Source organism: Numida meleagris, chromosome 7, assembly GCF_002078875.1.
Source record: "Numida meleagris isolate 19003 breed g44 Domestic line chromosome 7, NumMel1.0, whole genome shotgun sequence".
In the NCBI taxonomy this organism is placed as follows: domain Eukaryota; kingdom Metazoa; phylum Chordata; class Aves; order Galliformes; family Numididae; genus Numida; species Numida meleagris.
In genome coordinates this window covers 22596826-22667797 of record NC_034415.1, presented here as the reverse complement: position 1 = coordinate 22667797, position 70972 = coordinate 22596826, and the positions used below count along the sequence as shown (strand labels likewise).

The window sequence follows — 70972 nt, the reverse complement described above, 5'->3', positions numbered from 1 at the left end:
CAAATAAACCATGTAACCCTCCTCTCTAATCTCTCTTTTAGCATTTTGCTTTCATTTTCTGTAATGCTTAGGGCAATGACAGTCACTACAGATGTTCACAGTTCTGTGGCATCTGACCTGCAGGCCTCTCTGAAGTCCAAAATCACCACCAAAATAGTAAGTGACTGAAATTTAGCTTAGTGCTATGTGGTTGTTTTTCAGTTCCAAAGCCTGTTCCTCAAGGTCTGTTCAGCCTATTCATGCTCTCTTAATAACTGCCTTTTCTACAGTTTTATGAAAGCTCTGATAAATGACAACTAATTGGCAGAACGAGTACAATGGATTAATGTTAATTTTTTGGAGATACGGGCTCAAGTACACACTGAATGGAAATGAATTCATCTCACACTGCCCTATCGGAGAGTTTAAGACTGCTGGATCTTAGATATCAGTGGAATACCTCAGAAAGGCACTTTGAGGATGCTGATGTTGGCGAGGGGGATGTGTTTTGGAATTTGAGTTGTACTAGTGGAGTGACAGAACGTTTGAATTAGGACTCAGTTGCCCTATCTGTTGTGATTGGATTAAAAAACACTTTGCGGGGGTGGGTGGAAGGCTGATTAAAGGTCACTGGTATCGTTTAGCTGGTATAATCTTTCCCCTGCAAGGGCAACCTGGAAATTGCCCTGTCACTTGCAATTAGAAGTGCTAATTTGGTGTCTAATGCTGTGCTACATTTCAATGAATTAAAGCTGTGATTTTGTGATACAAAGTGTGTGGTTCTGCAGCAGCTTAAACTGTCCCTGAAGGAAAAAAAAAAAAAACATTTTTTAGTCATGGCATCTCTTTGATATATATATATATAACTTATCCTATGAATGTTATTGGTGGCTAAAGGGAGGGAGGGGGACCACAGCAGCCTGTATTTATATGGGTTTTAAGTTGCTGTAGCTTTGTATCCAGCCTTCAGTTACAGTACTGCATCCTGCTGTTCATTCCTTCTTTCCCGTCATTTTGTCATTTTCTCTCAGTACAACCACACAATGCACTAGTTTGGGGAACTAAGCATTTCTAAAAAATATTTGTCAGTAAAACCATGCAACAAGACCTTAAGTACAAAGAGTTCTCAATACAGCCGTGTATACAGTTGTTCTGGTACTGTGAGTCAGTGAGATAAAGTTCTCAGTGATTAGAAATACATAGATAAGTTTGTGCATTGTTTTTTTTGTTTGTTGGGTTAAGTTATTTAATACAAAAAATATATATATTTTCTAGCAAAAAGAAGATGTCATACTTTGTGAGCTGTGAGTAGATGGGCTCAGAGTCATTTGAGTGTGTATCTGAATGATGACACTGTAGTAGCTTTTAAATGTTGACTGATGAAAGACAGAAATGTCCTTCCTTGTCCTCAGGAGCAGTGTAAATGAAATACATCTCTGCCCTGAGATGAGGACTGCAGAAGCATCAGTTACTCTATTGCATCTCCGTCACAGAAAATCAGAACAGCTCAAGAGAGGATTTTGGCACACTGAGCACATTTTCAGGAGTAATAATGAAGCTGTGTTTGATGGAATTGGAGGAAATCTCTCAAATAACTACTTGTGGCTCCACTCTTTGGTTGCCAAATGGGATAGCAGTGAGAGGATTTGTACCTCCAGAAGTTGTGAAGTCTCAAATGCCTCCATCTCCTAGCGTTCCCTAAGCTGTACTGGAAAGCATCTCCTGCCAGCGCCAAACACTAAGTGTCAATGCTAAACAAAAGGCCAAGTGTTAAACAAGGTCCTGCGAACAAAAATCACTCACGTTATTCATGTGCTATTCAAGCTGAGTTCTTCCTACATAGAAAGTTATTTATGGTTAGCTGAGACGCTGAGTATTTTAGACTGACAGCTGTGCTTCGGTGGCTCTTTGATTCCCAATAACTGTGTCTTTTATTAAAAAGTAAAGGTAGCAACAGCAAGGCTACAGTTGTGGAGTTCAGATAGGCAGTGACAAGCGGTGTCTGATGAACACTGCTAATCTGCCAGTTGGAAGGGATCCCAAGTTGAGAGGATCAGAACTCCTCCAGAAATCTGGCACTTGGCTGATAATGTCTCTGGCTAAATGTCTTCTGAGGCTTACAAGCACAATACGCACACCAGATACGCCTCAAGTTATCTCTCCTGGTCCAGTGCTGCCCAGCTGAGGCTTTTGCTGGCTCTTCTGTGTTTCTCTGCAGCCCTTGCCTTTCAGAATATGTTTAAGCCTCAACTGTTGGTGACTTCTGACAGGCATTCTTATCTCCATTCCCCACCTTCATGCAGTATTTGCTGTTACTTAAAACATATTCTTTTCAGTTCCGCTATCTTTTATTAGCGTACCAACAGAAAATATTCTATTATGTACATATATACTCCTTAAAAACACATATTAGACTTGCTTTTTAACTTGATTTCCTCTGAATATGAACAACCTTAACAGTTTTCCTACGATCGAGTTAATAGTATATCCATGTCATATCTGTTCGATGACTGGTACAAGAGTTCTGACAACTCTGCTTAGGGCTGCTGGCACCACTAAGCCAGTGGCAGGGAAATAGACCCACAGAACTTTCTAGCTGGATTTTCATTTATAGAAAGTGTTTGGAGCTATAGAATAGCCTTTACATAATGCTATATTGAATATCTGTTAGCAATCTCCAGTTAGGGAATTGCAGGAAACAGGAAGAACTCCTCTTTTTTTTTTTTTCTTTTTTTGTTGATTACTTGTGACATACCCATTCCTATGTATGCCAGTGCTATCCTGTATGTGCTCTCCACGAACCACTTATCTGAAGATCTGTGGTTTTATGTGATTTTTATCTATAAGCATGTAACAATTCTGTTTTCATTCTCTGTAAGAGCAGGAGGTGCTCTGTTGCTTTTTATAGACTTACTAATTCTGATGTGTCCTTTTTTAAATTGTTGATAGCACTTGACAATTCATTAGTAACAAAAATGAGTTGATTAAAGATGGTCAGCTCTAAAATCTTTTTATATGCCATAACTTGATTGAATGCTGGACTCTTACTAATTGCTTGACTGAGCTTTCTTGGCAGTTTTGTCATTTCATTTCCATAATCTAACCTGGGGCTGGATCATATTCTCTTGTGGGAAATAGGTGTGTATTTAGGCAGGTGGTAGGGAATCCGTTGGTTCAGCACTAACCCTCACTCATGAAGTTCCTGCTAATTCTCAGCTGTGGGGCAGGATCACAAAATGATGAGCTCCTTTTTGGTTCACAGTAATTGTGTGTGTTCAGTTGTACAAACGCCTTTGCATACAGATGCCTGGGGCTGTTCAGCAAGCTCTCTGTGTTGAAAGAAGAGCGAGCAGGAAGTTCTAGGGACACTTGAATCCCTATTTGCTTCTACAGAGCTGTGGTAGATGCTCTTAGATTATTCTCACTTGTTTGAAGAATCCATGACCTTGAGTTTTTATACATGTTTTTCAGTGTTGCTGTTTTGGGATGTGACACTTGTGTGTAAAATTCTCTGCTATTTATGCCCAGTAAGTTTTGTATACATTGGCAAATGCTCAATTTAGCAGGAGGTAAAGGTCTCAGAGACACAGGGGCCTGCTGGTCCATTAGCACACATGTGCTCGTTGACCAGGAGGTCCAGCTGCCTCCAAATCAGTCAAATTAGGCCTGCCTCTTGCCAACCACATGCTTAAGAGGTCATTGAAAAGAAGCAGAACATGGGAGGTAATCCCCAGAAATCAGATGTTGCTCTGAGGGTTGCAGGATAAAGGGGACTTTTAATGACCCTGTTACAACTGAATAGTTATTTGCAGTTGAATTGGTGGATTTTCAAAATATTTTTACAAAAAAGGTGACACAATTGAGGCTATAAATAAATTGTCAAAGTTAGCATCAGTGAAACTTCCAGATCATGACTGGAATTTTTATTGATGCTATATAGCATGGCATGAAAAATCTTTAAAATTGCTGTTGCCTAAGAAATGTATTGAAATAAAAGTCAGACCTTAATTGTTGTACGAAAGCAATATAATCATCTGTAATTGAATTGTCAGAAATGCAAATGTTAGCATCTTGACATTTACCATTGCTGTTCTGTCTTTTCTAATTATCTTTATTAACGGCTGAAATTAACAAAGGAAATGGCTGAAAATTAGGAATGGTTTGTTACATTAGGTGACATTTACTTCTTTGAAACCCTTTATCTTGAGTTGGGGCTTGATGTTCAATTATTGTCTCTCTTCTAGGGAATTGCACCAAAATTGAGATTTTCTACGAGCTCCCTTATTACAGAAAGTCTGTTAAGCTCAGGAAGGAGTCACGTACAGGTTAGCATAATTTAATTGTTTGCAATTTAATTTCTAGATTTAATATTGATAGCCTTTAGTTCCAATTTTTTGCATATGCTGCTCACTTCAAACTTTTCTCATTCTTTTGTTGTGGTTAAAGCAGTTGTCATGAGTGCTTGACAACTTGATTAAATTTTTAATCAAGTATGAGTAAAGAGTGGGTTTGGTGCATGACAGTAAATGCTGAGAGTTCCTTGAATCTGAAACAATTATCACCTGCTATTTTCTATGATCAGCTGAAGTGTCAATCCCTGGTGTTTTGTAGGTGGGAAGATACCTTCTCACTCTTCCTACTGATGCTTAAAATTAAGGTGGGACGATGAAACTTAGTGAAGTCAAAGAAGGTACCTTATCAAAAACAAACCAATTAATGTAATTGTTTTCCATAATGGTATCAGTAGCAGCAATCAAAATGAAGGTTTCTGTTGCAAAAACTATCACTAATATTAATCTGGAAATGCTGGTTCTGCAATGAGTGAAGTTAAAGGAAAAGTAGCTGAAGAAACTGGGGAAAAATACCCTCTCTGATGTGTTAGTTCATTTTGTATCGCTCTTCTCTGATCTCACTGGTTCATGTTATGGTTTCCTGGGACAGACTGTCATGCAAAGTCACTCTTACGTGCTCCTCTTTCTCTAGTTTATTGCAAATGGTGCAGCATCATTCAAATGGAGTTCTTGTTAAGCAGATATGTATGCAAAAAGGACCAGGTGACTTTGACCCATTCATGGCATTGTTCATTAGTTCACCGAGAAGATTCACTTCTAGCAAAATGTATTTATTGAGACACTTAAAGAATTAAAAAAAAAAAAAAAAGGCAGTGAAAATTAGCATTGATAGAAAACTAACCTCATTGAATGGGACTTCAGTAAGGGCAGCTTGATTTTAAAACTAAAAAATATCTTTAAAAGTATTTAATATGTCACAAAATTTCCCTTAAGTTTTCATGGATTACAGTGAGGATGGAGTTTCACAACTGGTTTAAGCCAGAAAAATTCACAGTCTACTTCTGTTGAAATTGAAATTATTCTTAGAGAATTAGGTCCTTTTTTTGGTTCGGGGCAGTTGTTCCACACTGTGGCTCACTACCAGCTGCACAAGTGCTAGTACAGGCACAAGAAAGCAGTGTGAAATGTGTATGTGATGCCAGATTCAAACTATGTTAACGCAAAACAAATATTCAGCCTCGTCTTTTTTCATTGCTCCATACAAAAGGGAAGACACAAAGGTAAGCTGGACGCTTTATTCCTAGATTCTTCTGAACTAAAACAGTGCCTGCAGCATTCGTATTTAAGAATAACGTCAACTTCCTCAAGCTTCAAAAGGAATTTCTAACTGGAAAAAAAATCTTGCTCTTTTTGAGCTTTTGTAATGTGGGAATTTGGGCAAAATTTGACTGAAAAGCCTAATTATCCATACTGTAGTATTCAAAGTTAAAACATGCCACTGACTAAGTAGTCAGATAAGAGTTGTATTATCTAGAGTTCCTTGACCTATAAAGCTTCCAGAGTAATTAAATGTGCATTTAATGCCAAGAATCACAAAGGAATGATAATGTATTTCAAATAAAACTTCAGTGTTGGAGTGAGTTTCACAGAATTTTAAATTGGTCACTGAAAATCTGATAATTATTAGGAAGAGGAGTTGGTCTGAATTGTTAAGTAGGCTTTGCCAGTGAAAAACAAACAAGCAAACAAAAATCCTCACGTACTGTACTATGCACAGGGAGCTGGTGAGGACGATTGTTTCCCAACTTGATTCTATTACATGTGAGTATTTTAAAAGCAGTATCAACTCGGAGATAAACTTCTAAAGCAAGATTTGAAAATGGTGTGATATTTGTAAATTTTGGCTGAAAAAATACATACTTTGGTGTGAACCAGCAGCTGTAAAAGTACATGACTGTTCTTCTTCTGCAAAAGTATTCACATGATTGAAGATTTTTTTACAGTCTGTATATACTAAAGGAATGAGCAAACTAATTGAGTGAAGTATTAGACACTTAACTTCCAAGGTGTAGTAATGTGTGTTTTAACCTCCTTTTAGATTCAGACAAAATGGTAAATGCATTGCTGCTTTTTAAATTGCTGCTTGATTATAGTTTTCTGAGAGGAATTTCAGCTGACATACAGCATCAGTTTCTGTTAAAATTATTAGTTCCCTGTTTCTGTTATTGTCAGTGGTCTTTGTTCTGCATGCTGTCAAAGCAGATAATTTCTCTTTTTCACTTTAGGATGATTTGAATTGGCCACATCACTCAACTCCAAATGGAAAATTGCAAACAAAGTTACCAAAGAAAAGCACTCCTTCACCTGAGAAAAGCAGGCACGGAGTAGCAAGAAAGAACTACGAGCAGCCTACAATAGCTTCTAAGTCACGTTCTCCATCTCCATACACAAAAAGACGAATGTGTGAGCTGTCAGAAGAAGCCAGGCAACGACTGGCCCACTTAAACCTTGGTCCTTACGAATTCAGAAGAGAAACTGATAAACCTCCATTTGTAGTTAGACGGGTTTGTATTCCCTACAAAGTGCTTCCAGCTTAAGCTGAGATCAAACATTGTTCTTTCACTGCATACTGCTCCAAAAATTCATTCATCTCTTAGTTTAGATGAATAATTTTTCTCTCCTTTCCAGTCTGTCACATAGTTATTTAAATATAAAATTAACTAAAATAAAATTTCTTTTATCTGTTAGTAATAGACAAAGATCAAATTCTTTCATGAATATCTTGGTTAAATTCTCTGAGGCCCCATTTCTTTTTTTCCAGCACGCTAGACAGGATAATAGCTGTATAAATTCAACTTGGAAGTAATTGATATTAGTATTAAAAAATCTTGAATAAGACTTTAAAGACAAAGTGTCTAGTCACATTAAGAACATGTACACTGCCTCTTTCAACTTCACGTTGGCATCCTATGATCTTTGAAACACTTGCTTTACTCAAAGCTACATCTCTGATACGCTGACTTTCAGCTGCTAACCAGCCTGCATTTAGCACCTTCATGAGAACTGCACGTGGAAAAATTGTTCTGAAATTAGGTAGTTATTTAAAGAGACTGTATTTAAGTGTTTTGCTGCCACGGGTCCAGATTGCCCATCCTCTTGGATGAACATGTTCTCCTCAAATTGCTCTGTTAGGATTCAACCGTCCTCTGTTTTAAGAATACCACTGAGAATGCGTAGGGGCCAAGATGGAATTGTTCTGACTCTGTGCTGTGACACGGTTTGTCTACAGTCGTGAACATTTGTCACAGCCACTGAGATAATTTAGCATTTAATTAGTTTGCTCCTCACATTATTTCATTTTTCTTGTTTATGTGCAAATAGTAATAGCTTATCAAATCCTAAAATTCTTTCACAAGTTTTCTTCTTCTTGTAGGTACTTTTTAGAAATTCAAATTAGTCTTATTAAGCCATTAATTATTCATCAACCTACTATTTATTTCTCTCTCTCTGATATTTTTCTTTTATCTCCTGTTAATCAATTCTTCTGGGTTTTGATCTATAGGTGAAGTTCACAGTTTAATTGCAACATCTGTAAATACTGACTATTGATTTTAGTTGCTCTGTTATATTTGTACAGGAGGGAAAATTCTTGTCTCTTAATGTACCATTTCCTGACTGTCATGGCCCTTCCAGAATGAGAATGCTCCTTTTAGAGCATCCTTACTGCTGAGGTCTCGTTTGGTTTGGCAGTACTACATTGCATGACAATTAAAATTAAATTATGTTAAAGTGTAACTTTTTTTAATTAGTAAGAGCAGCACTTTGTAGGGTTTGAACAATTTGGAATAAATATGTGGTATCATGTAGTGTTTAAAAAGATGTCTTCAAAAAGACATAATAGATGAAGGAGAAACTATCTGCATTTTTTTCCTTTGGACAACATGACATTCAGAGCTTTCTAGACCTTTCTAGAACTGTTTTTGTTTATGTGCAATAATGCTAATAACAAAAACGTTAAGGACATATTTTTAAACAGTATTTGGATAAGAATAAATGATTTCAGAAAGGACTAGATCTTAGGAACAAAACCAATTAAAAATATGTCTAGAGATTGAAACGTCTGATACTGCAGCTTTTAACTGTGGTTTTGCTTCAGGTAGAACAAGCAAGTCCTGGTATTGAGCTTCATGCCTGCTGCACCCTGCGAGAAGGCACAATGGAAGCCTGGTCCAAGGTAACACCTGGTCAGTATTTAGTACTGTTATCTCTCATTAATACATTTATTTTCTCCAGTAGTTTAGTCAGGTGGGTGGTTTGGTTTGGTTTCTTTAAGCCGTGTCTAATGGAGAAAAAAACTGCTCCTCCTTGATAGGAATAAGAGTACTGAATAACCATACTGCTGCAAAAGATGGGTTTGCATATTTCTTTATCTCAGGAAGACTTGGAATATAGTTCTACATGATAGGAGAGTAGGAGCAGAAAATATCAAGAGTCCAGGCAGCCCCTCTGTTCCAGTCTCCGTTTTGATTAGTTGCATAGAGGAGCAAATCTGCACCTCAGTCAGTGGGTGTGTTGTTCAGGCCTGGAGTATTGATCGTTTTGAAATTCAAGAGCTCTGTTGCTCCAAAAATGAGTAATGTTTATATCAGCAGTATTTGTGAGTGGATCGGTGGCTTATAATTATTAATGAGCATCCAGGATCCACGTGTGTGTCTCCTTCCACTTTTATTGGTAACAGTAACTGAGTGTTTTATAAAGAGCAGGACAAGAAATTTAAATTTTATGTTTTTTCTTTGTAATAGTATTGGGTGCAGGATATTAAAGGTTTCACATTCTTGTTGGGGTTGTGCATGTCAATCTGTTGTAGCTAGGTAATGTAATAGACCTATTACCATCTGATACCATTATGTACTTACAAATGAGTTGATGGTATCTAGTCAGTGGTTAGGAGAACGAAATCTGCCTCATTGCTAACATCCAAATGGCTTACTGGTCATGTTCCTGTGTCTTGAGGCTTAACTCTAATTTTTGTAAAGCATAAATTCCTGTGATTACACTACGGTTTAGTCTGGTTTTGCTTTTGTGCAGGTAGGTAATGAAGGGTTGTCTTTACGTTGCTTTATGGCATAGAAGTATCTCTTTGGGCTTGAGTCACAGTGTTAGGGCTGCTCAGTACAGAGTGATACAACTGATGAAGAAGCCAGGCATAATTCACTGTCATTCCCTTTGGGGTGAGGTGCATATTGACAGTGGTCAAACACCCTGAACTGGTGTGGATTTAATAGTTCCTCCACTCTTGCTTCTGTGGGCTTCATACTCGTGTTTGTGAGTCAGTGGTGAGGGAAGGAATGAAGAGATGACCAGAAGAGAAAGAGATGGTGGTAGGGAAGCTTGCTGCAAAAAGTGGGAAGGTAGAGTAATGTAAATGAGAATTTTTCAGACTGATAGAGCTTGATTTTTTTATTGATTTAGACAAGTAATAGCTTAGCAAAATGTACTACTTCTGTCTGTGTAGAAGATTGTGCTTGCACTGATTTAATGTTATTAACATTGTGTTGAGTAAAATGTGAAGTCGTTTTCATCTGAAGAAAGTGAAATATTACTGGGAAGACTGTTTAGAATTTCACAATATGTAATAATAACTTGGTTTATGAATGTTTGGGAGGAGAGGTAAGCTATTTTGTAAAAAGGTTTTATAAAATTCAGGGCATTCAGATTTTCTTCTGAATTTCTTCAAGGATACAATTTTTTTCTTTCTCCAGATCTTTCTCTTCTTGGCAGCTACAGACCCAAGAAAGCCAAAGTGAGTACTCTGTGGTGCTGTTGTTTACAAACTGGTTTTTGGGGGGAAGCTCTGCATGAGAAGGTTTGTCTTGTGTGTAGGTACTTTTGAAATGTCATCTACTGCATTATCAAAAACAAGACAGAGGATATTTAAAATCTGATATAACTCTGTTTATCCCTGCTGATGGGTTGTTGTGAAATACAAATGTGAAACAATACTCTGTAAGTCCATGCCTGTAGGTACAGGACTTATCCTTGGCATTACGGCTTGTGACAAGACTGCAGGAGAGCCTGTAGAGGCAGCTTACAGTTGCCTTCGCAGTCATTCTGCGAGCAAACTTTTTTCCAGAATAGTATGCAAAGGTAGCTCTAGTACAAATGGCAAGCCACTATTTTGTCATTTCGTGTTTAATCATTAAGATTTTAGCTACTTTGTGTAACGAGTGGATCTGAAGATAATGTCAGGGCTCTATCTAGTTATATTGTAAAACAGGGTAACCCATGGAGACATCTGCGTGGTGCATTTCAAATTAAGAGGTGCTATGAAAGGAGTAATTAGAATAGTAAAGATCGACTAGAAGATGAGCAGATAGAACCGGAGTTTCTTCTGGAGGAAGAAAAAGTCATGGAAAAAAAAAAAGACTAAGAACAAGGGTTCCAGACTAAGGAGAAGCCTGAGGTTTATTGGTTTAGACTCTCGAGTACCACTCTGAAAATCTGAGGGTCCTGTGAACTGTGAGACTTATTCTGATACTGTGTAGTCAGAATAAGGTGATAGAAGACCTGAAAACCAGGATTTGCCATAATATGGTGTGTTAGATACCAGCAGGGAATGCTTGCTAGTTTAAACTAGGGCTCCTTTTGTAAAATGGAGATCTTTGCTGTTCCCCAGCAGGTAGATATTTGTATGGGAAGCCTGTAACCCTTTAGTTTGAGAAAGAAAACTGTACGTCTTGATATTCATAATTCATTTTAGCAAGCTTTGGTGGGGTTTTTTTGTTGTTGTTAACAGGCAAGATCTACTCATGGGAAAGGCTGTGATAGTTCTTCCGACATTTGTAATGAGGATGTGATCTCCAGTTCACCCAACAGACTGTCCCATTCCGGTGGTTCATTAGTGCATTCAGCACCTTCAGCATTTCAGAAGCATTCTCTAAGTTCTGTACTAAATCGATCTTCTCTAAGGGAAAGGTAATGACTTGTTTCTGTTTGTGAAATTGTTGGAAATCGTTGAAATTCTGGAATCATTAACAAGAGCAGATGATAACAGTACTTGCATGACTATAGGTTTCATGTTTGGAGGTATACAGGATGAAAAGACAGGAAATCTTTCCCTATCAACTATCTTGGATTTGACATTTCATCAGGAGCTGTGTTTGCCATCACCTCTCTGCTTAATGAATACAATACAAATAATATAGCAAAGAAAAGGATCTTTGACCTCTCTCTTGCTAACCTTCCCTGAAACAATAAAGCCTCTGATTACATGTCCCCAGTGTCCACCAAATCTTAAATAGGGAAAATTTAAATAGGTAAGTAATTGATGTTTCAGAGGGCATTAGACTATCAGGAATATAAATATAGATATATGTCAAGCAGGGCGTTTTAGAGCTGTTTGGAAACCTTTTTTCCTTCTGTCCTTTTCACCTTAGTGTTTGTAAGTACGTGCTTCTGGTTGTGCTGTAGTCAAATATGTGACTAGTTTGAGTAATGTCCGTGGGCTGGCTTTAATATAGTTAGTGTATTTTACAGACTGAGATGATTCTTCTGCTTTGTTTTAAGCTGAAGTGTTGACCTCTGTAGCAATTCTGCGTATATTAATTTCTATATATATTCATTTTTCTTTTTTTTTTAGTCTCCCAATACTAATATCCCCTAATTTGGTGGATTTCAATCCCTAGGTGAGTACATAGGGCAAGTATAGAAGTTCCACTGTCTTGTGAGGGTGAGACAGAAGAAATTTCAACAAGCAAAAGCTTTTTCATACTTAAGCGATCCAATCCTTCAAGGAGAGTATTCCCTACTTCCTGCTGAGCAGAATGCATCCTTGGTACATGATGTTTCTTCTATACATTCAGCTTAATAAGTTACTACCTGGCTTTCTGGGAGTAGAAAAGTTGTATACAAATCTGGGCCTGAATAACCGAGTACATAAAATAATTTGAAGATGCTGGGGATCAAACTGATGTCCTGTCCTTGATTCTGAAGTGTTTATCTAAGGCCATACTCGTTTACGTATTTTGGCAGCGTGTTCGCACTCATTCCTGACTCTTTTCTCCTTATTACCATTGGTAGCTCATTTAGTGAGTGCTCAAAGGGGGCATTTTGTAGCCTACACACCCCCTAATTTTTCCCCCAAAAAGGAGAACTATCTCTCATTTTTTTCTCGAAAAAGAATAATGACAGATGGCAGGTGGGGATTGAATTTTTAGTACTCATACAGATCAAGTTGGTAGTTTAACATCTTCCTCTGCTTGAAAACTTGCTTGGTTGTTGTTCTATGTAGTAGTATTTCCTGTGAATTCTTACGTGAGAATTAGGAGGAAGTGTTTTTTATCACCTTGTCTACCTCCCCACGTTCTCTCATGTGGTCTACCTCCCCTTCTGACATGGTGCATTAGTTACCCACGTCTGGGTAAGAGATTGTAATGGGGATTGTTTATTTGTTTTATTTATTTATTTAATAGACTCTATTTAAAGATGACAGAGCCTTTTGTATCGATAGCAGGAACATCTCGTGTGTTGTGAGCTGCTGTTATTCAGTAAGTTAGTCATTCTCCAGGTCATCTTAAAATCATCTGAATGTTCTTGCTTTTTCTCATTACCAGCCCCTCCCCGGAAGAGATATGTGATTTTTGAAGTTATCTTTTCTTTTTAGAACGAATATTCTTAGCTCTTCAGAGATGTAGCCTCTTTTTATGTTAAAGACATGTTAAAAGTATTTACTTTTGCCATTAAAAAAAAATAAATAAAAAGGAAGTAATGGGTATATTCTGAAAAGTTTGATCTTTGTGTTTGTGCTGCTGAGATAACAATGGATTTAGCTGACTGTATGCAGAGACTTGTAGTTGGAATGACAAGCATGGATCAGAGGTCAGTGTTTGGAAATGCATGCAAATACTGCTCTAGAGATTATAGAAATACAGAGAAAATCAGAACTATTGGACATACAGCAGTTTTAGTGTATTTGCAAGAAGACAGTCTTATCTGACAGTGATTTGATGGTTATTTCCTCAATCTTATTTTGAATTACAAAGAACAAAATGCTTCACATATGCGTACTACTTATTCATCTGATCAAACTCACGGTCAGTACAAAACTTGACAACCTGCCTCAATCTTTCTTTCTTCCTTTTTTTGTTTTGAAGTGAGTATGAAGTGAGTGTGTGTGATTTTGGGAGTGCTTCCTCAGAACCCTGCTGAACAGTTGCTAAACCACTGCAATACCTTTTGGTGATACAGAAGTTTGGGATCTTGCATAAGGCCCTCTCAGGAATTTTGCATCCTTTGTAGCAGTTTCCACTCCTTTTATGTGAGTCTTCTTGAGAGGTCTCAAATCAATGCTCTCCCCTTTTCCACTGAAGTTGAGCCAGAAGCAGAACTGTAAACAGATTTACTCTTGGACAAGGCTCTGAAGTTTTCAATATTTATTTTCGTGCTTTATTTTTACATTTTTCATTATTTAGGTCACTTCGGGAAAGCATTTGCTGTGTTGCAAACTGACTCAAAACAGAGTGATGAGGCTATGCAACTTCATGCCCTATTTTGATTCTATCTCCTATGCAGAGCAATGATGCACGCGTGCTCTTTCCTGTTAATGTTCATGATGTCTGGTCAGCTTCAGTCAATGTGGTTAAAATGTTACTTGCCCCCACAGTCTGGTTGTGCACAGATGCTTTGTGAAAGCATAGGACTGCTGCAGAAAAGGAAAATTTGACTTCAGTCCTTGCTTTCATAGTGCCTGTATATCGTCCTGTGCTCCGAGAGTAGGGTGTTTTTCACAGGGACTTGCAAGCTTAGCCTTCCTTGCAGTACTGAAATCTGCAGCAAAATACAAAGCCAAAGTCATCCTTCTGTAAAGAAAAGTAAGCTAGTGATAGAAGTCCTCTGAATGGAGCTATACGATGGCACAAAAGAAATTCTTTTCTCAAGAGACCACAACAGTCATAGCAGTATTTGATCATTTCTCCTGTGTCGAGAGGCAAAGCTATTTCTCATGCATTTGAGATCAATGGATTTTTTTATTGATCTGAAGAGTAATCACTTCCAGAGCAAAGGCCATTCCAATGTCTTTTTGAGGTTCTGACTGTTCTGCTGAAATGTGATCTTACCTACTGGAAAATCTAACAGAAATCTAAGTTCTGTTTGAAGCAAGACAGAGGTTAACTGTTGGGATCGGGTACCTTCTGTAATACTCCTACACTGGTTTCCTACCATCTTTTTCTGTCTTCTTTTTCCAAGTACTAGGGAAATAACAGCATGAAGTGACATACTGGATCCTACTAAATCCTGACCACAGGTAGTTCACCCTACATTTTAGAAAGCGGAATGCATCCTAACCTAAGGTTTACTTCTGTGGCAATGCATGTTTAAGTTCTGAGAACTTTCTGCTACAATCTGGAACTCTAAAACATTTAGCGGGCTTTTCAGAAGGCGGCTTGCTCTGGGGAGAGACTGCAACTAGGTCTCCTGCTTGAGTTTAGCCAAGTATTTTGGAATTCAGTTTGACAGCAAGGTGGTCCTTCAATCTTTTGGGTTTATCATTCTCAGCTTTTGAGGAAGTTTTCATGTTTTGCATTCTCCAAGTTGAAATCTGGAAGCAGTGCTCATAGATCAGTTATTCTATACCATATTCTGCAACGACCATGCAGTACAAAAGCCTTGTTTCATGTTTTTGGCCATCTTCTGTACTATTTATCAACTTCACTGCTTGGCAGGTAAATTTGAAAGTGAGTGATGTCAAAAGTTTTTTTGTGTATGGATGAAGATAGAGTAGTGGGAAAGCTGCCATAGAGTACAAGCAAGCACGGCCCATTTCTGGCATCCTAAACATTTAGGACAAGAATGGCTGGAACTTTTGGTGAGGCTGTTGGTCCTGTGGTTGAGATCTTGAGCTGCAGTGTCAGGCCTTAGCTGAGATCTTGGAAGCTGCCTACCTTTTGGAATTGATGTAATACGTGAGGATGATTTATCTTGGCCCAGTCTTAAAGGCTAGAGCTGAAGCTTAGGAGGGGAGAAGAAAGCAGTTGTGAATTCTACAGTTCTGCACTGAAGGTGTAACAGTAAATGGGGCTTTTTGAACTATTTAGAAGGAATTACGTTTTTACTGTTGGTTGTTTTTGTTTTTTCTTTAATTTCTTACTGAAGAGGAAGAGCAGTTGTCAGCTTCTCCTTCCAGATGTTGAAGCTGTTCTTTGATTTAAGGCCTTGGCTGTGCTTCCTAGTAAGTATCCTGGCATTGTGAAAGCAGCATACTTCCTTCACTTCAAATGTTGTGAGAATGTAAGGATTTTCATATTGTTACATTTTCATTGCAATTCACAAAACAATATGTACCAATGCAGTCTCTAAAAAACTTCTGCACTTGTATAGGTGTGTCTATACTAAAGTTTATAGCCATCAGGTATTTTAAGAAATGGCAAAACAAAATTGTATCCTGTATCAAGTAGACCAGTAAAACTCTTTAAGTGCAGCTCAGCCATTCTGTTGTGCCTCCGTTACAGACCAGTACATACTGAGAACCAAGTTCATCTTGCTAAATTACTGTTTCTTGTCCTTTTGAGTGAGTATAAAGTAACTTCTCCACTTTCTGTGCACGATCATCAACATCTTGATTGTAAAATCTGTGCCTTTTTTTTCTATTTCAGAGTTAAATCTATTTGGGTTTTCTGAGAATCTCTTTTGCTCCACGCACAAGTTCCTATACGATTGTTGTTTTCCAGGTTATACTTAGCTTAAGGGTTATATCTTTTCTCCCTTCCCCCCAATTACAATACCATCCTCTCCAATTGTAAATCTGGTACTACAGTACTTCATTGATTTCTGCCCTCTGATAGTTTGTCCTTGTATGTGGTTTTGCTCAGCGTGAAGTCTGTATCTTTGAAGCTGATGAATTCTTCATGGAGGCCAGATGCACAGAGTTGTTCACCAGGCTAGGAGGTGTGATGGTGAGGGAAGGGGTCACGATAGGCATTGCAAATATTCTGCAGCAGGCTTTTGCATGAATTCTACCGATATGAAATGTATTAGTATCTCCCGCTGAAATGCGATATTAACATTTTCGCTATGTGCAAGTGAATGATTGGATTGTCTGACATTTGAAAATTCCTATTTATTACTGCTCTCAAGTTTGCAAGCTGCTGTTTTACCAGAGTACGTGGATGGATGTATTCTGTTTGTATTTCCCGTGGAGTATTTCTTCCTAATGGATAAAATTTATATGCAAAAATTAGCTTTAATCTTTAACACAAGATCTAGACTGTGCTTGGCTTCTTTTTTCTTCTGTCAAGGTAGATGTTGTCTGCATGACCTTAAAAAAAAAAAAAAAAAGCCTTATCTCATAAAGAGTATAAATGCCTTTAGTCACATTACAAGGGAAAATGGTTCTGTTTCCTTGATCGTACCCGACACAACATCTTTGAAATTAATCTTGAGAAGTTCTCTGATTGATCTGGCTTTTTCTAGGTCACTGAGCTATATTTCCAAAGTGTTTATACAATCTATTGGAATCAATAAACAATTTAAACTGATGTAACTGCAGAATGTTTGCAAGTCCCAGGGAAAATTGAAAGTATGACAAAGAATACAGCTGTAGAAGTTTATTTTGTTTATCAGGACAAACAGTCATTGAAGTGAAATGACTTTCCTCTCAACGTTGCAATACAATACTGACACCTTAATCACGTAAATAAGTAACCAGTCATTTCGAAAACATGGCATTGGTCATGTTAGGCAAATGGAATCCTTTTGTTTATGGCTTAAGAAGCTGTGCTCTAAAGCCTATTCTTAAAACATTTCCAGTAGGAGAGTTAGCGTGTCGCAGAAAGGTTTCACTTCAGATTGCGGTGTTACATTTCAAGGCAGGATTTTTTTTAGTTTGCATTTTGGTGGATGTAAATATTAACATTATGACTTTAAATGTGGTTTAGACTCAGTAGTTATTGCTAAAATTAGACAACGACAATACTCGCAAAACTAATTAAAATAAGCTGATACTGCTTTTAATCATACTTAAGGTTTTGATTCTATTTTTTCCCTTGATAAATTAAGTTTGGGATGGATGTGAGTGGCTAACATTTCTTATACCACAGCGCACACTAGTGGATTGATCCATGAAATCACCTGGAGAAAGAAATCTAATCGTTCTTGATTTAAGTAATTCGATTTTCTTCTTGCAGACGTAGCCAGATATTTTCTAAATGAATACAGTAGCAAACTGTGTTTTCTTTTTTCAAAAGTAAATGCACATATCTCTGAGGATATTTGTAAATTTGAGATTAATAACAATGATCTGAAATCTTACATAGGAATTTCATAAAATTTATTTCCCCAAGGTAATCTTTTCCAGCTTATCACTGCCAGCAACCTGGATTTGGAAGAACAGCAGCCACTGTATAAATACAAGGGAAATGCTGTGACTTCATGACTCTGGCTTTTATTTCTTAAACGGAGAAGACTCAATGCATCTAGTATGCAGATTTTTAAACATGCACTTCAGATGTGCCTTAATATTACTGTTTGTAAGGGCTAATTGAAAGCCATGAGATGTTTTTAGGAGTTTTTTCACTCGTGCCTGGTCTTATTCACTCAAAGTGGTGTGTTTTAGCATGACTACGGGGTTGGGGTTTTATTAAAACACTGCTGGTGAAAGAGCACACGCCTTGTAATGCTGTACATCAAACTGAGTTTGACTGTGTTAAGGAAATGAATGTTCCTGCCTGCCTAAATGACTGAGACCTCTATTTTCTTGAAAGGCAATGCTTTCTTCTCTTAACAAAATTCACCCAAACTGCTTTGCTTTCTTTTAGGAAATATTATGTGAGATCTTTTAATGCAACAAATCCTTACGTTCTATATGGAAAGTAATTGAACTATATGGATTTGCCATACATGCTGTTGGATTTGAAATTAATTGTAAATGTTCAGGATGCTAATATGGATGTTGTTATAGCCAGCTCTGTGAAAATCCTCGCCTGTAATGAACCAAAGATAAACAATGTTGGATGTCATTAGAAATACAGAAAATGCATCCCCCCTATAGATTATATGATTCATCCTCACAATATTGTGCCATTTATTGGCACCCTTTCTTGGAGAAAAATAGAAGCATTCTGAAATGGATGAATTGATTTAAGGAAACTCATAAAAGGGCTGGAAATATTGGGGCTGTTTAGAATAGAGAGATTTTGGAGAGGTAAGCAATACTAACTGAGTCCATGTAAGTTAATTATACACAGGATGATGAAAGAAGCAAAAGCAGAGAACCAGTCACTTTCTTCTTGCGTTGTTGTATAATAACAGAAGAGAAGTGGACAGAAAGGCTCGTGGTCCCCATCCCACAAACCTATCTGGAGCCTGTTGTAGAATCCCAAGATGGCATCGTGATGCTTCTCTGCTGCATTGAATCTCTGAAGCTAGCTATCAAAGCATGGCCCTGTTTCTTGTGCTCCTAGTGCACCCAGAGCGTGGTCACCCAGTCCTACCACTCCCTGGCTGGTTTTCCATTGGGTCAAATTGCAGGCATCCCCGGCTGATCTACAGCTGGCTACTTGGCTAGTGACCCGTATTTAGCATGAGATTTCATTTTATTTTCTTGGTACAAATCAGATTCTTGGATGTGAGGAAGCACTGAAATGAAGATGCACAGTCCTGATTTGGCACCCCGTTTCTATTCGCTCTGATGACATTTTTTCTTACACAATCTCCTAACTCCCTTTTCCCCAGTGAATTCATTCGTGGTGTTTCTCTTGTTTGTTTGTTGCTTGGTTGGTTTTAATAATACGTGTTTGGGTGCAGTAAAGTCTGGAGGTTGGTGTGTAAATAATCCTATTCTTAAAATCTTGTTTGCTTCCCGTAGTAGTCTGAGAATTGTTGATGTGAAATTTCTGCCAGCTTCTGAACTTGCTGAAAAGGATGAGAATATTTCCTTTTTTTCCTGAATAAACTGGGGAGAAAAAGTTCTGCAGAACATTGAAGAAGAAAATCCAAATGTAGCTGTGGATTTTCAGTCGCCCATATCGAGCAAACTATTTTTTATTTTTAATATATTAAAAAGAGCCTCTTAAGGTGCAGTTCCATCCTATGAAATCAGGATTGTGAACCTGCAGTTTTTGAACTCTGTGGGCTTTCCTATTTGCATGCATTGGGGTTATCTTTCTGTTGATTTATTCCGGTGGAAAGCATTTTGTGTGTGTAATATTTCCTTTAAAAAGAGAAAAATGAAACCTGATCACTGGGAATAGAGTCACTGTATAGCTTTTCTCTTCTGTAGGGACAAGCAGACATTACAGAATTATTACTTGTTACAAAATCATCAACATTTTCTGTGCTTTGTATCTTATGCTGGAATTGTAGGTGCTTGTTGTTTATGCAGTGCTGCAAAATGTTTATTTCCTTGTACCTCGGAGGAAAAAAAGAATCAAATCTAAACACTGTGTATGTTCCAAATAGAAGGAAGTTATGCACGCTTTGTAATTTATAAAAAACTAAAGTAAAAATCAGAGGGAAAAGCATGTTAGAGCTTTTCAACATGGAAAAATTTCTTGTTTTGTTTTTCCCTCTTCCTCTTGCAGGTTTGACTCTGGTTGGCCTCCACCAGCAAATGGAGATGAGATCCATAAAAGAGTGAAAAATATTTTAAGGACACACAGTGCTAGACAGCGCCTAGTGTTTGTAAGTTTGACTGCAAACTAAGTCCTTTCTTTTTTTCCAAGATGATTGAGGAAGACAATTAATTGTGCTTATAGTCTTGGATTTATTACGATGATGTCTTTTGAGGCACACTTGATGAATGTGAATTAAGTAGGCAAGCTGAACTCTTTCTCACTGTTTGTGGTAGCCTCCTTATGTGAAGCTTTTATGGGCAGGTGGCAACCTCATAAGGGTATAGAGGACAATTAAATTTTCTTTATATCTGATTCCTCTGCTTTCAGTGCAAGTAAAAAAATATATTAGAGATCTATTATAGAACACCATGGCTTAACATGTTGTGCCTCTGCACATCAACAGCTGCTGGTGTCCAGCTGTTTCTAGAGCTAATGTTATTCTCCAGTTGTGTGTGGGGTTTTTTCTCCCCTTAATTACCTGGCTTTAAATGAAATCTAACGATATTAAGCTTGGGGTCAGAATATTTTGTCCTTGAGTCTGATGGAATTTTGAAGTCTGATTTTAGTCAGTCATTTTTGCTACTGCAATTTTGAGAAACCCGCTTGTGGCACAGGATCTCGGCAAAGCATTTGTAAAAGTTTGTCCATCTGCAGAGAACTCAGAGGTTTTAAGTGTGAGATAAGGTAAAGGAAAGGTAAAAGGGTGTAAGAGTGAGAGTAGGTGAGACTGAGATAAGTCTGAAATTATTTTTTTTGTCTGACAACCTACCACGCTGATGTTATTGATTGGTTCAAAGAGAGATGAACCTCTCAAAGTGGGGAAAGATCTTTTTTTGCTTCAGCCTCTCCTCTTAGAAAAAGGAGCATTGACAAAAATCTGCTTTGCTGCAGTTTTAGGCTGCTGTTGTGCCCAGCTGTCCACCTCACCCCTCTGCCAGAGTTTACTGTGACTCTGGGAAGCATGATACAGAGTGGGAGAGCCTTGGTGTCCCCACCTCAGATTTCAATGCAGAAAAGGTAGGCGTAACAGTAGTACACTGACAATTGAGCTGTGCTGACTGAGATGCAATGAGTACAGTAAACTCTTGGCAGAGGGCTGGGGCAAAAAAGCTTGTTGTCTTCATCTGCTGCTGCATGATGTACTGAAGAACATCTGCCTTGGCTCTGAAGTCTTGATTTATTTACTTGTTTTTCCTTATTTATTTTCCCAGCTGTAGCCATCCTGGGCAGCTACTCATGTTGCCTGTGTGCTGTCTTAATCTGATTATTTTCTCATTTCTGATCAATCTTTATTTTCAGTTTAGTTGATGTGCTTTTCATTTTAAACCCATGAAAAAGCCTTTTCTCATGCAAGCTAAGATTGTTTGATCCAGTTCGTGCTGGGCCTTCCTCATGTTCATATCTGAACATGAAGATTTTGTGAGCTGCCAAAAATCTAGACTGCATTGTCATGCAGTGGATGGATGAGGTAAATGGGTCATCTTGAAAGCGAGGGTTTAGCAAAGGAAGTGCAGAGAAACGTTGAGATGTTGTACTGAGGGACATGGTTTAGTGGGAAGTACTGGTGATTGGTGGATGGTTGGGCTGGATGATCTTAGAGGTCTTTTCCAACTTTGGTGATTCTAAGATTCTGTCATTCTGTGTACTTGCAATAGGGTGAGCAGATTTCTGGCTCCAGTTCGGGTGCTATTCCAAACTTTGAAAGGTTAAAAAGTATCACTTACTCTGTTTCATTCCAAAGAAGACTTTGCTAACAATCATTCCCAGAAGCATCCATCTGTGTTTTCCAAAATTTTGTTTCCATAGTGCTATGTAGAAATAGTGTGACTGGAGCGCTGCTGCAGGTTCCTTAGGGTGTATCATAATATTTTCTTTTTTTTTTTTTTTTTTTTTGCTTTCCAGAACATAATTTGCCTCTGGCAAATGCTGAAGAGTTTTATTTACCGCTGTACCCCATTTCCTCTACTCAGTACTATGTAGCCTTTGTCTGCTGAAGGAAAAGAGTTTTCCTGTTTACAAACATGCTTATTACCTGTATTGCAGTGCAATAAATTGTTAGGTTTTTCCACATCCGCACTCTTGCCATTCAGCTTGTTCTGCATCTTCTTGCTGTCTACCACTGTATTTATTGTCTTTTCTCCCAGGTTTGTGTTACCAACAAGCTTGATTATTTTAACTTCACAATCTCTTTTTCCAGTTATTTCTGATGTAGCATGAAAGGTAATTTTGTTTACTAATCCTTGCATCAATTAGCTTCTGCTGAAAGCATCACTGAATGCCATCTCTTCAGTAGTGTCCTTGCCTTTCAGAGCAGAGTGAACATGGTTGTATTTGTGTGGATGGAATTTCTACCATCCTACCTCAGGTGGGCGACTGGCTTACTTCAAATGAGATATTCCCTCTCATACGTACCTAAGAGGGTAAATAAAGGTTTATTAAAGTCTAGATGGCATTTGGAAGGTAAGATTGCTTTTTAGCAACACCTAAGAAATCCACTCAAGGATCCTTATGTGTATTAGAGGTATTTTTAAAAAGTTGAGCAAGTGTGTTCTCTGCCCTGTGTATGGAATGGAACATATACAGATGTGTGGAAGACTTCTGTCGATTAAAATGCATTACATAAATAATGGTAGCGTAGTGGAAAAGTTGTTAATAATAAGTTTTTAGTTCTTTCTCCCGTCTGTTACAAGAGACAAAAGTAAGGCAGTGAGCAGTAGATTTCATAGCATTTAACCCACACGTTTTTGGTTATTGAAGCTTATGCTGTCTGCATGGTTCTTTAGATCTACAATGTCTAGAAATTCTTTCCAGTTTATTACCTGAAAATTATTAGCTGAGTTGTGCTGAACTTAATTAAAAGTGTTCATAAATAGCATTTGGCTCATTACACTTTGTCCCTTTTTCCCCCAAGAAATGTAAGCACTTTAATAGTTTTCTAAGTGGAAGGAAAGTATTTTTTGAAATGAGATCATTGTAATCGGAAACCAAGGTAATGAGAATTTGATTTCTGTTTTTTTCTTAGGATGAAAGTAACTCATCAAAAGGAAACTTGACTAAGACAAGAGAATCTTCCCATAAAGCACACTTATCCTTAAGTGATCTGCGGAGCAGGTATGGAGTTTTCTCTGACCGCGAAAGAACTGTCATTATTTTGCCCCTTAAATATTAGAAAATTCTCTTCCTATTTTGAGCTGTGTATTACATTAGATTTACCAAGCTTTTTTGCCTAAAAGGAAAATACAGTTAATTATCATTATACCATTCATTCTGTTTGGCTTTGTGTCAATATAATCTTCATTAAATTCTGATTGTGGTACTGGCCTTGGTCATAAAAATGATCCATGGGCAGTAGCTGTTGGATTTTATCAGTGAGAGAGTAAATAAGTGTAACTTAAAAGGACAGCTGTTTGATTATCTTTTCTTAAAGTTACAGGAGTGCAAAAGTAATTTTAAGCTTTATTTTGCAATAAGGCTTGTGGATGATTTTTTCTTTCTTTGTTTTTTTCCAAAACACATGCTTGGGAAAGAGAAGCATCTTAAAAAACAGTGCAAATACATAGAACACGGTGTAGTGATTCACTGTGTCATATTTCAGAAGACGTTTTGAAAACCTTGCTTCTCGAGGTTAAGTATTGCGTGTAGCCCTCCCATTTATAATTAGGTGTTCTTTTGAAAATGTTCCTTTAAAGGCACCAACTGATTTGATTTTTGACTACTTCTGTAGTATTAGTTCTCAGTACTGATAATCTAAGTATGTATGTATCTATGTATGTATTTATCTGTGTATGCACACAGTATTTTGTAGAACATTTTGTGTACTTGCTAGAGGAAAGCCATGAAGTAAAGCAGTGCATTTTTAGGGTTGCATGGATTTTCTGTTTTTCTTTACGTTAAACAAAACTCCTAGAACTGCACTGCTAAATCTGAGAGAGCTTTACGCTTGAGGGAAAAAAAGCAAAAAGCAAAGAAGAGATTTTACTTCGGTAATTAAATATAGTGCACATTTTTTAGCATAAGCCTCCCAGATCACCTCAATGTTCCATGAAAAGGAGGGTTAATTCAGTGTGCAGGTCATAGTGAACTTCGACTTATGATTAGTGTGCTCTAAAAAGTTAATTTGCTTGTTGGCTTTTTTTTAATTCCTGTAATTTATGGCTTCTTCCATGCAAGGGATCTAGTTAGTCTTGGATTTTCATGTGGATGTGGAGTTGCTACAGAAGTTGTTAGTATTTCTGTACCTGAGCTCACTCTTGTATTCTGCGTGTAGCCTCTTTGCCTCCTTATCCTTGGTGCAGAGAGCTGCTGCAATTAAACTGTGTAGGATGTGTTTCTGAGGGAGAAAGTGCAAGTTTTTGTTCTGAGGCAGCTTTGGGAGTTTGAGATTGATGCTGAGACTGCAGACTATGGAAAAAAAAAAAGAAAAAGAAGCAGCAAATCCTAATACCAGAGAATCGAGAAGCGATGGGTTATGAAATGTGGCACTCAACTTGGGAAAAGCCCATTCCTTGGGTTTAGAGGCCGGCAGCACTAATCCCATTCACTGAAGGGCGAGACATAAAAGGACTGGAGGACAGTCTGATTGCTGAGCATTCGCCACAGTGCTCGTAAACGGGATACAAGGACGGAGACAGAGTTCACAGAAGGACATGGTACTGTCAACCAAATGCTGGCAGTAAAGCAGGTGATTCAGAACCGCTGGGAGTAAGGCAGAGGTCCGTGTTTTGTGAAATATTTAGTATATGATTCACTCAGAAAAGAACTTCTGGGACTCTTAAAGGAGATGTATGACGGAACAAAAGCATCTGACAGGTATTTCAGAGCAGGGAGTTGCGTGCAGAAATCCTGCTGTTAATATGATTTGTGAGTGTAATTCGTGGATTGTTTAGCTCAGGTTGTCAGTTAGTTTCCTGTCAAGACAGAGGAGGATTCGTCTCTAGGTTGGTTCTATCTGTGTCCACACCAGTGCTAAGCATCTGGTGTGCAAGGACTAAAACAAAGCTAAAGCATGCATGCTTTCAATTCTCTGTCAGGAGCAGAATAAGGAGTTTGTGGAAGTTGCTGCTGTTCTTTGAGGCTTTCATTTACTGCAGTTAAATTGGTCGGATTTTGAGTGTCTCTCTGTAGATTAAGCTTTCAGTAGATGAAAATGAAAGTACAAAGCTGGCTGCAGGAGATGGACTCCAAGGAAAATGATGCCAGAGCTGTTTGTTGTATAGTTGGAAGTTCCGTTCTTATTTGTTGGACTGAGAATCCTGTGTCAGAACTGAGGTGACCCAGGAGGGAGTAAAAGTTCAGTTGTTGATGGGTGCCCAGAGCATTGACTTGTCTACATTTAATGTAGGCCAGTATAACTTTTCTATTGATTTTACCATTTGGTAGGTTGGTTTCATTGTTTCCAAACTGTAGAGCGCAGATCACCCTCTCCAGGATGATGAGTAGGTTTAAATTTTCCTCATGCTGTTGGGTGACTTAAAATGTTCAGGCTTTTTCTGGAAAAGTGTGAAGCTGACCTTTCTCCTTCTTTAATATTGCAGCCTTACAGAAATCTCTTTTAACGAGGTATAGGTTGGAATCAGCATAATACTTCTTTTGTTTTCCATGGGAGAATAAGAGCTTAGATATGGGAATTTTAAAAACTCGTGCTACTGATCTTTCTCTTCTTGGCTCACACTTTCCCTTCTTAATATGATTTAATACAGCTAGCTACAAGTATTTGCAAGTCCTTTGATACAAGCACTCTTCTGATTTTATCATATATGTTTACTGGTACAAAGTGGAGTACAAAGTTTTGAGGATTGCTTTGACCACAGTACATTAGTAAATGATGCGTATACAACACAGTGTGAAAATTCCCAGTGAAATGTAAGCCATTTCCCAAGTGAAGATGGTCACCACAAGCTTCACTTTGCCCGTTTCTTTTCCCAGGCTGAGAACCTTACTGAAAGGCTGAAGATAACTCGGTCCTTTTAAGTGTCATAAGTGCCTAAATACCTGAGGAGATGTGACAAATGTCACCTCAGTAGTTATTTTCTGCTGATGATTTTTCATCTACTTGGTTCATGCTTTATTACAGGAAAATGGTTCATTTCATTTCATAACATGATCCTTTGTTTTGAAAGTCTCAAGAGAAGGCACGCAGTCGTGAAGTTTGGATATACATGCTTCAGATTTGTCGGTGTTTTGTAATGATTTTCAGAGAATAAACTTTATTTCATAGATAAGGGAAATAATTTCTCAAAGTAAACAGACTACGTTTGGTATTATAAAATGGTGACAAATAAGATGGGGTGGGGAAGGAACACTTGATTGCCATTATGTCATAATGTATTTGGTAGAATACTTGATCCAGGATGCTTCTGATAGAGCACTTTACTGCTGCAACTACAGTTATTTAATATACCCCTGATAGATTGTCTTCATATTGAAATAGCTGCTTGTGGTTACATTTTGACGTTCAAAGGACACAGAAATCCAACTGTGTTGCTCTTGCATAGTCTCAGTGCCTAGTCACGCTGCCTATCAAAATACAGCAAAATGACTGCAAGCTCTTTGAGAATCAATTCTTTCTGTTTGGGAGGTATTATCAAGTGGACGTGGTCAGGTAGGGGAGACTGTGTGAATGAATAATGTGGGGTGGGCTCCTATTTCTGGGAAGTAGCTGCAGTGCAGATTTTGTTTCTATTTGTGAAAGGTAATCTGTGGTAAAGCAGCTTTGCACTTGGATTTCTGCTGGCTTTGTACTTCTGATTCCTCTCATTTATCTCCATTTGATCGTTATTTCTTATCTTTTTTTTTCTGTTGACAGTTCACCACTGCAGCAGAACATCACTGTTCACTTGGATAATGGTGAATTCTGGTCTAACCGTGCAGCTGTATACAAAGGGAAGCCTCACAGAGCAATCTTTGAAGACAGCCTTGGGAAAATATATAGAAACATGTACCGAAAAGCTTCTGGCACTATTTCAGACCAAAGAGCATACTCCTGATAGCAATTCAGCTGAAAATGCACAGTACGCAATGTTGATATTTCTTACCAAAACTTTTTTTCTATGTGACAAATATTTGTACTCTGTTTTTAAGGTGTGATTATGGCTGGACAGGATTTGGGAGAAGTGGAGTTTTGGCCTGGGTTGCCAAATTAATGTTCTTAGCAGCACCCCCACCACCCCGACACCTCTGCTCCAAATTTAAAAATAACAAACAACAGCAATAAAACCTTAAGGCCCTCCACAGTTGATGGGGATGGTGTTGCTCCTTTGAGGCTCTCAGAAGATGGTCATTTTAAAGACTAATATGTCTGCTGGACATTCCTGCCTGACATAGGTCAGGTTTCAGCTGCAGTCAATTATTATTTAAATAATTAAACCTGTGTAGTAACATAAGAAGCAGTAAGTCCTAGTGATAAGAGAGGGTATCTAAAGGGGAAGGCAAGTGTGAGTGTTGGTATAAATCATCTGCTCTGGGAAAGAGGGGATTTGAATTGTTTTCTAGAAAATTGGCTTTGCGTTGTTTGTTTTTGAGAAAGGCAGAAAGAAGGCTCCAGTAGTGACCTACAGGCATGCTTTCAAACAGCTTTCAATCACCTTTAGTCACAAATTTTCAAATAATGTCAAATTTTGAAAGAAACCTACCCAGATTGGCAGCGTTTGTATTAGGAGAAAGGTTTTCTTTGTATACCCTGTGTGTTTGGAGGTTTCCAGGTTTTCTTGAATGCAGTCCTGACATTTGCAAAATACACTTGTAGTTTTTAAAAATACAAATGGGAAAGGAGTGGGGAGGGGGAAAGACTGGAGCGAGGTAGTCAGCAAGCTCACATACCCAGTACAGGCCTTCTGAAGTTCCTCTGCATCACAATCCCAACTAATTTGGAGCCTGTCCTTCCCAGCCTGCTGGGATCCTGTTGGCAGAAATCGCATCCTTTCTGCTAAAGGCCACCAAATGTTCATCAGCGGTTCAGTGCTATCCCGAGGGATGGAACCTTTTCAGCCTTGCATTGAACAGATCCCACATTAGCAAGCCAGGGCAAGTTGCCCATCTATTGAAAAGCCGAATGCTTTAAAAGGGCAAGAGTGTCCATCTCCTGCTTCCTTTTAGAATGGGGGGGGGGGAAAACGCATGCATATTCTGGCTCCTTCCCTAACTAAGTGAACAGATTCGGTTATACCAGTGCCATTTTACCTGTTATGATTGGCTAAAAGATAAAGCTTGCAGTACAGATGGCAGAACATATGACTGTTACCTGCCAGCATGCCTAGATAAACAAAAAGTTGGTCTACTCTGCCTTCCGTCCTTTAATGCTGAGACAACGTAATTGATTTGAGAGAGCAGTTGGTGAGCAATTACGCTGGTGGGAAAGCACGCTGAAAGGCTGCGTGCTTCTGCTTCAGGAAAGGGGACTCTCAGAGGAAGCGTCTTCCATGCAGACGTTTCTATTCCTTGTAACAGTTAAGCAAGTTGAAGTGGATTAACACTGATCACTTCCTGTCCCTGCTGCCATTTAATACATTAGTGCTTTCAAAGGGCATTAGCTGTGCAGCCTTACTTGGTGGATGATTGTTGAGGCACTCTGTGAGGAAGTAGTATGCTTTTTTTTTTTTTTTTTTTTTTTGCTTATGTGAAAAGTAAAACTTACCTAAGCCTTGCCACTAAGGCATGGTGGCATTGGGGCATTGTGTTACCAGTGCTTGGTATTCAGTCATTTGTAAATTCCCGTGACCCCAAATTAGTCCAGAAAGGAATAGTTTCTATCTTGCTGCTCATGGAAAATAAGTTCAAGGCACAAGCAGGGAATGAAAGAGGTTGGAGGCCGCTGTGAAAAATCAGGATAAGATTTTGGAGGGATCCAGAGGACCTTACTGAAGAATCACAGCATATGGTAAAATGACAACATTTGGTTTTTCCTCACGGGCTAAAACTATAGATGGGAGAAATAGAAAGTGTTGTGTGCTGCATTCTGACCAATATGAACATTCTCACTGAAGCCTTTGTATGCAGCATAACAAGTGAAGCAGAGAGGCTGTGAGTGTTGCTGGCCCTGCTCCAGCTGGAGAGGGAGATGGTGTGTACGTCTTTCTGCATCAGCTGCTGCAGGGTGTGTGTTCCTCTCTTGGGTCAGAGTCATTCCACAGCTTATATGCTGTGATACTGCACAGTTCTCTTCCAAGCACCGTGCTGGCAATCCAGTTTGGTTAATGGAAAGCTTTTCTATGAAATGTGACTTAAGACCCAAAGTACTCTATCTGTCCACAAAATCTGCAAGCCACTTGTTTTTTAACAGCTTTTGGCCCCTTCCCTGTTTGCTCGGCTAACCCTGCCATTAATATGCATAGAGCTCAAGTGCACTGAGCACTGCTGCTCCTTTGCTACTGCAGTATGCGATAAGTATAGGTTCAGGCAGCGAACCAACATAGTAATAAACTGTAATTGTTTAGTGCACCTTGCCTTCTAATACAATTTAAATCCCTTCTATCAAATGCAAATTTCTAGGTTCCTGAGTGGAGCTTTAAATAGCATTTTCTATGCTCATTCCTTATCTTTTGCCATCCACAAAGTGGTCTGTTAGTGACAGTGGGATGGCATCATTCCACCTCCATCATTTTACCTCCTAAAGGAAAGCTGCCTACTCAAATCTAGAAATAATGGGCTAGATTAAGAGAGAATTAGTGGTTTTTTTTGTACAATCTATCTCTTTCTCTTGCCCTCCCCAAGCTATTATAACCCATGAGTATTATCGCCAAATGTTTTTCAGCATCCAGTGTTGCTTGCAGTATGCAGTCTAATCAGTGTAATATTTTAATCACTTTCATTTTAGTAAATCAGAGTCTACTTCCAGCTTGCTCCCTTTCCTCTCTCCTGCAAAGAACTTGATATAGCTTAGGACCTTGGGATGGCTCACTAGCATATAGTTTGCCTACTCGTTGGGTTGAATGCCAAATCCTTTGCTGAGTAGCAATTGCTCTGGAAATCACTTAGTCATTGACCTGTTGTGGGTTAAATGCAAAAGTATCAGACTTATTAGTGACTTGCCTTATCAAAGTTTTCAACAAGAAGCAGGGAGGCTTAAGTTGGTCCACTGGGGACAAGAGGCAAAGGGATGGATGGAGTAAGGAGCAGCCTTATGAGATAGATGGGCAGCAGTGTTTATATCCCAGATCTGAAGAGGCTTTGAAGGCTGTTATTTAGATTGTGCATCACGTTTGAACTTTACTGTTACTTAATACATTGCCACAATGGAGAGAAATCTACCTATTGAGATTGAGAACCTATTTCTGGGGATAAAATAACAGAGGTTTTAGCTCTGCTCAGTATTAAATAGTCTGTGCTAAACTTCCTTTCATTATTACCTCAGCTGTAAAATGGGAAGTTTGTGCTCTATTGAAGCTTAATTAAATGACTGTAAAGTGCTTTGGGATCCTGAAGTGAATGTTACAGAAATTTTCTTGTGGAAGCCTGCCTGAAAATTCCCATCTCATCTCCAGGTTACTGAAAAGGCCCTATTTTAATGTTCCCAGATTTATTATATTTTAATCAGACAGTTATTAAGCAAGCCTTAAACTTATCAAGGTAGAAACTTTATACATTTAAAAGACTATTGAAAAAGACAGTGCTTTACTACAGATCTTTACTACAGACCTTCCCACAATGGGCATCCTACACAGTTTGTCTCTTGGATGATCTAGGTTCATCATACTCATACTCACACTTCAAGGTATGCTAACCAGCACTGTTAACGTCTATCACGTTGTTTTTGCCCCCTCCCCAAGAAGTCAGGGGGTGCAGTGGTGCGTTGGCAATGGAAAAGGTTGTATGGTGCAAGGGCTATAACCTATTATATAGTTCTGATCTTCCTGATTTTTAAACTGAAAAGTGTTTTCTGGAACACTGAACTATGCAGCAAAATTCTTAGCTTTTTAGCAGTGGCTACTTAACTGTATGAATCTTGTAACATGGAATCTCTGGGTCATAGAAAAGCCAACCATTAAGCTAATTACTTCACTGTTACAGAGTGATCATTACCAGGATGCTGACAATGTGTCAAGAGATGTTTTTAGGAGGCAAGAAATTTGAGGGAACTTTTAAATTAGTGGAACTTAGCTTCACTGCTTGGCTGCAGTGAAAACAATTGAATCTAAGAGAGAACAGCATTTCTGGGGATTATATTAATGAGCTACCTCAGTGACAAAAATGATGTCTGGTTTTGGTGACGGTCTCTGGTAGCAGCAGAGAACTGGTCTTTGCCCAGTTCCTTTGAGTTTCCATAAACTAGTGTTGTGGGAAGTGATCAAGAGCATCTAACAGCCCGCTCTGTAACAGAAAAGGGAATATAAAGCACAAATCCAAATGTTGTTCTTGGTTTCTGCTGCTTGCCCGTGGAATTGAAAGCATCATCAACCAAGACCCTTAAAAAGTTGCGGCTGTAGCTCCTTCTGTTAACAGTGTCAGCTTGCCAAAGACATGTGATTTGTTCCTTGCATTTGTCTTCAGAGAGAAATTCTCTGAAGTGCAGGGATAATTTGTCTGGATGACAACATGGAGGAACTGCAGTCCTTCTCCTTGCTTGATCAATGTGGAGATTGCGCTTTTTCTTTGTGTTTGTTTCCATGCAGCTCTGGGTGATTGCTTCTGCCAGAGAACTCTCTGCAGTTTGGGGTGTGGGGATCTGAGCCTCCTCCTCCAGGGAAGGTGTTTGCTGTTGCCAAACAAGGTCCCCTTTGGTTCATAAGGATTTCCTGATCCTTATGGAAACTTACTTGGTCAAGCCTTGGTGTGACAACGTGGAACTGGTGCGATTGGATGGGGCAGGGGTGGGATCTGGGAGCGTGCTGGGGAAGGGCTTTTCGTGCTTTCCACACATGTAACCATAACTTTCCGGTCTACGCAGCAACCGTGAAACCCCTAAATAGGTGCTGAAGTCACACAAGCACCACTCGCACTGCTGAGTTCTACTGCTTCTATGTTTGTATTGTTGCACTGACTTGAATTTCTGTTTGGATGTTGCGCCGATGGTGTTGTTGCTATGACCGTAGTTGCATGAGCTGTCACATTCAGCACTCCACTAGTGAACGTTTGCTAAGAGGTTGCTTTCCCTGTCTGCCTTGCTTTCACCACAGCCATCTAGTGTTTGCATACATTTTAGCCTCCGTGCCATTTTTGAAGGCTTTATTTGTCTCATTTACGTTTTTGGTTCGGATAATACTTAAATATGAAATCCATCTGTGTAACATATTGTATACTCACGTTGAGGGGTAAAACCGGTTTTTAATTAAAATTTTATACAGCACTTGTATTTCACTTTGTCCTGTTTTATTATGAAACACTTCAATCTTCCCCCTAAAACACATATGTCTTGTGCGTTTCAAGATGTTCCCTGTTGCTCATGCAGAACCGCTTTCTGAGCTCTGTCAGCAGAGCGCCATCTGTTCCAGGGTTCATTTAGCTTCTCTGGCGGCCGTGTAGGCAGCATATTGCATGTAAGGCAGCTAAGCTCTGCTCCATTCTTGTCTTTGTAGACTTGTCAAGAGATGAAAAAAGCGGGGAGAAGAAAACACTGAATAATACCGGAGTGATGTGAATGATCAATAAGTGACGGCAACTTGGCCAATCAAAATTGAGGTTTCGTGTGTACTTGAGGATTTTCCTTAATGGTGGCTTATGCGCGGCCTTTAAAGTGACGCAGCCCTCAGCGCTCGCCCGTGTTACACCCAGAATGAGTGCTGGAGATTAAGATACAACCCGAGCCATTTGGCGGTGACAGGCATTGTAAGCTCTCTTAATTTTGCATTGATCTGTTAGTATTAAATTTAAACAAATGTGAGTAATAGCAGATGGGTACGTAAAGGGACCGTGCTCCTCCTTTCCATCTCCTGACTTTGTGGGAAATAACTCCAGCCTGTTTAGATGCCAGGTACTGAAAAGACAGAAATCCTGAGACTGATGGCGTCCTTGTGTGGTTTTTTTTTTTTCAGTTTGGGGTTTTTTTTGTCATTCTTTTTTTATGTCATTTTTCTTACCAATCTATTTCTGTTTCTTCCCTGCACACCGTAAGCCAGGAGGTACCATCAGTCTTTAATACAGCACCGGTCCGTGGGAGCACAGCCGTGGCTGTTATATTGATAGCAGTCGTCCGCTGTCAGATGCTGATCTTATCTGCCAATGCTTTTCAGCACCGCTGCAGCGGCTGTGCCAGAGGGCCAAAGTATTTCTGCAATTCCGTTCTGTAACTAGAGCTTAAAAATCAAAAAGGAGAAAAAGAAGAAAGAAACTCACTGAGGAAAAAAAAAAAAAAAAGAGAGAATGTGTATTAAACCATTCCCCCTTTGCTGAGGTCTGAGGCCAAGGGCTGGGGCTGCTGCTGGGGTGGCAGGAGAGCAAACCTGGAGGAAGTGACAGGCAGCTCCGCTCCTGGGACTCTTATTTACATATGTTTAAAACAAACAGAAAAGCTGCCTTTGTTCTCCAGGAAAATCTATTTACTTGGCATTCAGCTCGTGTAGGAGCCGGAACTTCTTTCGTGGAAGATGTGGAAACAAAGCAACTGACGTTTTTGCCGTGATGTGAGGCTGAAGCTAAGATTTGATTTTGAAATATGAAAGTAAAGTGAAACTGCCTCCAATTTAGAGGTGGTTTGTTTGGTTTTTTTTAATGAGACCTTAGAAGTTTTGTGAAGTTTTTTTCCCCTTCCCTCTGGGACTGGAAGAAATTATAACAGTAATCTTACTTAGAGCTGGAAGTCTACAGAGACAGTGGCTGTAGGTTAATGAAAAATTGACACTGCTCCTTGCCTGTGCTTCCAGCAGAATGTTTTTCCTTCAAACTGATGTGAACTATTGCACTGCGTGAGTTGGTTATAAGCCTCACATATTAAATGGAATGCTTCTTTTGTGGAAGCCACGGGAACGAGGCACGGCTGAATATTTTACACAGCGTTCCTGTTTGGAATGAATGCAACAAAAAATATGGGGTTCTTAAAAAGGTGGCTGTGTTCCTCCCCCCCCAGTCCTAAAAGTAGAGCCTGCTTGCTTAGTCTAAACCAGAAAGCAGCCAGAGGAATTGCCCCTATGATCACCAAGTCAGTGCTGAGTGCTGTTAGCCCAGTAATCCCATGGAGCAGGAGCTGGGTGCTGCATGTGGCAGTGAGACATCCTGGGGCTCTTAGGGCGTTGTTCATGTGCCTTCTCCAGGAGCACTTCTGCCCTGTGCTTCCAGACAGCTTCTTTTGCAGAAATTGTGCGCATAAATGGCATGACCTTAGCTGCTCGCACTGACTTGGTTCATACTCTGATATCTTAATATCTCTGCTTGTTGTCCTTGGCACGGTGGTGCCATCTGGTCTTGCTTGGACAGCTTATCAGTAATACTGCGCTGCGTGATATTTCAGTTCTTCCTCCTGACACCTTGGGCTGCACCCGAGCGGCACACCGCTACCTCGGTGCCAGCCTTTGAGCAGATGGCACCTGCTGAAATAGCATCTCCCATCTACTGTGATGGAGATGAATAGACAGAGGTGCTGGAAACTTGGAGACGGGGAGAAGGCATGACGGGGGATTTTTGGTCAGGAATTGAAGAGCTGCTGGTTGCCCTGCTGCACTTGAACAACTTTAAACCTTTAAAAGCCTCTGAAGAGCACCCAGTGCTTGGCCTATGGGGCTGTTCCGGGGCAGAATCGTCTTCCAACTCTAGGAGCTTAAAACTCATTGGGTGAGGGAAAGGAGGAAAAGATGGACAGCTTTGGGGCCTAGGGTACACTTGGGGAATGGCAGAGAAAACCTTCTTCTTACGTGTTAAAATTATATTTAGACTTACACAATATTGATGCCTTTTTTTTTGAATTAAAAAGAATCAGGCAGACTTTGTTACATAGTGATAAAACGTTTGGTTTAACGCCAGCTGGTTTAAGACGTGCGGTTGTGCTGCTCCCCGGAGATGCACAAGTGCACGCTCAGAAATCCCCTTGCCAATACGTCAGCATTTTGAAATGGCTAAAGCTTGAGGTTAGCAGGGTTGTTCTCTTTTGTCTGGTGTTTCAAACGTTGCTTCTGCCCCTGTATCTGGTGAGATAAGAGGAATGCACTGAAGGTAAGAAGCTGGCTTTTTGTTACATGTTGGAGAAACACTTCTCGAGTAGGCAAACCAAAATTATTTTAAGCAATCTTCTCCCCACTCAGCAAGGAAGAGGAGTAGTATGGTGGTGCTGGAAGTGCTGGCTGGTGGGAAATGGCCACGTGAGCTGCAGTATTTGTGGGATCCCATTGCCTGGGATGCCCCAGCCCAGCGCTGGGAACTTGGGGAATGTCCCGCAGTGGTGGGAGCTGCACCAGAGCTGGGCTCCAAATTGAGATTTGTGATATGAGCAAAGCAGTGCAAAAGCAACTGTGATACCAAGCCTTTGCATTATTGCTCTCAGTAGGAGGCAAAATCTGATATGTTCTTTGGTTTATAGTTATCATTCATTTTGATTTGGCCCAAATGTAAGGAAGGGAATAACCCTACACAGGGGCAGAAAAAGCAGAAGAAAGGAAGTGAGGCCATGTAGGCTCACAGGTGTGTTTCCTTTTGTAATTGTGACCAGGAGAATCCTCCAGACCTGCCTATGTCCCCCCCCCTCCCTCAGACCTCTGTGAGTTTTACCCATAGGAACACAGGAGGGCAATGCTGCCTGCAGGGATCAGAGCTCAAGACCCTGGGTAGCACCACAGAGCCCAGTAGTGACTTCCAGCTGCCGTTCACCTGGGCACCCTGCTCCTGGCCCAGAAAATGAGTGCAAGGAACCAGAGACAGCACAGAGCCCTGCTTCTTGCTAACTTATTCTCCATCCTTCTAAAATGTACGTATGGCATTTCATTTCTTTCCTTTGTAATAAACTGTGCCTACCGTAGCATATATTCTTTTAAATAACATTTTAAAATATTTTCTGGTAAATTAAAGTGATGACATGTTTGTAGGGTTCATTGTTAATTTCATTTCCTTTGGCTCAGCCAGCCAGATAAAATGCAATGTTATTAATCTTTGTATAAAAGAAGATCCTTTGCCGAACAGTAATAAATGATCTTGATAGATTTGTCAGGAAAATGAATGATAATCATTTGCAGATAGACACGAGCCTAGTATGGAAGATTAATAAGAAAATACGTATTGGCATCGTTAATAACATCTGCTGCCAATGGACTTGTATATTGGTTACAGCCCTGAAAGCGGCGCGTTCCCGTTAGGATATTGCAATCCATCAGCACGGTGAGGAGCGAGGCTGCCGCGTTCTGCGGCGATGACAGGCTGCTCCCGAGGTGAGCGCGGAGCCGTGGCCGCTTGCCCGTGGCTGTGGCGTGGCCGGGCTCTGCCTCCCCACGCGCATCTCCTGGGGGTGGTGCTACAAGTCCCCTGACCCCATATGAATGTGCTCATTCCTTGCTGCTCAGCTGCGACCCACGGGGAGATGAACAATGCTGGAATGTGGGGGCTGGAGGTGCAAAGGGAGCTGCATGTGGGTGTAGGCAGAGGGGCTGAAATGAGGGCTAGCATGGAAAAGGAACTCTCCTCATCTCCAGTCTTCAATCCGAAGGGAAACAGAATCTCTCCCTTCCTCCTGTGGCCAAGCTCATGAATGCAGTCACGTCACTTGAAGTATTTTGTTTTGTGTAACGGACACAGGCATCATCATTTTAGAGGAAGCATTGTCCTCCAAGATCTGTGGGGTGAGATGAGGAGGGGCTGAGGCAGGGCCTGAAGCCTCCCAGATCAGAACTATTTATACCGTTAAAAATAAAAGGCTTAGTAAGCTCTACTTCTGTTCTCTGCAAAACTATCTCAAATGCCTTTAAAAACTGCCCTGTATCCCTCATCCTGCTCTGCGGTGCATTTCCCATGGCTTACAGGATATGTGGTCCAAAAAAAACGACGCAGCCATCGAGCTAAGCACTGCTGGGGGGCTCTTGGCTCAGGAGCACTCGGCAGCTCTGCCCCAGGTGAGGAGGTGGGAGCCTGAGTATTAGAAATGTGTCCGTTATTATTAGACATTACCCAGCCATTAATCGCAACTGGTAACTTGATTTCCTGTAAATGTTTTGACACGCTCTCTAATCTGAGCACCACCTGCTCAAAAACTAAAGGGGGAAGATTAGGTCAGATGTTAGGAAAGAATTCTTTACTCCGTGGGTTGTGAGGCACTGGTACAGGCTGCACAGAGAGGCTGTGGATGTCCTGTCCCTGGAGGTGCCCAAGGCCAGGCTGGTGGGGCCCTGGGCAGTCTGATGTGGGGACACCCAGCCCACGGCTGGGGTTGGAACTGGATGGGCTTTGAGGTCCCTTCCAACCCAACCATCCTGTCATTCTATGATTCATCTTCATGGCACTGTGCTTCCCAGCTCAGCCCACGCTTGGCAGTTTGGACATGGTGGAGTAAAGGATCACATCCCCATGGGGATTTTTAACCTTCTCCAGTTTTTCAGGTCCTAACCACCGTGCAGTGTTATTAACAGTGGGTACTACCACCTCTTCCTCACGAGGTGGTTTAAAATGTGACGGCTATAGCATGTTTCATGGTAGTCCCAAGGGGAGGCAGAGGGGCCTGGAGTCCAAGTGCCCCAACCCATGGAGGGGTGTTCACTTTCCATCCCACAGCCATGACATGGTGGTCCCAGAGAGACCTTGGTGTGTCAGTGCAGGATATATAGCCACAATAACCCAGAGTCAAAATTGGCTTTGTTACTAAGGCACTTTTATTGCTGGTAATGCTGTTAAAGGCAGGATTCATCCGGGGTGAATGGGGACAGGCCAGGACCTGGCGGGGGCCTGCCTGCTGCCAGTGCCGGGGGGAGGTGTCCAATGCAGGTCTTGGGGTGGGTGCAGGAGCCAGGGTTGTCACTAATCCAGTGATCCCACCCTGACCACATCTCAATTAGGCTATATAAAAGCCTGTGAGAAGTGCTTTGGCCTCCTTCCCCTCAAACAGTGGAGCAGTCGGGTTGCAGAAGTGGAGTGAGGCCCCAGGCTTTCCAGAGTTTTGCTCCCTGTCAGGTTCGGCTTTGCTCTAAAGCTGACTCCAGCTCTGCTGGCTTGACCCGTGTGCTGTCCTGTGCATCCTGGCTGCAACCAGGTTTGAGTCTTGGTCACTCCTTGGCTCAGGAGTGGCACCACCGAGCCCAACGGGCATTTCCAGCAAGCAGTGCCCTGGGGAAGGGCTGTGCCCAGGCACACAGGGACCATCACCAGAATTTGTCACCCAAAGCCTCTGGCTCAGATGTGAGGATGAGAAGCTCTGTAGTAAACCAAAGCCACGTGCTGCCCGACCCCACCTCAGCCAAAATATCCCCACAGAAAGACATTAATGGTCAGCAGGAGAAGAGCATTAGCATTGCAAACAGCCTTCCAGAGGGGCTTCTCCTCAATGCTGGTGAGTCTGCGCTCCAGGGCAGCTCTCTCCTCCTGGGACAGAGGTGGTGCGGGGCTGGGGGACAGACCACAGAACCACAGGTACAGTGTTTTCCAGCAGGGAGGCTTGGGTACTGTGAGAGACAGAGAGAACATCGCCATCACCATCTGGTGGGGACATTTCCCTGCCTCCTCCTGCCAGACTGTGTTGGCCAAACTGCAGTGGGTCTTGAGGTGCACCTGGCAGAAGATGGTGATGGGAGATGATGGGAAGTGGAAGGAGAAAGCTTTGCCTCTACCAAGTATAGCACAGCCTGATTGCAGCTAGTTGATTGCACAGCCAATCATTCATTAGTTAATCAACAAACCTCTTCCCCCTCCTACCCTGACCCATCTTCCATCCACATTCACAAGTTGCTGACAGCATGATGGTGCGTTTAGAGCTCTCCTGGCTTATTTATTACGTGTGACAGGCCAGGTGAAGTATGTGTTTTAATTGTCAGTCCTGTGTATTTCAGTGGCTGTGCTTTCCAAATATAACCTTCTTTTTTTTGAAAGGCAGAATGTTGTAAAGCCTTGAAAAAGGTGTTACCCGAGAGAAGAACTCATTAAACTGTCAGCTCTTGTGTTCCATATTTCCTTTCCCATCATTACTAATTACCAAATTACTGAGACATTTGTTTATAAAAATGCGAGCAAGTTAAGTGAACTAGGAATTGATAAGAGATTATAAATAGGTTTTAAATAGATGAACATCTGCATTTAACTTAAACCCAACCTTACTCTATTGGAAAACAGAAAGAAAAAGAGGCGGTTTTGTTATTTGTTCACTTCTGTTTAGCTTGGCTGTAGTTGGTACTGATGTCCTTTGCACTGACCAACAAAAAGAGGGAGTGAAGAAATCTTGCAGTAGTGATACAGATCTCCTCAAAAGCATCTTGCTGAGCCAGCCAAAGAGATGTGGAGCCATGATACAAAGCTCCAGTGCCAATGGGATGAGGAGCAGCGTCCCAGCTGCACAGACCTTCCACCCCCAAGGGTCATGGTAGGTGGCTGTTGACTCCCATCTAAGGAGTCCATCATGCCAGGAAGTGCCAGGCCTTAAAGGCTAAAATAACACTGCAACAAGGGCAGGACTGGATCAGAGTATTTTGTGTGAGTAAATGGCTTGATTTCGGGGGAAAAGCATTTTACTGAATGATGGGTTTTCTCTGATTCTCGAGAATAGTGGCTCTTTTGAGCCACTGAGTGGAGTATGACATGTAAGTACATGCTAGCAGGTCTGTCTGGAAGACTAAAAACCACAAACAACACTTTCATTACTCACATCTCCAGAACTGGTATACCCGTAAATACAAGCCTTTACTCCATCAGCTGACCTCTCACGAGTTGTGGCTGGGCAAGTGTGTGTTTGTGGTCCTGGCTACGCACTCACGTGCACACGAGTGTGCTTGTACACAGCCAGGCACCCTACCTGCCTCCTCCTTACTGCCTGCGTCGGCACTTTCGACCAAGTCGTGCTCTCCGTTAGCTGGGTTCATCTGTGCTGATTCGCTCTTGTAGTTTTTCAGGTCAATGTCAGGAGACTTTTTGTGTCTCGTCCACCATGTCAGGCGAGCAAGCTGCAAAGAAGGATGGAGAACACACAGGTTAGGGCCTGCCAGTCCCAGACGGGTATGCAAGTCAAGGCTCTCTTTGGGGACAGGTCCAAAACGGTGCTGGCAGAGCAGTTCTGGGGGTGGTGGTTATTCCCCTGCCATTTCCCCTTCGCGCAGATGCCTACATGCTGGAAACAAAAGCTGGCAGCAGCCAACTCGAGCTGAAAAGCTGAGAAAAATGGTGAGTTAATCTAGCTCCTTTCCATCTGTTTGTTTGTTTTCTTTTTGCTTAATCAGTTCCATCCCTATCTCTACCAGGAGATACCTTTTAGTAGACACCGAGGAAGCACACTCCTATTTGCTATGCTCAGTTTAGTGACTTGAAATAACGATGAAGGTCTGTGTCCAGAACAGCAGCCGTCCAGCAGGGAAGGACAGTTAAGTCAATTAAGAGAGAGCAAGAGAGAAGAAATTAAGAAAAAAAATGAAGCTAGAATAACCCTCTCTGGCTATTGCCAATTATAGACAGCAATTATACCCTCTGCCCACTCTCAGCAGAACAAGATCATCTGTGTGTTGGCATGCAGATGTATGGCCATAGGGGCATTATGCAGATATATGGCCATGGGGACACTGCTGTTTGAGTAGCTCCATCTCTGGGACATAGGGAGAGACTGGAGGATCTTGTCTCATCTCAGCTGTAGTTTAATAGGAAAAGCAAACCCAGTATGAGCATTAAGCCTCACATTTTGGACAAGCTCACATCCAAGCAGTAGCCTGCACTTCCAAATGAGTTTCTCTTGTGGGTCTTGGTGGAAAAGCAGCAGTATTGTGTCTCTGTTCTGTGGCTGCAGCAGTGCCAAGGGACAGGACAGAGCCATAGTGGTGGGAAACAAGTCACAGTTTGCAGGAATGGTTATCCTGTGCATTACAGCAACAGGTGTACCTACAAGAAAAGAAAAGAATGAGCTCTGGGAACACGCTGTGAGACTTGTTGATCTGAATGACTTCTTTTTTTTTTTTTCACTTGGGATTTTTTTGTTTATACTGAATTCCAGTTTTCTAGAATTACTGCTCCTTGCATCATCCTTTCAAAAGCCATGTGTGTAGATGAGCTCTGGAAGGGCTCTTGTGGCTGCAATCTCTGCTTTACAGCAGTGGCAGTGGGATGAGTGAAGCCCTCGTCCTAGGGCAAGTCTCAGAGTCTTCTCCCATCTTGGACACAAGAAGCTCATAGAAAGGGTTAATCCTGCAAACCTCCCCGGTCCTTTTGCCAGCTGTGGGGTGGCATTAACCATCCCACGGGTCTTTAAATTTAAGCTGAGGGCTGCTGCTTATTTGGCTGTCCATGGCACACTGAGCAGTCTGGTGGCCACTTATTAACTCCTGCATGCTGTGACCAAGCCAAACAGCAAGGCCAAAAAGCAGCAGTTAACCAAATTCATGGACATCCCATAGAACAAGACTGGGGCAGCGAAGCCCTGGTCAGGCAAAGTCATGCATCTATCTGCCTGATGAGCAACTGCATCCCTGCTGTGCCCCTATGAAAATGAACATCTCAAATGGGTCACTTTGCAAAGTAACGTGAGTTTAATTTTTGAATTTCACACACACAGATCTAGGCAGCAGTTTCCAGCTGACACAAAGTGTTGCATAATTTCCAGAAGATTTATAGCTTTATTTAAATCATTTTCAACCAAGATGAGCATTGGGCAGGGCTAATCTTTCTTGTCACGATGTGCTAAATTGCTTTGATTTGATGATCCTCATCTTTCTCAAGGATTTTTTTTTTTTTTAATCACTTAGGAAATGTCACTGGAACATGTCAAAGTTTCAGAGTACTAAAGGATTTGAGAAAGTTTTTGTCTTTTTTGCTTCTCTTCCCACGTGTCACTGTGTGACTGTCCCTTCACATTGCAGCAAAACCTGCAAGGCTGGAGGTTCCCTGGGGCTCAGCTTCTGTCTGGTGAGAGCCATTCTCAGCATCACAGACATACAGGTAACCTCATCACAGAGCATCACTGAACCACCCCAAAGCTGGAACAGGTTGCACTGAGAGGTTGTGGCTGCCTCACCTCGGGAGGCATTGAAGGCCAGGTTGCATGGCACACTGGGCAGCCTCATCTAGTGGCTGGGAACCCAGCCCAAGGCTGCGAGTTGGAACCAGATGACCATTAAGGTCCCCTCCAACCTATGCCATTCTAAGATCCTATGAAAGCTGGTGCTTTGCCTGTGGCCAACCCATTCAACACAGCAAGCCCAGATCCCACAGGGCTCCCTGGTGAAGCCTCACACCCATTCTCCAGCTTCTATGTCCCCAGAGTAGTTTTGGGATGACTGAATTCCTCAAGGACACCCTTTTCCTCTGTGCCACCTGCTGAAGGACACACACCAAGGAAGCCTGCACTTGCAGGCAGCATACCTCAAGAGGACACTGAATCCAGACCACAGCACACTGAGAAAACAGCCTGAGCTCCGGACACATCAGCTGGAATAGCTGATCCATCAGCATGTCAGCATGAGCCCTGACCCCAGAGGAGGTGACCTGCTTGTCTCGTACTTGTATTTTGTGGGCTGCTTCTCTCCCATTTCACCCTCACATTCTCCTTGGACAGGGGAGTTTACAAGAGCTCAGCAAAGTTTTTCTTTTGTTGTTTGTAAACTAGAATAAATCCTTCTGTTCCAAAATGCCATCTGGCACCTGACAGTTGTGTTTCAGCTTCACAGTCTCAAATTTAATTGTAAGCTCTTTTGCAGGGTTTTCAAGGACAGCGTGACACAATATGGACTACCTACAATGAAGACATATGAACTCTGGAGCATACCAAACAAATTCCTTGCATAGTTGTTTTCCAGCACAGCATCAATCACCACAGGGATGGGAGAGTGTCCAAAACAGCAGGAGAAAATGCTACAGCTTGCAGTTCTCGGATTGTAATTCATTTAAAGCCGGGCACATTAGCTGTACCTCTCTAACATCAGATACAAATCTCTTTTCTCCTTTTTCCCATTTGCTATCTGAAAAGAATTGGGATTCAATATTTAAAGTTGTCCTGTGTAGATCTTCAGCTTGTATAAAGTGGCATAACTGTGCGTAGCAGCTGCTGCTGGTCTTTGAAGGCAGTGGAGCTATGCTGATTTACATCTGCTGAAATCTGATCTATCGCTGTATTTCATTTGGCTTTTACTTTAGTGGCTTGTTTTTCTTTTACTTTTGCTTGACATAATAAATGGTGTAATTTCTAGCCCCTATATAGTATCTTTCATCATTACTTCTCGAAGTGCTGCACAGATAAGGGCTGGCAGAGTAGCCCCAAGCGATATTTATGGGGGAATAGCTGAGGCTCACCGAGTAGATTGCCCAGCAGTGGGACTGGGAAGGGCCAGAGCTTCAGACACCCCCAGCCAGGATGCCCACCACCAGTTTTCCCTTCAGCCACTGTTACAGGGACATACAATCTCTTCGCCGTAAGTTTCCTCTCCTGCAAGCCAAAACCCAACAACCCAGGGTTGCTTGTGGCCAAACACTGAGTTCAGGTGCCAGCTTCTGCACAGTCTTAGGACCTGACATAACTGCTCTGATTTCTACCTCCTGCTCTTCCTCCCATAATATTTCTGTCCTTGAACCAGCTCAGCGTAGCCACAGACCAACCTGAGATGACGAGGGGATGTCTCAGCATCCCCACAGCACATATACAAAGTTGTCTATCAAGGCAGGTTAGGCAGCAAGTCCTTCTGAAGACTTGGTTCTAAGACTTGGTGATTACATTTTAATTTTTCTAGGTTTTCAAGCATCTACAAGATGTTTTTTGTACCTCCTCCCCCAACACGCACATTCCTTAAGACAAAATGCTTTTACACCTCTGAGCTCAGACCAAAAAGCCTGCAGGTGCTGTGGCCAGTTTCTTCGTTTTCTGAACTGCTGGGTATGAATGTTCACTATTTGCCAGTGTTATGCTAATGCATCTTCTCTTGCTATTGCTGCGGGAAGAGAGCACTGCACACATTTAGTTATCACAGGTCAGATGATGAGTGGGAACTCATTAAACCACAGTAATTAATTGCTGGCAACCATCTGGCCACCCCTGAGCAGCAGCGAACAACGTAAGCTGCAGAACTAATGGTGCCTCCTTGCCAGTATTTCTCTCCCATGTGGATCCTCTGATAGCTAATAAAAGCCGAGACTTTATCTCAAAGCAGACACAAAGACAATCTCTCTCTGCCTCTCCTCTATCTGAGCACCTGCTTTCATGTAATCTTTAGGAGCTGGGTATCTTTGACACCACTAACATTCAATCAAACATGGACGGCACTGGTTAATGCTCTGCAAGTTATGAGGAAGCAACAGATAGAAAACGCTGTGATAGCATCGCCCTCATTTCCTCATGCCGTTAGAAAAAAAATAAAATACAATGTGTTTTAAATCTATCCGGTAACTTTGTTTGGAGGTAGATGGCAGTTTTGTTATATTGACAGCTGCTTTCAAACTTTGGACTGTGAAGAGCTGCTCTGAGGTTTTATTATATAAAGCCTCCCAACTCTGCACCATTTTAATGCGTTAAGTAAAAGAAAGTTGCGCCTGACTCAAAGTTATTAAATGTAATTGAGATCACACTGGGACAATTTTCCTAAATGCCCATGTTGCAAAAGTTATTAATCTTGTTTGCCTGCAAGATTGATGCTGGCTCTGCTGAAACAGAATAGATGCTACAATTAGATATATTTAATTTCTCCTCAGCAGTGCTCTGTAATATGATTTCCTCTCCTTCCCCCTTCTTCTTCTCTTTCTGTTCCAGCTATGATGGGCTGTGGTGTCTGCCCAGCTCCAGTGTCAGCATGGAAACTCGCACTCAATTTCAGTGCCTCGGGAAGCATTAACACTATGCGACCCAGGGAACAGAAAGCTATGGAGCGAGTGCTTCTTTGCAGCATTACACTCAATTTCTTAGCCACAGCATGGAAAGAAAAGGACAGATTCTGAAGATTTTTGGAAACCAAATGGAGTTTCTGAGAAAAGTCACTTACTTTTTCTTCAGGGATCGGAGGAGTGCAGAGACTAATGAGGACAATGACAATGGTGGTGAGGACGCAGAGGATGAGCGCAAAGTAGAGGTAGTGCAGGTCCTTCAGCACAGCTGGTCTGCTGTCCTCCTCACCGCAGGATGGTGCGCTATAAATAAACTCGATGATCATGCGAATGAGACCAACAGCCAGCCCAAACACGAGGCCCCAGAAAGCACCCTGAGGAAAGGCAAGCATAAAGAAAAAGTCACTGCACAACAACTTCGGTTGAAGTTTTCCTCTTCTTCTTTCTTTCTTTCTTTTATTTTTTAATATAGCTCTTTCATAGACCACAACCTTTTATGCCTGATAGAATCCCACACTGACACACATCAAAGGAGGATTAGTTTAAAATCCTCATTTTATTTTTCTGCTCTTGAACATGGAATTGATAGAGCACAGACAATGCAAGTCTCCTCCTAGCAACACGCCTCCAACTAGACTTCGAGATCCCATCCTTGAAGTGTAGAACAACTTTGGCTTTTGTGATTTCAAATGAGATGGCAAAGAAGTATTGCTTGCAGTGGCTTCTTGGAAGCAAAACACATACACTAAGATCTACTAATACCTCCCAGGAAAATGCTTTCTAATCATCACACTTTTTAGCTGGACTGGTTTTGAGTCTAAGGAATCTCCACGGCTGGGTAGTGGAGGGAGATTTCATTATTTATCTTATCCAATTAAATACGTGCATCAATTGGTATTTCACGTGCCACTTACAGGCTCATTAATTCGCTTGCAGAAGATTGCCAGGAGGAAGAGAGCTGTGATTGGTGGAGCCAGATAGCTGGTTATAGATTGAATGTAGTCAAAGAGCTTGCCGCTGTTGGCTGACTGAATGATGGGGATCCAGAGGATACTGATGACTACCAGGACGAGGATGAAGACTCTGGAAGATGAGGATAAAATTGTATTAGCTCTATAGTTGGAGGAGTCAAACTCAAAATGAAATTTTGCAGCAAATTCAAATTGCTTCCAGAATTTCCTACCTATAAATCCAGACATTACTCTTAATAATGATGTGTACACAGAGAAAGAGAAAATCTTCTCTACTATAATCAAATCAATCAAATCCCAGAGGTGATTTCACAGATTTCAGCGTGAGCTGCACTGGGACTTGCCAGTCAACATGTGAGAGATCCTCAAGAGCCTGGTGGCTCCCACCATCAGCTTGGCCAGTGCCAGCCCCTCAACTTCACATGTCCTCAGTGACATATTCCTCAAAGGACTTCCTCTCGGATGTCACAGAGAGATGGAAGCTTGTGATCATTACCAACCTTTCTGCCACCTCTCCAAGCAAATAACATGCTCAGTCCAGTGCCTTTGCCAAATTCTAACTCACGGTCTGCTTTTTAAAATTGATCCTGTGGCCTCAGGTGCATGTTGTATCCCTTATTCATCTTCGTATTGCATGTTAGAGAGGTTTCTCCATATGGCTGAGGAAGAGGTACTTTCACTACTCTGCGGTGGCGGAGTAAGCTACAACCTGTATCCTTCACCTATCCCAGGATAAAGGTTTGAAACAGTGCTTGCGAATGAAGAAGGAAATAGCACAAACATGAAGAATGCAGCTTAAATTCTGCTATCAAGAGGAGACCTTTATGTATCCCTGATACAATTCAGTACTAAAGCGTGCTTGTAAAGGCCACTATAACTTATCACAGACACAGAGAGCTGGGAGGCCCAGTTCATCAAGGCTGCTCTTTTCCCTGAAAAGGAGCAACTGCAATGTATTGCTCCTGTCTGATGCAAAAATCATGTTTTTAAAGACCTCCAGTGACAATGATTCCTGAGCATCTTTGCCTTTTCTAAAATACAGATTTAAGGCAGTGTTTTTGCTAAGTTTAGCAAACAAAGAGGTAATGATCTACCTAGCACAGCTGTAAGCTCAGCGTATCCCTTTGACCAGATCTATCTGAGATGAAGCTGGACATTGTAATGCTTTGCTCAGGCTGTGTTTCTGTTCTATGACTTTGGCACCAGGTTTTTCTTAATGTGTCCAGATTGAAGAATGTAAATGCTGCAGTCAAAACACATGATGACAGTAAAGAGATGTAAGGAAACATAAGGACCTGCCCACAATCATCAGCTCCTGCTCGGAAGCCTTTTTGCGGATCCGCTGCCAGATGTCTATAACGAAGAGAGTGCTGCTGCTGTTGAAAATGGAGGTGAGGGAACTCATCAGGGCTGCCATCATCACGGCAATCATCAAACCCCGGAGCCCTGGGGGAGCAAAAAAATCAGGACTAAACCTTTGGCCTCTCAGCACTGCTTTAGCATCCCAATGGTTGATAACCGCAGGAAGATTTCCTCATCCTTAGTCTGGATTAAGGCAGTCTGATTCTGCATAGGGCTTGGCTCAAGCCCACCTCCATAAAATTTTCTCACCGTCAGGCATGAGCTCTACCACGAGTTTGGGGTAGGCAATGTTGGAACAACCCACCGCAGCTCCACAGACCCTTCTACAGATGCTTGGGTCCACGCAGCCCACTTCATCTGCAGGAGACAGGAAAAGAACAAGTCATGTAAATTCTGTTGAGCCATAGGATGTATAACCCAAGGGAACAAATCTTGATGTCCTGTGTAAGTTCATATAAATCAGAAGTGAAGCTGAAATGTAGCTAAAGCAAGCAGAGCTGAAGAACACTTTATGTCATAAAATGAAGGTGAAACTTCGAGATGCAGTTTTGCAGTTCTGTTCAGATAGAAGTCTCCTGGATATTATGTTCCTTTAATGCTTGGTGATTTGTAAGCTGTGGGAACTGTACAGTTTCCATGAGCCTGCCAGCCGGGCTACCAAGGATGTTGCAGGCTGACTTACTCCTATTTGATGAACTCTGGTAGAGAGGCACTTGAAGCTCCTTCCTCCAGGTATGGGCCTCCTAATGAGGGCATTCTCCCCAGGAAGCGGTGTGCTCTGAAGGAATGAGCAAGGAGAGTTCCCTGGGAGACAACATGAGGGGAATCCTGGTTTTTCCACAAAGGAGGGCTGTTGCACATAGTCCACCAGGAACTGCATGAAGTTGTGTGGCGGATTGCTAAGTCTCTCACCAAATACCTACTGGAAATAATCAATAGAACTTGAAGGACAACCTTAATGCTTCACGTATTTCACCTTATCAACTTTCTCCAGATAGACAGAAGCATGCAACATCCACAGCATGATCTCTGTGTTCCCACTAGCACAGTCTGCCCCCATAAGTATACTCCCAGTAACTTCTCCCACTGTGAGAGCACTGGAGGTGGAGAACATGCCTGGGAACGTGTGTGCACAACAGGAATGCATACAAGTATGCCTGAGGTGTAAAAGTGCTGGAGGACCTGTGTGGGATTAGTGCTCATAGCAGGTGTAAAGCCCTACAGTGAGGAACACAAGGAGGCTTACCTGGGTAAAGAGCTCTGCTGATCATTCCTGGCATGACAATGAAAAACATAGGGAAGATTTTCAAATATCCTCCCAGCACTGATCCACCTTTGGCATGGGAGAGGTTCTTGGCAGAGAGTGACCTTTGAACTATTACCTGCAATTGGTCAGAAAGAAAGTGAGATGCAGAACAGAAGCACTGCAGAGAGAGCAGGATCCATCATTCCTCTCTCGTATTCATGGCTAACTTTCACCCAACAGGATCCCAGGCTGTTTTGCATGCCAATGGCAACCTTCCCATCTCAGTGACTGCAGCCTGCTCAGAGCTCAGTGCACAGGCTGTGGGAGAGGGCAGAGTGGAAATTTCCTTACAGAAATAATTTTGCCCTTGACTGAAATGAAGCCACCTTGGAGACTGGAGGCAGCAGCTGTATGGCAGCAAGAGACAAGGAATGAAGCAGCCTAGTCTGATTCCGTAAAGGTTCAGTGGTGGGTATTGGTGATTATCCCATCTTGAACAACAAAAACACAGTTTCTTAAGAAACAAACACAGCTTTCCTTGTTTGTAGCCTGGATAGGGATGAGAAATCGGAGACCTGCTGGAATATGAGTGATTTATCTGGAGGTCTACACAAGGTCACTGCAGAGCCAGCTCCAGATCACACTGCTATATCCTCATCACACTAACTGCAGCCCGCAGTGGGGTAAAGTTGGATGAAAATCACCTGCTCTCCCCACCCCAAGTAGTGCACAAAACTAGCTGCTTGCTGAGAAATTCGAAGGAGTGAGCTATCCTGGTCTAGTCCGGTAACAGAGGCAGTAACTTCTGCACAGCAAGACACAGTCATGTTTCAGCTCACAGATCTACAAAGTGAGGAGTGGAATGGAAATAACACCAAGGGGGTTCCCGGAGAGGAAAAGTCTTTCTTTACCTGGTCAGTGCACCAGCACCAAAGAGCCAGCACAGAGAGGCCAAATATGAGGCCAGGCCAAGGGATGTCACCTGTGACTGGATCCCTGAACAAGTGGAAGGCATCCTGACGTGGGAGGTGACAGGTTGTGTTTGGGACTATGATCTTGGGTATAGCTGTGTTGTATTTCTCCTTAAGTCCTTCATACCAGCCAACTTTTTCAAATCCTGAAAAGAAAATGCCAATTATTTAATTTTGTTTCCTTATCTGATTCTAATGATTGCTTTCTTTTCACCTCTCTTCCTCTCATCTCTTTACTTTTTGTTCTACCCTCACTTTTGGCAGTTGAAGCATGCATAGAAATAAGTTGGATCTTGCCCAGAGTCCCTGTGGTTTTAGTGGTGCATCCTGGAAGAGGATCAATGCAGGAAAACCTCTGTTACCCTAATCCCCACAATGTCCTCAGCATCTATTCTTTGCTCATACACCCTCCAAGAGCTGGAGGAGGAGGTACGAAATGAAACATGGGTTAACTGTATCTCTGTTTGCCAACAAGACATAAAGCAAAGACTAATGATGGATGGTCTGTTCCTTGTTATTATTTTTTTTTTTTTTATAATTCTCAGTTACGCCCAGGTGAACTCACAGTAACTCCCAAAGTCAATATGGAAAGTCAGCAGAATTACTCTGAATTTACATGAGCACAGCGAGAGCTGGAATTGTCTCTGGGGATGCAGTTCTGTAAGCTTGCTGGCAATTCCAGACAACCCCAAGCCAGGGAGGTGAAGTTAGCCAGAACCTCACCTCCAGACAGGTAGTGCAAAGGATGAAAGAAGTCTGACTTGTTGGTGAATGAGGATTGTGCCAGCACCATTTCTGTGAATGACTAAAACTCATTTCTGCACCTTCCCTGAGAGGGTGGGGTACCCTGATACGCTCCGATGACCTTGGGATCATTAAGCTAGTGCGTGATGCCACTGCAGGTTCCCCTTACCTATAAACATGAGGACCAAAGCTCCCAGTACCATGATCAAGGTCTGCAGCGCATCTGTGTATATCACAGCTGTTAAACCGCCTGTTAGGAGAACGACAGACAACAAATGGAGTGTGTCCCCATGCACGTAGAAACCGGTAATCTGGGAAAAAGGCTTCCTTGGTCCCAGCCCTGTGATTTCAGAATGGATTCACTGGGAAAAGCTGCCACAGAGCTTGACACCAGGGCCCTACAGCTGCCCCAAGCCCTCTCAGGAGGAACATCCTATAGGGTTGGCCCACAGGTTAGTGTTTTAAAGCCAGCTGTTTACCTGCTATAGTGTAGACAGCGGTCACAGCTAGCAAGACCACAGTGGACAAGTAGAGGTTCCAGCCCAAAGAGATTTGGATGAATAACGCTCCAGAAAAAATATCTGTCTGCAATATAATCAAATAATAATTTTTAAAAGGAAGTTTGATCGCAGTACTTTATACAAGTGAAATCTAATAAAGCAGGCTGCAGCCCTCTGCAGATGTAAGCATTGACAAGGTAAGGCATTACAGAGGTGAAGTGGAAGAGGAGAAGAGAGTGTGGGACTGGTAGCAGTGAACCTTCATGTTCTCAGTGCAGGGATAATGCTTCCTTGAGCTCAGAAATCGCAGTGTCTGGGAGCAGGAGCAGCAGAACGAAAATCAAGGTCCCATATCCCAACAGACCACAAAGCCATCAAAATGAGAGCTACCTTACAGGCAGCCTTCACGGCACGTGATCTCCATTGACACAGAGACAGAGGTGGAAACTCCCACACCATTTACTTGCTGTGAAGCCAACCATGGTGCACAGGATCCCATGCCTCGGGGACATAGAGCCTGTGCTTGTGTACCCATAAAAGTAAAGGGGGAAAATAGCACAGATCAGGTTCTGTGCATCACCACGTTCTGGTGATCTAGTGACCAAGAGACACACTCAGCTGGAAAGACCTCTGAAATACCACTCGTATCTTATGCAATGATTTATTTATCTGAAAAGGTCAGCAGCCTGACTCCAGTAAAACAGGTTATACCTGCTGAGAACCTCCCTAGAAATATAGAAACCCCCATCAGCTTTGTTTTGTTTGGACCTACTGCCAGAGAGATCGAAACCAGAAACTGGGCAAAACCCAGAATTATACAGATTACATCGTTCAGATGCAGAAAGTGATATGGGAGATGTGTACGTGCTGGGAAATCCATCTAAAGAACACCCGTAAACCTGATATGGGGTGAGACAGAGGCAAAGACATTTGGAAAGCAAGACAGAAAGGACAAGACAAGATTTCTATAAATAAGCACCTTAAAAGCAAGCATCCTGAGCAGCTCCTGCTCTCTGCAACCCCAAGACAGGACGGCAACTGTCAGGACACTGCTGGAGCCTCTCTGCCTTCTGGTCATTGCCCACCCAGTGGGGAATGCAAACAGCTCTCTAGCTGTACAGGATCAGTCCTCTGACAACACTGTTCATTGAGATCTCTGCTCTTCTTTGCAAGCAGGGAGGGCTGTGCAATGTCCTAGTTGCTAACTTATATGTGGGCCAAAAGCACTGGGAGAAAAATCCTTCTTGTAACCCACTGCCTGCTGTCCCAGCCAGCTGCTAAATGAGGTCTCTACAAACAAAGGCACCACACTTAATAGAAAGCACCTATCATGCCCATAAACTCCACCAGCCACATCCATCAGCCACATGTGAATTAGCTGCACAGAGAGGAAACCACTGAGATGAAACAGCAGTGACTGGGGCCAGGGTTCTGCTCTGGAAGGCAGGATAATGCTCTGATGAAGGTTCATAGAATCATAGAATGGCCTGGGTTGAAAAGGACCTCAAAGATCATCCAGTTTCAACTCCCTGCTGAGTGCAGGGTCGCCAACCACTAGACCAGGCTGCCCAGAGCCACATGCAGCCTGGCCTTGAACACCTCCAGGGATGGGGCATCCACAACCCCCCTGGGCAACCTGTTCCAGTGCGTCACCACCCTCTGTGTGAAAAACTTCCTCCTAATATCTAACCTACATCTCCCCTGTCTCAGTTTAAATCCATTCCCCCTTGTCCTATCACTATTCACCCTTGTGAACAATCGTTTCCTCTCCTGTTTATATGCTCCCTTCAAGTATTGGAAGGCCACAATGAGGTCTCCCTGGAGCCTTCTCTTCTCCAATCTAAACAAGCCCAGTTCCCTCAACCTTTCCTCATAAGAGATGTGCCCTGCCCTCTGATCATCAAGGTTATTTGGAAAGATTGGTCCTTCTTCTCCAAATACATTGAGGGTGTAGCTGTGCACATTGCACTATTACAGGGGCATTCCATGTACTCAATTCCACCCCAAAAGTCCCTTTCCAAGACTTCATCTTGGGTAGTACTCCAATCCAGAGAGCAAAACTCCCAGGGGTAGTGGCAGCAGCAGTGGGTGACACAGCCAACACTTGGGAAATCTATCCCATACTCCAGCCTCAAGCTTGTTTTAATGCACTTCCCAGAACCTGAGACATGATAAACCAGGAGGAAGGACATTGAAGCCAGTTGCAAAAGGTGCCTCATCTCCATTTGACATCTTCTCAGGCAGTTTGAGATCTGAATACTTCAGTAGTGTCTAGTCGACACTGACTTGTACTGCCACAGAGCAGTCAGCTGGAGACAAGAGACTGAGGTTTTCAGTCTCTGTAATGGACTTTGGAATACAGTCCTCTCCCTCCAAGGGCACAGGTAGTGCTTATCAAATCCGTGAGCATAAGTTCTTCCTCTTTATTAACAGCATTTAAATGAAATGAAATACCCAGCAGCTTACGTTGCATTTAACTACCAGCAGGGTACAATGCTGCAAGCGATCCAGGAAGGACACTGAGTTTTCTCTTAAGCCAGAATCTATCCCTTCTCCTATTCCTTTTTTACACAGCATGGATGACAGAAACAAAAAGGAATAACCATAGCGTTCCTAATGCTGAAAACTCAACTACAAAAACAGAACAGTTTCTAAGACAATGCAGATTTATGATAATTTAAGAGAATTTCATGCCTATAGGATGCAGCCAGCCAGATCCCCAGACGGGTAATGCCGCAGTTCCCCTGTCTGTATTGCCAAAGATTTGGTTTGATGTGGAAGGGAAAAATAGGCAGAAAAATAGTGGCACTTACAGTGTTCAGTAATTAGCTGCTATATCCCTGTAAAGTTCTCACTGTGCATTGCTGTTTAACGAGTGATGTCTCTCAAGGTAGATCTTCATGATCGATACAGAGGCAGGTATTTATGTGAGCAAAGCAGCGCACTGACACACAGATCCTGTTTCTGGTAGCTGAGCTAGTCCCTTCAAGGACATCAGAGTTATCCCTGCATTGTGCCAGGATGACCTAGCCCTGCCCTAGCCAAAAGGGTTGCGTCCAGTGGATACATACGGATATCTTGGTGAATATGTAAAGAATGAGGGACAGCACAGACATGTAGATTTGTATCCTCTGCCCTCCAAATCTCTTCTGCAGGTACTCAGGCATGGTGACCACTCCAGCTGCGATGTATACAGGCACAAAGATCCAGCCGAGAGCCAGCAGGGCCCAGGTAGCCTGGCAGGGAGAGGGAGAAAAGAAAAGCACACGATTCAGCACACAGGAACACCTTTCTCCTATTCTCTCCCGATGGACAAAGGAAGAAGCGTGAGATACCATGCAGTGTATTTGGGAAGAACTCTGAGTTTTTGTCCCTGCTCAGAACTTTTGGGCAAGATAGCATGTTCTGTTCCTCCAAGTTGGTGTTGTATTTGGTGGCCTTAGAAATCACTGATGCTGTGGCAGTGAAGAGTTAAGTGATTCAGAGAAGGATGAGAGCATCTGTTTGTTGCTTGATTAGCAAGTGATGAGGCTGAGGCAGCAGACTCTCCCTGTGGAGCATAAAAATAAGCAACAGCAAGACTCTGCTGGGATGTTCTCCTTTCAAGCTGAAGCAGATCTGCTTCTGTTACTGGTAGATAAAGGGGCAGTTCAGCTGCTTCGCCACAGGTGAAGAGTCTTTAGAAAGTTGTAAAGGCATCTGCCATCATGTATTTCCTCTCTGAAACCCAGCAAAAGCCCAGACAGGAGAACTTGAACTTAAATAAAAGTCACTGAATTATCAGACCTCACTTCCTGCATGTTCTGGACATTACCTTTTTTCCAAATACCTTACATTAGCCAGATTTTACTTTGATTGGTTATTTAAGTTATCAGAAATGAAACCGAGCCCCAGGGACAGAGATTGAGTGTGATTGAGGAGAACAGCCGTGTCTCCTGCAGTGGCAGAGATTGGCTCAGGTAAAAGATGCCCATATGATCCCTGCAGCTGAGCGATGTCCCACGCTGAAGGAAGAGAATAATGGCATATCCTAAGGTCCCTTTCCAATTTGAAAGAAATGAATCTAAACTCATGAAGTTAGATTTGCCTTGACATACAATCTTGTCTTTGTGGGCTTCTAAAATTACTTGAATAGATTTACTTAAAATACAGTGATATGTCTTACATGCATCAGCCTGAAAACAGGCTCAGGTTTCTGCACAAAGGATTTAAAGGTGATCTTAAGGGTTTAGAAAAAAAAATAGCTGCAGTGAATAGATAACTCAGGAGAAAGCCTTTGGTGGGCTGGGTCCTGCTTGTGCTTGGCAAGTATCCGGCACCATTAGCAGTCTCTGCTGATACAGACAAAAGATTTAGAGTTAGGTGAGTGATGTTTATTGTGAAGCTGGCAATAGTCTCACTTCTCATCACTGCAGCTGAGGAATATCATTAGCATCACACACAAAGGGCCTGGTTTTCATGCTCCATGTAGTGTCAGTGGCAATTTTCCAGGGCATTTCAAGAGGGCAGAATGAGACCTGCCTTCACACCCAAATCACCCCAGAGACTTCACGTTTTGGCAGCTGACAGGTGAACACGGTGTTGCTGATTCTCCTGGTTTTGCACTGAATTTAGGAGCACAAAGTCCCTGTTTCCAGAATCATGTGATTATCCAAGTACATATTCAGCACTCGTTATCTTTCATTGTAGTCTCTATGAGCAGCAACTAAAGCTTAAAAATATGGCCATGTGCTTCAGGGAAGGTCAAAGAGCTAATCATTTAAGTGGATTCCACTTAAACTGAAAGAAACAGATCTCGTGTTTCTAAGGCTGCCTCGATTTCTGGAGTGTTCTCTCCTGAGGTTTGAAAACTTAGAATCATAGAATCATTAAGGTTGCAAAAGACCTCTAATATCATTCAGTCCAACCTCCCATCTACCACCAATATTGCCCACTAACCATGTCCCCAAGACATGGTGTTGCCAATACTGTTAGTGTATGATGTTGGAGAGAAACCTACAGTCCCTTTGCAAACCACGATGTCATAGCTGACAACACAACAGACTCTTACATTCCACTCAAAGCCCCCGACGGCAAGACCCCCAGCTGCTCCAGTGCCCGCCAGGCCAACAAGTAAGCCACTGCCCACGTTGCTGGACATCAGTGATGCTCCAATCTGAAACACATGGCACAGGTACACAAAATCAAGTCACCATGTGGAACTTCTGTACCAGACCCAGCACTTCCCCCAGGTGCTCCCTTTCCCCAGGATGTTTATCTCCTTGCAGGTAGGTACCTGGGTGTTAATGGAGAGTTGGGTTTTCCTCCCTCAGAATCCCGGTTCACTTTGGCAATGATTCTCCTCAGATAAGCATCTGCTTTACAGGAAATGGGTGGTTGAGGTGGCAGGTGGCAGCCACTTAGCATCTATGAAATGTGATCAGTCTCAATTCCCTCGGTACACAGCTGGCAATGTGAAGCCTTGCTGACTCTTTGGGATCTACCTCTCCACATCTTACAGATATCCTGACCTCTTTTAGTCTTGCACAGAGAACGCATGTGGTGGTTTGCACAGCCATGGGGACTCTCTTGAAGCTCATCCTAAGGCAGGATATCCTTGAACTGCAGCCAGATCAACGTAAGAAATATGCTGGCCTTTTACTGTTTACTGTGTTCACATAGGTTCAAAGATATTCAGCTCCACATTATGGAATGTGGCAGTTTCTCAGGTTAACTTTAACACTGTCCCTACCATGGCTCACTGACATCTCAATTGGAAGAATGCAAACTCCAAGGTGATTTAAACAAGGCAGACTTAATTACTACTCTTATTTGGCACATAGCCTCACTTTCTTCTGTATGCCAATGCCAAATCTCTCAGGGTCAAATGAAAAGTGATGCTAAGGACAAGCCAAGGCTGTTTCTCTCCAGACAAAGTTTGCTTTTAGCTACATCTCCTGTGAGGAGCTTTTCTCTCCCAAGTACTGCTAAACTGAAACAAAGGATGATGGAATTTGATCTGCCTCTCATCCTTGAGCAAGGTAAAACATTAATATGGCCTGAACACCCACAATGGATCCTGCCAACAGCTCTGCCTTCTTGACTAAGAAAACTCCTGATTAGAGACCTAGCTGTTGCAGCCTGAATTTGCAACTTAGGTAGCAATTGCTGCTCTCAAGAAATGTAAATTCTTTTTGTGATATTTACATCAGACACAAAAATACAGAAGGTGATGTATTACTCAGGAGCAGTAATGTAATACTGGGGCTTATTTGAGGCTAACACACAGCAGAAATATGTCAGCCCTGAGAAAAAAAGTGCATGTAAGCCAGTCACGTACTCAAGGTGAAGGCCACAAGAAGCTGGCACTCCAAGAAGCACTGTAGAGCTGACATGAGCTCTCTGAATGGACTAACAAATTCAAAAAATGAACAGTATTTGAGGTCGTTATGGACCTAGGATTCTAAGTCAGAAGTGCCAAGAGTCAGACTGTACCCAGCAGAATCTTTGGCCACTTGTAGTCTGAGCCAAAAGAAATAAAGAAAAAAAAAAAAAAAAGAAGAAGGATGTTATTAGGGGGGAAACATTCAATTTTTGTATTTTACCTAATCAGAGAAAAGCATCAGACAAAAATTTTTCATTAAATGTCAGATAGCAACAACAACAACAACAAAAAAAACTAAAAAACCTTACAGACATATACATGTCTCCAATCTATTTAGCCTAGTGAATTTGTGGGCAATGCACATACAAACGGAAAAAAGAAAAAAAACAAAACACTGTTTTGGTTGAGAAGCACATTCCATTACCCACAACTCACTAGGGAGATATACGGTACTGGAGTTTGGCATTGGCTGAGAAGGATATTTATTCCTGTGGCGGTTTTATTCCTTTCAAACTTTATATTATCTTTATATGTACCTTTCACTCCAAGAAAAGATGCCTTCAATAGATCCTTTTTCTTCATAGTGAAGATTTATACTTTGGTGGTTTGAAGTTTATATCCTTTACATCGTTAGTCGATAATCTTGACTATGCTCTAAATAGCGAGGGCTCAGAAAGTCTTGGGCTTTGGGATTACTTTTGCTTCAGTCTTTAAATTCTTTTTTACTGGATAGCACGTTGCTAGATTACCTAATGCTCTCTTGGCTCTGGGGATGAGGGAATCCTTGGTGAGTTGGGGACAAAGAGTTTGAGCCCCAGATGGGCAGTCAGATCTCCTTCCCATCCACCTGCATGGACAGTTTTATTTGTGACTTTAGCAGAGGAACTGGAATTTGAAAAAAAATTGAAGATGCTGAACTGTCCTTTGGACCTGGTAGTTTCACACTACAGTCCATTGGCAAAGTTGCCTGGGGTGATTCCTTACGGATCCTTTTCATCTCAAGGCTACGGTCAAAGTGTGTGGACAGGGTCCCCTCCTAGGCCTGCCCTCCTTCGATCTAGAATTGCTTTCAAACCATGAGAAAGAGAGCGAAGCATTTCACTTACAGGCCACCAGGTCATGGATCGTCCTGCAAGGAAATAACCTCCAATGGTTCCCCGGCTTGCCCGTATCGATGACTGGAAACACAGGAAAAAGGAAAGTGTTTTCCTCCATTCACTCACCCTCAGGCCAGACCCAATGCCCATCCCAGCAGCCTGAAACATCGTATAAGCAATATCTTGTGCCACCTTAGTCCTGCTCCCCTGATTGTTGCCAAATCAGCTAGCTTACCCAGCTCAGAACAGTACTTTGTAGATGGATTTGTGGCAAGCTGAAGCATAGCAGCACTCAGACTAGTTAGCAGCTTTGCCACCACGCTGGGAGAAGCTTGAAGTTTTGGCATCAGCATCAGCTCCCAGAATTGCTCAGTGCATCTGTTAAGCATGCCAGGCTTCAGCCATTGCTTCTGCCTCTCTTCACGCAGATATCTGGTAGTCTAGGCTTGGAAGGGAGCCACTTGCACCTATTTAATGGCTTCTCCTGGAATGTACCCATTGGGAATGAGAAAAACACTTCAGCCAACCAGAACACTGCAGATGTCTATGAAAGAGGACTCCACAAAGCAACATGAATAAATAATTGATAACTCTTCCAAAGCTTCTTAAGTCTCATTTCAGCCTTCTCACCCTTGACCCCAGCATTCCTCTTGCCCTGGTCCCACGCCTGCCCACCCTTTGGAATGAGACTACTTTGCAGCACAGGAGGTTTACACCATCGTCAGATCAACTTCCAGGGGCTGACCCCATAGTGGTCTCCATGTGGGGACAGGGGCTCATGGGTTTGTCACCTCCCAGACCTGCTCAGTAGAGCCTGGGATAATGGTGTGTGCAGAGGATGCCTTTTGCAGGCAGACACCTTTGTCCCAAGAAAGGGTCTGGGGAGAATCAAAGGCTGCCCCAGGCAGAGCTGAACCCATTCACCGCAGACACTCACCCATATTCCAACAGCGAGGACAAAGATGAAATACAAAACCACTACGATGATGTCTGCCACACCAAAGACAGCTTTCGTCTCCCCAGGCACCACAGGCAGCTCCACGGTGGCTGGGGTTGGCTGGCTCATGGCTGCAGGAGAGCTACCGATTTTCTCCTTCACACTGGACTTTGGTGCACGTTCGCCTTCATCGCTTCCCTTGTAATAATTAACAGGGTGAAGAAGCTGTGAGCGGAGAGCCCCGTGCTGCAGAGATCCGCAGCTAGGTGAGCTCACGTGAAGCAGTGTTTGCTGTGCAGACAGCAACAGAAGAAGTGCAGGAGAGGAGACAGATGAGATTTTTGGCACGCACGTAGCCAGCAGCAAAGGAGTTAAGCTGCTTGCGTGACAAGCCAAGCTGCTGCCAGATCCCCTGCATGGCTCCAGGAAGCTGCAGTGCAGCCAGAGCAGCAGCTGGCCTGGGCTACAGGCAGGTGGGAGCTGGCCGTGCCCCACTGCAGAGATAAACTGTGAACCGCACAGACCTAGAAGGACCCTGCTTAGAGATGGCTGCAGGACACAGGCCTTCTCCTGGCAGCCCCCAGTGCTCCATGCAAAACCATCTCCTGCCTCCCCCCATTTTCTCTGCCATCCATGGTTCCCTCCACCTCATGAAATACCAGACTTCTGCAAGCTTCATTTGCTCTTGGTTGCAGGAGAGGCATCAAAACCGCTCTCTCATTTTGGTTTATTCCCCTATTTCCCAGCACTTTCTGGCTATGTACTTGCTAATTAATTGTGCTGCTAATGGATGGCCCCCTGTCCACCCCCACTCCTGAGTCTGAAGCTCTCTGGGAGCAGTGCCTCCCCATAGTCTCATTATCCACAAGATGCTTTTCAAGACTGAAATGTTTCAACAACCTGAAGTATAGTTACCAGAAATTAAATATCTGGAAGCCAAAATCCCCCGCTGCGAACAGGCAGCTCTCGGTACGCAGAGCTCATTTACACTCACCCAGACACTTCCCTCTTAACACCGTGACACCCACACGCAAGAAGACTGGCACTTAATCTTGAAATGCATCGAATTCCTGCCCAAGAAGCACACAAGCCAGTATCTCTGGTCTTCCCAAACCAGGAAGCCTGCTCTCCATGGGGAACACAACCCAAAGCCCTCATCTAACCCAATCCCTTTCACCCCACCATCCCAAGGTGCTGAACCAGCAACAATTAACACTTGAAAGCTTGCCCCATGAAAACTAAGTCCACCGAACAAGCCATTCCCAACAGCTCTAAGGTATCACGAGCCTGTTGAACCAATAAGCACGACATTGGCCTCAGCCTGAAGGAACCTTCAAGTTTTATTTCACTGACTGCACCATCCCAAGCCATAGAGCTGACCCTGTTGCTGCTGCAGCAAGGTAGGATTGCACTGGCTTCATCCTAAAAACAGAACATACCTTGTCAATGGCTATGTCCTTCCCTGCAGCTGGGCAGTCTGGTGGCTCTCCTGTCACGGTCCCGCTGCTCTGCTCACAGCTCCTTGGAGTTGGCCATAGAGGTGTGCTCCTCCCACAGCCCCCCAGGACATGGCCCCTGTCCCTGCCCACAGCCAAGGGTATGACGCATGCCGGCACGATATGACGCACTCCCTGACCCCTGGCCCCAGGTGAGGAGCGTGGTGTGTGGTTCTGGTGGCCCAAGCAGCAGGACAACGCTCACCTGCTGCTCACCGTGCTCTTAAGTCAACAGTGGTGGTCATTCACCACCAGGAGATGTGGCACTCCCTGCCCTGGGAGAGGATGGGTGGAGAGGGAGCTCACGTGCCCAGGAAACAATAAACGTTCAACACAGTGACAAATAGTGAAAGCTATTACAGCAGCAGAAGCCTGGCAGGTGCAATCAGACAGGTCTCTATCGATGCCTAAGGGAGGCAAATTCCTTTGCTCCCTCTCATCCCCAGGGGACATAGAGATGCACCTCAAATGCTCTGGGTAACTGCAAAACCATCCTCCTCAGCAGGCAGAGCAGCTGAGAGCCTCCAGGCCACATCAGCAAAGCCAAAATTAGCTTTCCCACAGCCAAGGGATGGGTTGATTTCTTTCACCCCTGGGGGCATTTCTGGCTGAGGAAGAGCCTGGCACATCGGACAGGGGTGAGCTGGTGGGCATGGGGACAAGACTTTGCCAGAGTGTCACCTGTAGCATAAACGTGTGTAGGTGGAAGCGAGAGCTCTGCTCATAGGTGTAATGGGCACAAAGGATACAGGCCTCCATCCTCTCCCCATTCCCCTCCTGAGAAACCTCCTTCATCTCCCAAAAAGCCATTCCTTTTGGGGTTGGGGCTACCTTGTATGTCCCATCTCTTTGGCCAGAGGTGACTTGTTACTGCTAAGCCCTGCACTCACAGCCTCTTCCTGCACCATAGCAATATTCAGGCAAGGAGCAGAGCAGACTGCAGAGGAGCAGCAATCCCCAAACCCCCCTGTTTAAGCAGTATCTCAGAGCTGCTGCCCTCCTGGAGCACAGCACCACAGCTCCATTAATGCACTCCTCTCTCAGTGCAACAGAAGTGACAGGACCTTTAGTGTCCTCTTGTGGAGTCTGTTCCCTGACTCACATCACAGCAGCTGAGAATGAGCCCTTCAGGGATGGGAAATTAGAAGCGACATTTCAAAGAGCGCAGCTCAAAATAATAACATATTAAAAAAAAAACCAAAACACTGAAGAGCAAGTGTTTCTGGGGCAAATGATGTTTGGTTAAGTGACAGGCAATTATTTTCGCAAATGTTAATGAATAAATGGACTTCCTCTTCATTATGAAGCTGCTTCACAGTCGTCAGCAAACAGCTCCAATGACAATTAGTGAATTTCTAAATGGATGGAGAAATTGGCCTATATACACATAACAGTGCAATGAGGGAAGACAATAGCCAAGCCTCCCCTCTCACCTCACCTCCCGGGGGCTTTTTCCAGCAGCCGGGATGGAAGAGGCGCTCAGCTAACCAAAATTTTCGTCCCAGCCCTTTCTCAGAAGGAATGTCTCTTGAATTAAAACCTTCCATTTAATTTTGGTTTCATACGATCGGGCTTTAAATGCGTCTAACGCTTAAAGACAGCGCTTCAGCTCAGGGGAACAGCCGAGGAGCAGCAGGGCGGTGGGAGAGGAGCAGACCCTGGGGCAGCCAGGCAGTGCTACCACAGCTCTTTTCTTCCCTCTGCAGGCCACACTCCGATTTTCACTCCTGGACTGTCCGATAAGTCTGAAGCAAGTGCAGCATTTCAGCTCTCCCTGCATTATTATCATGTCCATCCTGCCAGGTGGGATCGGAGGTAACGTCTGTCTGCTCCAGCCTGAACCAGGATGTGTGTCTGACTGAACTGGGAATCTGGAAACTGGGAAACTAACCCGAGAAGCCACAGGTGGAGCTTCAAGCTGCAGTTGCCCAGAAAGTAATTCTAGGACCAAGTAGACATAGGCTGGATAAAATATGTCATATTTACCAAGTGACTTTTCTGACTAAGAGCCAGACTTTGAAAGATATTAGCAAGGGTAAAACATTAAGTGACAGAACAAGGACGCTTTAGATGAAGGATGTTGTTCTCCCTTTAATTTACTCCCCTGTACAGCCTTGCAAAGATCTCAGCAGAGCAAGTGTCCTTATTGATGGATATGCTACCCTTGTTAAGATGGGACAATACACTTATTTACAGCTTTCATCATTGTCACGGAGGCGCAAAGCAAACAGATATAACTAATGAAGATTTAGCTATTACATAATGTCGTTGCCAACTCCATGCAGAAGTCTGGGTAAGAGCCCTGAGAATAAATCACTTTTCCAAGAGCGTTTTTAATGAATTTAAGACATGAAGAGATCTGCGTTAGGGCTCTGGGTATTACTTTTCTGGAAGGATGGTTCAGGTTTAGAGTGCAAATGAAGTACGGTCTGAGGAACACCAAAGGAGTGAAAGCCACACAGTCCCTGCAACCTGAGCTGTGAATTACAGCACTTGGGGTGATGCTGCACAGGGAGGCCACACTGAGCTGCAGCCATTAGCAAAAAGGAGATGCAAAAATAATGAATAGGCAAGCAGGATAAACAGAGGAGCTGCAAAGGAGTCCACCTCATTTCACCAGACTTCAGCCAAGGAGGAATGCAGGAGGAGGCGAGTCGTGCTGCCGAGCCCATCAAGCTCCCCAGCAAAGCAGGTAAGCCAATGCCTCCCAGCCCCTGCCAAGGGTACATGTGGCTGTACTACAGGAACAACCAGTTTCCCTTGTTGCTCTCCTGCAATCTGCTATTTGAGAAACCATGAGGAACTTAAACTGAGATGGGTAAAAGCTAGAGGTGGGGCACGATCACCTGGAAAGCTCCCCTCAGACAGGGGAAGAAGTGGGCTCGTACCCATCCCTGTTTCCTGATACAGTTTTGCACAACACTATTCCAGATAACACCGTGAAAAACAAAGCAGCCTCTGCTGAATCATTCTGACATTTGCAAAAGAAAAAAAAAAAAAAAAAAAAAGCACTCACTATGCACAACTAAAACGTGATGCAATGCATTTAAATTTTCACTAGGCAGCCCATTTCAAGAGAAAAGGCTCCATGACAAAACCACAGGTGTCAACAGCCCGTGTGCTTTGGAAACGCAGATTCAGACAGGTATTGGCAGCTTTCATCCATCTCTGTATGGTGACTGTTTAGAAAATCCTTCTTCTTCAGGCCAGGGAAAAAATGGCAAAGAGGTAGTACATCCTTCATATTAGAGTTAGGAGCTTGAATAAGGACGTTCTCCCTTTTGATAGATCAATCAATATTTGGACACTTGCTGGTTGTTTTCACTGGGAGGCAAAGTCTGGCACGAACCTGCTTGTTTAGAAACACTGAAGTTCAATGGGAGAACCAAGGGAAAGCTTAGTCCCAGCTGCCGCTTTGCCCCAGAGCTCTGCAGGTATTTTACTAGGGTTGCACTCTCTTCCCTGAGCTCTTCTGGCCTCAGACAACTGTTGAGGGTCTGGGGCAGCAGCTCTTGTTCCAACAATTGGTCCATCAATAGGACTCACCGTTTTTCACACCTAGGCTGCGTGAAAGACACATTTCATGTCACTTCTCTGCACTATGGACTCTTACTGAACTGGGAATGAAATCCACATCTTTGAATCAAACTCCACAATACGAGACCTTCTTTTTAGCTGCAGTAAGAGCCTACTCGGAAGCCTGTTAATTTGTTTCTGCTTGGAGTATTTTTCACAGCAAACTGGACAGATTTGTTACAACTATTTTTTTCCCCCCAGCTAAAAAGGAGAGTTTTTGAAAGATGCTGCATATCCTCTGACCAGTTGATACAATAGATGCCAAAAAGCTCTAAGGATAAAGGATATATATAAAGTGAATACAGTCTTCAGAGTTACTATCCCTAAGGAAAAGAACCAGCAAGGAAGGCAGAGTGAAAATGGTTGCTGAAAAAGTGAAAAAAAAAAAAAAAAGAAAGAAAAAAGAAAAGTCAAACTTAATGGTTTGTTACAGTTTGCGGGGAATGAGAAAACAAAGTCTGGAGCTGAAGGAGTTGTCAGGCAGTGAGATAGGGTTACATTTCCTCTACATGGAGCCTGCAGTGCTGGCCTGATTAGGGGAAAGAACTTGGGAGCGCTACAGAGAGAGCCGCCTTGCTCCCTGTCAACTTGCAAAAGCTAATCAGCATCCCAAAAATGACAGCTCCCTCCAGGGCGAGATTTCTTAAAACAAAGCTAAAATAAAATAAAAATAAGGAGTCTCTTCGGTTGTGTTTCAAATCTAGCTTCCCACCAAAAAAATATCAGAATGAAATAGAAAGACTATGACATTCTCCATCAACACCCTCAATGCTAATCCGCACCCTGATAATAATAACAATTTCTATGGCTCCTACATGTTACTCAAGCAGCCTGTGTCCTGAGGAATATATCAGACTTGATAAACTACTGCCATCGACTTGCACAGCGTGATGAGATTTCACATGGGAGGATGCTGCTGTTTTGTGATGCCCTGGAGAAGCTGAGGACAAGATGTGATAAAAATCCTCGTGCAGAGCTGAATTTCTAGGAGATGGTTTTGAGTACATGGAAAGGGATTCTTCCAGTTTTGGACTCTGGCCAGGACACAAGAAATAATGCCCTTATTCCTGTCCAAAGCATCAGGGGAGTTTTGCTACTGCCAACTCCAAGCCTTAAAAATTCTTGACTTGGGTGCCAAAACTGGATGATATCAGCTTAGACACCATGAGGATTTTTATTTTTTTAACTTTTAGCAGAGAAGCGTGCTTCGTGACTGTTTAGAAAAATCCTTCTTCTTCACGTCAGGGAAAAATGGCAAAGAAGAATTATATCCTTCATTTTAGAGTTAGGAGCTGGAATAAGGACGTTCTCCCTTTTGACAGCTCAATCAACGTTTGGGGGCTCAGTGGTTTAACACTTCAGTTTTCCCCTTCCAGTGGCTCTGACAGAGTCTTTCTCCTCTACTCCATCGTTTATTTTCACAAACCTTTTAAGGACTTCGCAATTCAAAACCTTTCATTCTCTGCCATGTTGGTTTGTGTTGACCAAGGCATCTACTAGCGCCGGGGCTGATGCTTAGAAGGACCAATGCTCCCCTGCCAGCTCCTCCTGTGATCCCCAGCAACCCCCTTCTGAGTTCCAAGGGATAAACGAGAGCCCTATGAGAGCTCCACACATGGGGAACAGCATCACAGGGCCTGGCACCATCTAGGACCTCTGTGCACCTATGGGCTCTATGCAGTAAACCAAAGCAGAAGGTGACATATTGGGCCTGATGCAGAGGAGACCAATGCTTGCCTACAGGTAACACCATAGCCGGCCACCAAGCTACATGATATTGGTTGCCAGCCCAGCCTAAGGTGCAAACAGCTCCACAAGCCCACCATTTATGCTGCAGGGGGCAACTGCTATTCATGCAATGTATTTCAGGCCACTCTAACTTGCATCTTCACTGGCATGCAGCAGAATAGCTCTGAAGCTGCACAGCTAAATTATAAACAAGCAAACAAAATCACTAGTCAGACTCAGGCTCTCGATGACAGCTTCACTTTTTTGCTAGCTTGTTTTTTTGCACCTAAGTGATCAGAAAACAGCAGAAACATATTTTAACAGATTGTTTCCTATCTTTTCCCCACCTCCTCAAGGCAGGTTTCAAATCTATCCAGAAAAAGAATGATTGTTCTCCAATAAATCATGCAATTTACTGCCGTGCTAAAATCCTGCTTGCCCTTCAGCAGCCTGCTGCAGCAATATCATTTCCCCTACACACACCTTGCAAGAAGGTCCTCCAAGTTCAGGTGGCTCTGTGCCACCTCTCAAACACTGCTGTGCTGTGACCAGCATGGGATGACAGCATCCCCTGGCCCCGAAGCATTGCGTTGGCTGTCCAGCCCAGCACAGTTACCAGCAGATGGCAGCTGGAGATCACAGAGGTGCCACTCCACCGCAGAAAGGAAGGAAATTTGGGTTTTATCCAGACTGCAAGTACATCTCGTGATTAACGGGTGACAGAGGTGTGGGCACAGCCTTGGAAATGAGTGGGGATGCAGCCATCCCACTTTGCACCCCAGCTGCACCAGCAAGGACAAAGAGGCTGGGGAGGACACAGGGCTCAGCTGCCCATGTATAGGAAACTCAGGTAATTCACCAGCCATGTCTCTTCCCCCTCAACCCCAACCATAAACTCTCAAACCACAGAATCATTTTGACTACATTTTCTAACCCAATCCAATCCCAGACCTGCTTGTACAAGTCCCGGGCAGTTCCAAAATGTGTTTCACATGAAATGACTCAGAGTACAGGAACAATCCTTAAGCACACTCCCCCTCAGCCCCAAATCCTCACTCACAGCACATCACATCACTGAGCTGGTTCCCTGCAGTACCTCACTCAGAATTGAGCATTTTCCTGTTCTTATCTCTCACTCCTCTCACTTTTGATCCTCACTGCTCAGAGAGGCAGGTCAGCCCATCCACCTCTTCTTTCTAGTGGGTTTCACAAGAGGAACAACTGACCATATTATATTGTACTTCAAGCTCCTCTTGAAGATGCTATTGTCATTCTTGTCCTTGTCCTCCTCCCCACAGCCCTTTCTTCTCCCTCTGACACCCACAGCCCAGCTGGGCTGTCTCAGGGAGAGGAGAGGTGCAACCCCAGCTGATGTAGGGCAGCTGTGGGAGGTATCAGCTGCACCTGCTCACCCAGGGGGGTTTCCCCCCAAGTGCTGCTGGAGTCAGGGGTCAGCCTATTCCCTGCTACACTGACCAATGCATTGACCTTCTGTCAGCAGTCTGTGGTGGGCTGAGTCAATGCAGCTGCCTGGAGTATCCTCTCAGGCCAGGCAACAGAATGCTTCATATCAAAGTATAGCAGGTTACCAGATATCCTATAGGTTACAAAAGTCCTGAGGGTGGGATCCATACCTACTTCCAGGCTGAAAGGAAGAAATGGGCACCTGCTGGGCACCCAAGGGGTGCCCAAAGCAAAACCATCTCACTTATGGGAAGTCACCATGGTGAAAAACAGATGCTGGTGTAGATCCTGCCTTCCAGCAGATAACAGAGGTAGCATGCAAAGGTCTGGACGGCAGATATCGCACTGTATAAAATAATGTCTATCCAAACACATCAGACAAAGATCGAGCAGTGTGTCCCTGGTAGGGTGACACTGGAGAACCCCATAGCACAGCCAAATTGGGTCCATTATCTTCCTGAGAACCTTTTAACCTCCATGAGGGTCCTTTCTATCCTGGCTTCTTGCAGCCTTCCCCAAGCAGCAGAGATGGCTCACATGCAGAAAGTTTTCTTGGCAAGGACAAAAAAATGGAAATATCCTTCCCTCCCTTTCCCCCAAACACTAAAGCTTCAGTTTGCAGGAGCTAATGGGGCCAAAAAAGGAAGTGGACAGCACATCAAGCACTACCGGTCTAATCCAACCCCAGTTTCTCATTTACCAATGTCAGCCTCTTTGGCTTTCATCTCTTCTTTTATCTGTGTGCTGTCTCTGCTTTGCCCCTTCTGCTTGCTTCTGCTTTGATGTCTTGAACCTCTGTAATCCGGAGCCGAACCCATGATAGCTTTATAATGAAGAGTTTGCACATTTTTACTTTTGTGACACTCTTTATTTTTTTTTTCTTTCTTCTCCGAAACATCAAGCAGATTACATCTGTGTAGATAATAGAGGTTTTAGATATCTAGACTGAGCAAGTGCCCCTTTTACCATTTCCCACAGACTCATGGACCTCTGCATCCCTGTGCTGTGGGGTTTTGGTTTCCTCTGCCATGTCACAGTAGTAATACCCACTAGGTAGGCAAAGGACTGTACCTGGTTTGTGCAGATCTGCAACAGCCCCAGGATTAACTGGGTCACACTGAGTGGCACTTTCTGCTCCAGGTTGTCAGAGTGCAGATCCACAGAAGCCCCACAGCTGCTGCAGGGAATGAGACACAGCTCGGCCTGGTCCCAGCAGTGCTGATGCAGCCCGACCTGCAGCTCCCTCGCAAGTAGCCTCTGAGCCCAGGGTCCCACTGCCCCTCCTCAGGATGATTCCTTTTGGAAGCAAAGTACAGAGCGTCAGGCCTGCATTTATTTTCCCCTTAAATAAAGGTGGCTTGATTTTAATTGAGAGATCTGCCAGAATAAGGCAAGTTTGTGCAGCTGTCATCAGAAATGCATTCTTTTTCCTTTTTCTCTTTTCTTCTTTTTCTTCTTTCTTCTTCTTCTACTCCTCCTCCTTCTTTCTCTTCTCTGTCTTCTTCCTCTTCTCCTCCTTCCTCTTCTTAATATTCTTCTCCTTCTTCGTCTTTTTCTTCTGCTGGGTAACCTGTGCATGGTGCCTTCCAGACACATGACTACAGGGAACAGTTTTACAAGGAGTTTTCCACTGTGGTGGCCCTGACTTCCACATGATAGCAGAGTTCAGGAAGCTGCATGTTGCTGAAGGAAGGCTCCATATCCATATCATTCCAACTCAGAGCTGAATAGCACAGATCTGTTTTCGGTGCTTTGATGGACAGGGGTCATGAGACAAGCAGAGCCTGAATACTAGAAATAGCACTAGGAATGGCTCTGAAAAGAGCAGAACGCCATAAGTGAGAGGGTCTTTCATGAGTGTTCTATGACATTGTCTGCTCAGCCTCCAAGAATATCTCTAACCTATTGCTTTTTTATCAGAGAGGACCACTTTATGCTGTATAAACCAAAAGGGAGATACAGCCTTTTCCTTTTTATTTTTATTTTCTATTTTTTTGCATCTGGAACAGCTGGAAAGAGACGGCAGCCTGAGAAACTGGCTGAACTTCTTGATGCATTCAGCTGTCTAGCCTTATATTTGTCCCTTAAAAAACTTGCCAAAAACACAAACAAGCCCAAAACAACAAATCAGCGGGAAAAAGAACCCAAACAAAACAAGGCAGACTTCCGTTTCCAGCCTTGCCCTTCTGCGGTGGCTGGCCTGAAGTAGTTTAATCTAAACCAGGCTTCAGCAATTGCTGGAGAAAGCAGTGTCCGTGGTGGGTATTTAGAGAATGGGGCTCGCCTGCCGTACACTATCCAGGGGTTTATTACCTGCTGAAAAAGCTTAATGTGCTTCAGGTGTTACGTGATGTCCAGATGTTGTGGCAGAAGCAGCTTGGAGAGTGCTGGTGATAGAAATGCTGCTGGGTGAATGCAGAGACATTAGTGCCGAAAGTGATACTCAGTCCCCACTCATCTATTCATACAAAAACATAGAATTGGCCAAACTGGTTAAGACCCAAGGTCCATCCAATACTCTATGGCAGTCAGCTGCAGTAGGTACTTCAGGAAGGATATCAGAGCAGGGCAAGCACACCGCGACTGATTTGTGGCCCTGGGATTTCCGGAGCCAGACGTGGTGTCTTTGTATTTAATAGCCCCTGGTGAATTTGGCTTCCAGGAACTTTTCCAGCTACCTCTGAATCTTTTCATACCTATAGTTTCCTGTCAGATCATCTAGTGCAACCGTCAACCCATCACTACCATACCCGCTAATCATTTCCTTCAGTGTTTGAAGTGTTTGGGTAAGTTTTCTTTGTCAGATTCCATTTAAGGTTAGACCTAGCTCTAGGTCATATGTGGGAAATGGATGGATGGATGGATGGATGGGTGGGTGGGTGGGTGAATGGATGGATGGATGGATGGATGGGTAGATGGATGGAGCCATAATGTGGCTGTTATATGCAGAAGTGCAACTGCCAGTAGGCCACAAGCAGGATGTGTTTTAGGAGCAAAGACACAGCTCCTCACCTGCCTGGCTGTTAGCAGGTCACAAGTTGCTGTCTGAATTATGGAAAAAGTCAGTTTTCAAGGATGAACAGGAACATAAGATGGGAACAATTTGAGCGGTGAAGGAAGGACAGTATGGGAGAAAATATGTCTGTCAGGTAGAGAATGGTGTGACTGACGGCAGCATCCCTCATCAAGAAAGTGGAAATTGTCTCCCAACAGCTTTATGCCTGCTTTAAGTATGTAAAAGAGAGTAGCAGGCTGTGGGTTGCAAGCAAAGACCTGGAATCAGGACTCTACAGTGGGCTAGAAATGATACCACATCCACTGTTACAGTATACAGTAATACAAAAGGGCTGGATTCTCTGTGAGACAGACCTGGCAGACATTGCTGTCTCTTCCAGTCAAGAATTATGAGCTTTCTGGCTAAAATCCACCAAGTGACCTAGCATTTGCAAGGTAGAATAGTGTCTTTAAATTAAGCCACTCAAGAAGTTCATCCTATCAAAGGCACCTGCATCATTTCCACCCCAATAAGGAAAAGTAGTGGATGGGACTTGTTCAGAAAACTATGTCTCAGACACAGGGGATTTCGAAATTATTCCAAAATCCACATATGGTAAAGGCGTCACAGTGCTTTATTTCCTCACCAACACGACTGATGGAGCAGAAGTGGGAATGTTTTCTACTTAGACTCCAATTTCCAGAATTGCTCAGCTCCCGTGTAGGCAACAAAGTCATTGGCCAGATGTGGGAAGAGGCAACAGAAGAGTTGGTGCTGAGCAATTGTATGTCACCCCTTTCTTGAATGAGAAATT

General features: G+C 42.9%; 2 protein-coding genes and 1 long non-coding RNA gene across 9 annotated transcripts in view; 2 read left to right on the top strand and 1 right to left on the bottom strand.

Moving 5' to 3' along the window:
• Positions 1 to 32165, top strand: part of SPATA6 (spermatogenesis associated 6) — a 40940-nt gene extending 8775 nt beyond the window's left edge. For 2 of the 3 annotated variants that reach the window (XM_021404492.1, XM_021404493.1), the window contains 8 exons: positions 4224 to 4304; positions 6557 to 6835; positions 8428 to 8515; positions 10034 to 10074; positions 11068 to 11246; positions 19847 to 19946; positions 22902 to 22990; positions 26685 to 32165. In XM_021404492.1, the coding sequence (XP_021260167.1) occupies positions 4224 to 4304; positions 6557 to 6835; positions 8428 to 8515; positions 10034 to 10074; positions 11068 to 11246; positions 19847 to 19946; positions 22902 to 22990; positions 26685 to 26865 (1038 nt within the window). In that variant the 3' untranslated portion in view covers positions 26866 to 32165. Of the gene's footprint in view, positions 1 to 4223; positions 4305 to 6556; positions 6836 to 8427; positions 8516 to 10033; positions 10075 to 11067; positions 11247 to 19846; positions 19947 to 22188; positions 22245 to 22901; positions 22991 to 26684 lie in introns of all 3 variants that reach the window. The other variant, XR_002441078.1, reaches the window with a different exon arrangement.
• SLC5A9 (solute carrier family 5 member 9) lies at positions 37568 to 60695 on the bottom strand. Of its 5 annotated transcripts, none has more exons than XM_021404487.1 (15): positions 60601 to 60695; positions 58900 to 59097; positions 57972 to 58043; positions 55552 to 55656; positions 53573 to 53737; positions 50481 to 50586; positions 50171 to 50251; positions 49198 to 49403; positions 48287 to 48422; positions 47290 to 47397; positions 46974 to 47124; positions 45622 to 45790; positions 44866 to 45081; positions 39717 to 39864; positions 37568 to 38376 (listed from the first exon to the last, which is right to left on the bottom strand). In XM_021404487.1, exons 2-15 carry the CDS (start codon positions 59026 to 59028, stop codon positions 38168 to 38170), a joined length of 2001 nt encoding a protein of 666 aa, XP_021260162.1. In that variant the 5' UTR covers positions 59029 to 59097; positions 60601 to 60695; the 3' UTR covers positions 37568 to 38167. The 5 variants fall into 5 exon arrangements, with proteins under 5 accessions (XP_021260162.1, XP_021260161.1, XP_021260164.1 ...); XM_021404486.1 differs by having other exon boundaries at positions 60339 to 60682; XM_021404489.1 differs by lacking the exons at positions 55552 to 55656; positions 57972 to 58043; positions 58900 to 59097 and having other exon boundaries at positions 60339 to 60682.
• On the top strand, positions 55666 to 58558 carry LOC110402425. Its single transcript, XR_002441079.1, has 2 exons — positions 55666 to 55768; positions 58391 to 58558. It is a non-coding gene; the product is annotated as an uncharacterized LOC110402425 (long non-coding RNA).

Excerpts from the sequence above, each read along its gene's own strand:
- SLC5A9 (XM_021404487.1), bottom strand. The coding sequence starts at position 59,028 with ATGAGCCAGCCAACCCCAGCCACCGTGGAGCTGCCTGTGGTGCCTGGG. Across the intron at positions 58,044-58,899 it reads TCCTCGCTGTTGGAATATGG|TCATCGATACGGGCAAGCCG; the intron begins GTGAGTGTCTGC and ends CTGTGTTTCCAG. Across the intron at positions 47,398-48,286 it reads CAGCAGAGCTCTTTACCCAG|ATGAAGTGGGCTGCGTGGAC; the intron begins GTAAGCCTCCTT and ends TGTCTCCTGCAG.